The sequence below is a fragment of the Argiope bruennichi genome, chromosome 3 (genome assembly GCF_947563725.1).
Source record: "Argiope bruennichi chromosome 3, qqArgBrue1.1, whole genome shotgun sequence".
Lineage (NCBI taxonomy): Eukaryota > Metazoa > Arthropoda > Arachnida > Araneae > Araneidae > Argiope > Argiope bruennichi.
Window position 1 is genome coordinate 71174578 of NC_079153.1, and position 72089 is coordinate 71246666.

The window sequence follows — 72089 nt, forward strand, 5'->3', positions numbered from 1 at the left end:
TCTAGGCGTGAGATGGTCTAAAACGAGAACATATATAAAAATCTCCTGGCTGAATAGTTTGACAATTATAACACTTTCTTTTTATGAATTTAGAATGTAAGACAGTATTAAAAAATCTAAATAATTAATCATTGAAACCAAAATGAGAATAAAAATCAGCTATAAAAATATTTTGAAACTAATTATTACATTTCTCAAATTTATTAACAACGTCACAAATCAATACAATTGATTGAAAGTGCCAACAATTAAAACTCACAAGAAAAGTGAGTCCTGCATTTTAAGGATAAGGAACAATTGAGATATATAAAAAATACAAACGCTGCAGAATCTCGAAGTTGTTATCAGTGCAAATCAAGCTGTCACTAGAACCTATCTTCATCTTTCTAATGCGAAATAATAGCATAAAACAATACTAAACAAAACAACAAATAGATCAGAAAATTTTATCACAAGCCTTTTCGACGTTCTCCTTCCTGGAGAACTGAGAACTTCCTGGAGAACTTCCTGGAGAACTGGAGAACTTCCTCCGACTGGAGAAATGATACAAAAAGTTTCCGAAATATAAAATGTCTGGAGTCATTTCATCCCTCCTAAAAATATTTCATGGAGGTGACGTCTTCTTTCTTCAGTCAACAGTTAAATACAAAATCAAGGAATAAGAAACTTCTCAAAATAATGATCATATAAAAAAAAACTTTCTTTCAGAACAAGAAGTTTAGTGTTATTCTGGGATTTCGTGTGGGTGGGTCAACGACTTCGAGCGCGAGACGCCGACGGGACTCAGTATCCATGGCGACTCCCAGACGACCTCAGAGGGTCAATAATGAAAGTTTGGGACACAAGGCACACCTTTGGTGCCATTTTGGGTCCTCCTGGAAGTCGTAAATGCGCTTAGTATGTCTCGTCTTTGCTTTCAGCTGGATTGCTTGACAGTATACACAAAGAGTTTGTTGTTAGTTTCTTATTTCATTTCCATACTGTCCATTGAAAAACAATTTTTTTCAATGGGTTTCTAGGTCAGTAAATGCATATTTATTTGGAGAAAAGTAAGTCATAGTAGTCTGATCCATTCTATTCTGTTCCTTCTATGTGAAATCGATCCTATCTCCGCCGCCGGTACCACGTCTGTTGCATTATAAGATAAAATTCGATAAATGTTCAAAGACTAAAAGGGCATTCCTTAGTTGAATACCAAGAATAAACTGAGCCAACAATTCGATTTTAATCTTGCTGTTCATTTAAAATGATTTCTATAAACTTTGGAGATCTCATCTTCTTTTTCAGGTACACAAATGGATAAAAAACCTTTACATTAAAATCTTTTTGCGAGATGAGAGAATATAAAATTGAGGAAAATTGTTTCAGAATAAGTTTTTACAAAGAAAACTTTATTCTATATTAGATCTTTTTAGTTTCCTTTAAAAATTTACTATATACCTGCACAATTAATAATGCAATACGTTTTACAAAGTTTTTTTACAATTGAAAAGCTTTCTGTTTTTTGTCGTAAATGAAAGAGCTCCAAAGGAGAAAGAAAATCGATATTTTTTTTTGCTTAAAATAATTAATTAACTTAAGTGAATAGTTTTTGTTTTATTTTATTACAAAATAAGTTCGTGGGGACAATTTTTCCTTCATTCAAATCAATAGTTTTTGATTCAACTTCCAATAAGTATGATTCGTCAACACAAGATTCATTTTTAAAAAAATTATCTAAGTTTGCCAGATTAAAGTCTTTTAATAAATCTTTGTTTTGATTCGATTTTAGTGGAAGAAATTTATAGGATAATTTGAAAATACATAAATAAAAAGTAAATAAAAAAATATGAAAATGGTTAGAATGCATTGTAACATATGATAAATGTTTTCCCTTCGCGGTGGTTCAAGATTAATTACACTTTAACTCATAGTTAGCGAGTCGCTATCATAATAATTAGGAAAGGAAAGGATATGTGTGTCGAAGACCTACAAGACAGAGCAATTAGAGGCAGAACTTCCAAATATGATTCAAAGTTCCTTTAGAAATTAAAAAAGAGCACATCAAAATTAAAATATGAATTAATTTAAGATTTGGCTAAAGTTCTTCCTCCAGGAATTTCTAATGTACTATAGTACAAATTCACCTTTATGTTATTTTAAAAACTGTTGTTTAAAAAAACAGTTTCAACTATACCAATGCTATCCCGTACAATTTTTTTCTAACTATTTTAATCTAAAAAAATATTTTTTTCTTAATTTTTAATATTACATTTTATTGTTGCATTGAAATTTAAATAATTTGATTTCTTCATCTTCTTCCATTACTAAAGGCTAAAGAAGAAAAAAATCGGCCAATTATCCGAGTGGTTTATATCAGGAATCAGAAAATGTAATTACATTAGCGCAAAAGACAACGTATAATTTGAATAGATTACTCTGAAACATCAATATGACACTATGATGTCATATAATCGACTTCGTTAGGGAAATTCCCCTTTTGTTGAGAGGATCATGTAAATGAACTTAGACTTAAGAAGTTAAATTTAAATAGAGTCAATATTCCTGACAAACGAGGTAGTCACCAAAGGCTTATATGCAGTTATATGGTGATTTTCTTTTCTTTTTGATATAACCTGATAGCTACCGATTTCTGTCCCGTTATATCTGGCTCATCCAGAGCCGGCCTTCTCTATGAAGGAGCCCGGGTGCAAGAAGCCATTTGGGGTCCTAATTTTTTGTAAACCTTTATTAGGGAATATGTGAGAAAGATTTTGGGGAGACTACTTCTCTGATGTGTTGAAACATTAAACTTTTTTCTCTGTTTAAATATGCATATCCTTCGTACACTTTTACCATTGCTGAAGATAAATACTTTCTTTGGTCATTTTTACTTTTGATTTTGTTTCGAAATTTTCTTCAGCTGAGTTTAGGTTGAATTTAAGATGTTAGCCCCTTTTTGATTCATCTTTTAAACTCTGTCTTTTAAAATTGTTTCTATTTCTTGAACTGATTCTCCTATTTCGTCTCATATTTCCTATTTTGTAAAATTTTAACCAACATATGATATTTTTAAAAGTATTTTTTTTTAACTTTAAGTTTATTGAATAGGATTTCATTTCCTTGAAGCAATATGAAATATTTAAAGTTTTGAGCATATTATGTATAAGTTAGATGTCGAAATGCAGAGCAATCATTAGTTCTATATCTGTACTGAAAAATCAAACAACTAATTAATTCATAGTTTATTTTAATTTAAGGAATGCTCTTTAGCCACCAAAAATTCTTTTACTCTTGTTTTCGCTAAATCTATTGATTATTTTTTTCTTCCAGTCTAGAATGATGTCGAGGAAAACAACTACATTATTTCTTTACAGCGATATTTTATTATTTATCTTCAAATCATGCGATAATATCAAGGTTCCAAATGTAGAAAAAACGTTGCATAACGTAAATACAGATGGCATATAATTTTTACAACTGCGAATAAAATGGATGATATTTTTTTAGGGTTAGGAAAATATCATCTGAAAACATAAAGGAAATAAATATATGTGCGTAAGGGCGATCTTACTTATGTCAGTCTTAAGTATAAAAATAATTTTATGGCATTGGAGTCACAAAGAACAAGAAGTTGAAGCATGGCATACAAGTTAATTTACTTCCTGGTTCTTATTTCTTCTTCAAGTATTTATGCACAAAAAAATGAATGCAATTTAAACAATTTTCGGACAAGTGGTATTGTACCAAATAAATTATCATCTGTTCCTGCGGAAGCGATGAAGGTAATTTTCTTTTATAAAATTATTTTTATTAAAAAAAATCCGTGAAACTTGAACCAATGTTCACAAGAATAATATCTTTTTTGATGAATATTCAACATTTATCAAGCAATTTTTTTTCTCATAAACCTGTTTTCTAAATTTTTGTAATGATTTCAATGCTATTAGATTTTGAAGGTTATTTACCAACTGAAAATAAATAGAACAAATGAATGTATTTAAATCAAATATTTAAACAGAAAAAAATTCCTTAACTGCAGCACTAAAAAAAAAAGCTCATTTTTTAAATTAAAAAGAAAATTTAAAAAAAAATTTATTAACCATTTTTATGAAGTGGAGTTAATTTCATTGAAAAGTAATTCATTATTACAATAAAATGGGAAATTATCTGCAGTTCCAATGAAACTGATATAAAAATTTATGATAATTTATTTCAAATATATATTTTTAGTGAGTTATGAAATAATCTAAACTATAAAATCTATTTTTGTTTTACAGAATAAAAAGTTATTATATGTTTTTTTACGTGAAGGAATTTGGAAAACTTTATAAAAATATAGATTTCAAAACGATTTATTTAGTTGAAATGAATAATTGCATGAAAATTAGTGTCATAATAGAAAACATAACGTACGATAAAGAAAGTTGAATTCTAAATAGGAATCAAGTATAATGACAAGGAATTTTGAAATCAAGATAGCTTTATACTCATTTTTATGTTTTTAAGAAATAAATGGCAACAAACTAATTTAATTTAATTTATAAAAAGAAAATGAAAAAAAAAAAAGGATGACATGAAAAAAAGTAGTTTCCAATAGACTGCCAAGTTTTCCTTTTCAAACTTATTATGGGTTTTTTGACTTCAATAACATACATCATCCTGATAAAATTATTCTATTTAAATTCATAAGATTTACAAGAAAACTTAATATTTAATAACGTAAGAACTTAACCTTTAAAATATCATTTTAGAATTTTTAAAAAAAATAACATATTTAAATATTAATTATACTGTCGATTATACTATAATTTTAATGATAATGCATCGGTTTCAAGTTTAAATGCATGAAACAAAGAAAGCTTATTATTAATTACATATTTAATATTATGCACATATTACATATTTATTACATATTACATATTTAAATATGATCCGTTACACTCCATTTTAAGCAGTACAATCGACTGACAGTCACATCTGTGATCATTAGAAGTGGTGACTATTGTATAAAGAATTTTGTCACAAAAATTCATTAATTTTTATTTTCTCTTATACAAGATATGCAATAAAAAATATTGTAATCGTAAAAAAAAATGATTTCGAGATTTTGATGGATACCAAAGTTTCAGAAATCCCAGATTTCTAATAACATATTTTTGAAATTATGTTTGTCTCTTTATTTGTGAATAATTAAAAAAATGCAACAAACTGTAAGCACGGAATTTGATACATTGCTTTTTTGCCCCGTTTCTATATTTCTGCCAACCATTGGAAGAAATCCATGGATGAAAAGTACGACTGTTTTCATGCTCGTATCAACATGATAAAAATAAAACTAATAGACTCTAAAAATGAAACTAATCATCGTGCCATAATTGTCAAAAAAAAAAAAAAATAGCAGGCGGTGGGTTCTTTTATTTCTCTATTCTGGTCACAATATGTAGAAAATCACAAGTACACGAACATGCGGACCAAAATCATTAAACAAGAATCAATAATTTATTCAAAGCAAAATATGTTTCGAAAAATACCATCATGGCGGAAATCTGTAATCCAGCATTCTAAAAGTTTTGAAGCAATATTTTAATTGTAGCTTATTATTAAATATGAGAAATTATTATTTTACAAATTTACCCTTGTGAATAGGCGAATATGAACGAGTTGAAGTTAAGACAGCTGCAATTCTGCTTTTAAATGATATTATTACCTTCAGTCATATTCGTGAGGAGCCTGCATTTATTAATTTTGCATTTCACACAACTGTTTCTAGAACTGGATTTAATATCGAAAATATTGCGAATACGGTCAGCATGATAATTAAACTTAGAATAATCGCTTGGATAATTTAGATTAATTATGGTATATAAAGATATATAAGGCTGATTTTGTTTTATAGATTGAATATGACGGAGTACCAGTTACTTGTGGAAATTTATTAAGTCGTAAGGTGACTCATGATCCACCAACAGTAGTAGAGTACAAAGCCGACAAAAGCAAACTATACACTCTAATCATGTTTGGTAAGTTCTTTATTTCTTACTTCTACAGAAATAATATATATTAGGAGTATTTCATTCTGTTGAATTATATAATAGAAAGTAATTCTAAGGATGATAAATATTTTTTAATGAGTAGGCCGTGTTTATTAAAACATCTCGAATTTGGCACATAATTAAACAGTCAAAATCCAAATAATGGCCCTTTTCAAGGCATATTTTTATACCAGAATTCAGAGTACAATATTTAAAAAAAAATCTAACCGGCTGAAGGCCAAGCAATATGTCCTACTTCCGACTCATTCTACTCAAATCCTTTTTGGACGAATTTAGTTATGGGGATAGGAGCGTTGAAGTCGTGATAAATTCGACATTCTTCGGAAATAAAGTGTAGAGAAAATGATGCACCTAATTCTTTAAAATGCCGACAAGTGAGTAGCTGTAATCTTCCTAAGAAGAGTGACAAGCGATCGAAGACCACGCCAAAATATCACACGCCACACTGTAAGAGAACCATCTTCATGCTTCATAATCGGCAAAAACCAATCAGAATATGCTTCTGTTGGCTTTCTCCAGTTATTTGAAATAAAATACGATGAAGGTTGACTCATCAGACCAGATGACGTTATTGTTGTTAATTATTGTTGAGTCCAGTTTCTGTAGGTTTTACATCATTGCCTTTGCTGAAAAGCATGACATGATGTTACCAATGGTTTATGAATTGCGATTCTTCCATAAGAATTCGAAGCATGAGGTTCCCTTTAGACAGTTTTAGCTGAAATGGGATTTAGGAGATGTCTTTTATCTCAGATATTATCTGAAATAATGATTGCTTGCGCTTTCGGCCATTATGCGAGCCAACACTCGTTTATACCTCTCAATAATATTTTTCCGTCCACTGTTTTTCTTCTGAAATGTCACATTACCGCATTTCGTGTACGCTGCCACAACAGCTGATACAGTACTCCATTACACGCCTCAAATAATTAGCTGTTTTCGCCACCAAGTAACCAGCGCGCCGCATACCGTTTTCGAATGACAGGTTAATTATGTATTCATGAGTTTTTCAGAGAGTACAATACAGGCATTCAACACCTATGACTAATGTTGAGTGACTGATACCTTAATTAAAAGCTAGTAAAATTAGTGGAAAGAATGTGGAAAGAATATTTGCTAGAAAAAAAATGTGGAAAGAATATTTGCATTATTGAAATGCTCTTATTTTGAATTCCAAAGTGATGTAAATATGGTTTTTGTGCATTATTTGTTGTGAAGTAATTGATGAAAAACTTTAAAATTTGAAACATTAATAACATTAGGTAAAAAAATTTAATAACTTTTGAAAAGTCTTTTTTTATTGAACACTGTCACCCAAGAAAAATAAGAACAGAATTGGTAGCTCTGAGCAAGCAGCCTTCTCTTTTGAGTAATTTCTTTTTCCTCATATCTGTTGCAAGACGTAATTTATAGAGAGTAGATCATCCGAAAATTGTTATTCCGTATATAGAATTATGAAATAATGCTTTCTACTTTCATCCAAAAGCTTTCAATCTATTACTTAAAACAGCTCAAAGAGAAGGGGGAGAGAACATTACAATAGCATTATAATTCTTAATTATTTTTTTCCTTTTTTATCAGATCCTGATGTTACAACACCTCAAAACCCAGATGTTGCCGATTTCCGTCATTGGCTAGTTGAAAATATTCCAGGAGACGACGTGAAAAGTGGAGATATGATTTCCCCATATTTTCCTACAAATCCAGCTCCTTACTCAGGTAAATTGTTTGTTTTTTTAACTTTTTGTCGTTTTTTGTCGTCAGATAGCGCCACATTGAATGCCACATGTTAAGCCAATAATCTGTGTTGACAGTATCTGAATGGTTTTGACACAAAAGGAAACCACTGTATAAAATTCTTAAAGAAAACTTCTGACAATCTAAGCTGAGTTTCATGATCAAATGAAGCAGGATGATTAAACTGATCCATTCCTATCAAAGACGTGGAAAAGAAACTGCTCATATTTTAATCGAATAAGAATTTTTGCTTCAACCTTTGTAGAATTTCAAGTGAGATGATTGCAGAAATAATCTAATTTTTGTTGCTCTTAATCCTAAAAGACGAAAAAATTTCAGTAATAAATGGAGTAAAATCTAAATGTGTCCAGATAACTTTAAGCCTTTCCAAATGATTAACATTCCAAGAGGCTTCTTCCAAGAGGATTTGTCACAGCATAAACGGAGACAATTTTGCTGTTCGGTGGCATGCAATAGGATGTCTTTATGTTAGCACTAAAGTATAGTCATATATATCTGTAGAACAGCTAGGAATTTCTAAATACTACAGATAACTGAATACTAAGGAGGATAAGGATTGATAAGGATTCAGTTTTCACATAATAAAATTTTACCAAAAAACACCAACACCAACAACAAGGTTGACATTCTATTTTTATTGATATAAATAATTCCTTCGAAACTATCTTCATTCTTTCAATCAACAGAATTTGATATTATTTAGAAAAGTTAAAAATTTAAAAATGTCATCACAGTTTTTTCAGAAATCACCAATTTGCCAATTTCCAGATTCTGTACTATTTCGTCAGTTTTTCCATCCTGTTCCATTAGAGAACATTTCTCTACAGGTACATTATAATCCTGCAAAATATCGTGCGTAGGCCTGAATTCAATATTTTTTTATGTTCCTAAGTAATATTTATCATTTCCTACGATGAACTCGCCTACATTCATTGCCGGTCAGGCATCGGTAAGGGTCAAGTCGAATTTTCGAATAATCGGGAGGTAATTTTCAGTCCGTAGGCTGTGGATCAAAGTAAATTAAAAAAAAAAAACTTTAAAAAAAACTACGCTTTTATTTAAAAGAAAAGTTTATAAAGTTATGTTTGCATTGTCATGTCAGCCTAACAGCAATATTCATTATTATGAGTACATTATTATTAAAATTGACCCTTATAGATTAAAACAAAAACAAAATTCCTTTTGTGCTTATATTTTTTCAAAAGAATAAATAACAAAAATGAAACAAGCTTGTTTAAGTAAATCTTTTTTTCTTTCTTGCTTGCTTGCGAAATATACAAAGAAAAAGTTTTGTAATGAATTTTGTAATGAAAAGTTTTGTAATGAATTTTAATGAATCTCCACGTTTTAGACTTCCTCGAAATTGGAAACATATCTTTAGAATATTATCTACAGTTTGTAAACAGGAAAACTTAGGAACGCAAAAGGCTGGAAGATTAAAATTTGGCACTTAATATTTACATGAAATTTGTTGATATCTATTTGTTCGTTCATGTGCATGTGAACATGATGACTTGAAAACGAAATGAACTAGTTGAATAATATTTGGCATGTAATTTTATCGCTAAAATTGTTGATGTGTGTCAAATTCTGAATCGAATTCACCATTGGATCGATTTTCTATCAATATATCCATTCGTATATAAGTAAACGCATATCCTAAACATTTCATCAAGTTAGATACATGGATTTCAGTCTGTCATATACTACAAAATATTACATGCATATCGAATTTTGAAAGAAATTGGTCAACAAAAGGAGGTCCCGAATGCTCCATGATTTACATACATGCATAATTTCCGAAAAAGTTGCGGTGACGCAACTTGATATTTGCTTAAAAATTCTCCTTTTCTTGTCTTACTTTAATATTGGATTGATTTTCAACTCAAATAAACTAATTAATTTTGATCAGCGGATGAAATTAGAAAACTAGTTAAAATTCGCAATAGTTAGGTTATTCTACAAAACTGAAAGAGGTGTCAAAGCAAACAACCGAGACCATGGGACATTGATTTTGATTAAAGGTTCCGCAATTTTGCTTTACAACTTACAGAATCAGTAGATAATAATTCCTGCTAAAATATCCGTTTGCTACTACTTTTATGGAAAAGAGTGCCTTAAATAATACCATTGTAGTAATAATATATTGTGGCAATATAAATTGTAATAATAATAGAAATATACTTGGCAAAATTACATGCGGAGCATATTTAAAAAGGAATATGTTGTATACACCATATTGACAAGTCATACGGTTTGATTGACTCTCTCAATTAAAAAAAAAAATTTTTTTCAACTGCATCACTTTAAAAAACTTTTTCTTTCTTTTTTAGACGCTCACAGATATACTTTTGTAGTTTATGAGCAACCAGAAGGCAAAAAGTTGAATGACAACTTCCCAAACAAGCCCAACAAGAGAACCCATTTCGACCTCAACAAGTTTATTGAGGACCGGAATCTCCAGGGTCCGATTGCTGGGAATTTCTTTTATCTTCATTACTGATAACAATTAATGTAATGCGTGAGGGACAGCTATTTTATTCACTTAACCCAGATTTAACAATTATTTTCATAATACAAATGGTTGCATTTCATTGTACAGTTTAATAATTTCAATTGAATGTTTGGAGACATCATTTTATAAACAAAAATGTTTACATTTTGAGATATTTGCGTATTAAAAAGTTTAGACATGAAATATTGTTTAGTTATTTTTATTTTTATTTATTTTTTTCCTCTGTGGAAAAATTTCTTTGTCACGTCCTCCCTATTATATACCTATGAAGTTGAGGAACGATAACAAAATGCAGAACTAAAGAGATTCAACTTTTTCTTCCTGACTTAAATGTATACAAAAAAATGAAACTAAGGTAATCAAATAAAAAGTGAAAATATAGTCCTTTATATATTTATTTAAAACTAGCATCCACATAGCAGTTCCCTTCACAATATATAAACTAGTAAAGAAAAACACACATATTTTTGGTTTATTATATTTCTAGGTACTAAAGAAAAATAAGGCTTCTTAGAGTGCTAGTAACCTTAAAGGACCTCGTTTTAAATGGAATTCGAATATTTCCTTTAACTTTGGAGAATGACCACGTCGTTAGAAGAAATGATTCTGGAACAATCAATGCATTGGCCAAGTGTGAAGCCTTCCATTCAAATAAAATTTTTAAATTCTCCCTTTTAGCGTCTTTATTTATTGTCATATCTTTATTTGTAACCCCAAATGTTTCTATTGAAGTGGCTCTCTGATGATTACCAGATGGATTTTCAGAATGAAGGTAATACCACCATGATCAACACCTGCAATTCACTAAATATAATTAAAATGTGCAAAACTTTTAGTTTAATAGTCTCTATCATATTAAAAGAATGTTTGGTCTGGAAAATATTATCACAGTGGTCAAGCTAAACACAAGTCCTATATGTTTGCATGGGGATGGATTCTTGCGGTAAGAGAATAAACACCAACAATCCTTTTTAAGTAAACAGGAGGGTAGTAAAGGAATGCAGAATTGTATATGATTTCAATAAACAAACGAACATTCAATTTTAAATGTTTAAATTGTTCTAAAGTATAATATTCCAAAGTATAGTATTCTTGTTTTAATGTTTAAATTGTTCTAATTGTATAAGATTTTGATCAAAATCTCTACCAGGTCCCTTTACTCTAACGGAATAAAAAAAATTATTTATTTATTCCAATCACAAAGTTTTAAAAATAATATTAATATAGGGTATTGTCATCGAAAATATACGTATCATGAGTATATATGTAGATATAATAGCAGATGAGTATATACAGGTAACATGAGTAGTTATTTTTATCATGCGATTGAAATGTCCCGTGTATCTGTTAAAAGAAAAATACTAAACATTGGAGTAATTTGATATTGATGGACAAGTACTGATCCATGATTTTTTTATTCGTTTGGTTGACCCAGGTAACAAAAATATGTTGTTGTTTTTTGACATAATATAGAAATTCTTCATCTGAACCGCCTGTCCAGGTTATCGTCAGGGGAAACTGCTTTGCTATAAACATATGTATAAAAAAGAAGCAACATTTTTTTCAGAAGATAAACTGGTCATAATTATATTACAATCTGTAAAAAAAGGCACACACTCGCTTCTTTTTGTTCTATGTTGTAATCTAAAACTATTGGTAGAGGCATTTGCAGTTGAATAAAGTTAAATAAAATAAATTTATAAAACGTTTGCAAAAAAAAAAAAAGAATAATTATTTACAAGAAGAATGTAAATAAATAAGTCGATTGTAATGACAAATTAAATAATCTATACTTATAATAAAGCTCAATGTGTGTGTGTGTGTGTGTGTGTTGGCGCTCTACAGGCCAGACCATTTGACATACAGCTACCAAATTCGGTACATGTATACCTTGGAGGTTGGGAATGTGCACCTGGGGTTTCTTTTTTCGAATTTTTAATTAGAATTTTAATTATTAATTAAAAACTAACTTTCCCGCCAAAATAATCTTCCATTTTCCCCACCGCCAACTTTTACGCCAAAAAAATCTTCCATTATCCCCAGCGCCAAACGAGAAAGGCTTCAGTTTTTTTTTTCTCCCAACAGTAATGAGGCTAGGGTTAAAATTTTTCTGCGGAATATTTCAATCGGTTCTGTTTATTTTCTTAATGTTTGATGCATTTAAAATTAAACATTGTTAATGAATCAATCTTTCAGATTCATTCTGAAGTACTTTTGAATTAAAATAAAACAGAATAAAGGAAATTAAAAATTTCTAATCCGCATAGCGTTACCCCAACTGGCGTAGAAAAAATCACGTATTTGCGTTACGTAACCGGCGAAGAAAATTCACGCATGCGCATTCTGTTCTCACTGTTGCCATGACAACGTTATCAATGGATAATTTAAATTATTTTTGGGTTAGTTGCATGCTTTTGTAAGTAAATTGTATTTATGTTAGTTATATATTTTTTGTATATGCTTATAGTTTTAAGTACATCGTTTTTTAAGTAGTTTTTTTAAAACCTGTTTTCAACCGTTTATTTTAAACGATTCGTTTTATTTTCTTAGTGTTTGATGCATTTAAATTTAAACATTGTTAATTAATCGATCTGCTCATAATGAATCTAAGAAAATTTTGTTGATACTCTTGAGATATTACATAAATTAAAAAAGATATTCTTTAGTGCCCATAAAGTTTAAAAGCTGAGTAACTCTATTTTCAGTAATCAGATTATAAAAAAAATGCTTTGTTTCAGTAAAAAATATTATTATATTAATTGAAGATAAATTTTTTCCACTTTAATTTAAAGCATAAATTCTACGGGTGCTAACAGAAAATGAGAGAGATACATATTACGTTATGACTGAAGGCCTTTATAATATTATGAATGAATTATATGATAATCAAAATTTGAAGTTTTAAAATATTTTGATGAAGAAGCTATTAAAGTAGAAATTGCATAAAATATTTAATTATTAAAATTTTAACGAGCATTAAGATTGGCGTACCGGCTGGTCGCCAAAGGCGGCTAGTATTAAATAAAACAGAAACATAAATAAATAATAAAAGATTTACAGATTAATTTCTTCTCTTAAAAATGCAGAATGATAACGGAGTAGTGAGTCACGTGCACATGTGCAGATTACACTATTTCAAGTTATAAGCTCGCTCAAGCCTTTTTCAGCTCCTCAATTTTCAAAAGCATTTGAAGTTCCAGAGAATTTTATTAGAAATGGCGTTAGAATTAGTGTACTTGCTTTTTCTGCTTTGCTTTTCGAGGATTTCAGCGATCAAAGTTGTTTGCGATTTAAACAAATTCCGAACAAGCAACATTGTACCAAAGATAATACCTACAGTTCCGCACAATCCTTTACTGGTAAGTTTGGCTTATAAAAGTAGATGTCTTAATTGGTAAACTTTCAATACCAAGCAATCGAGAACAATTTGAAAGTTCCGGGATTCAATTGTTGGCTTTTCCCTAAAATTATATTAACTGATTTCAATCTTTAAGTTGGTTTTAACCACATTCTAATCATTCTAAGAATAAATAAGGCAATAATATTGAAAAGAAATAATATATTACTAACTAATAACATATTATAACAAAACATATCATTACTACTAACATATTATCTATAATAAGAAAAGAAATAACATATTACTAAAGTATTGTTACTTAATTAGTTGTTTTCTTGTGGCCATAAAAGTAAACCTTAGGATCAGTATCCAGTTTCCATCCATAAAATTGTGCGAACTATCCAAAAACTCGCCAAAATTCTGTCATCTTGAATTGCTACATGAATCGGTAAAACCGGCTCTTGTGCCATTAAACCAAAACATACTAAATTTGTAACAAATGACTTTTAGGGTTGCAAAAAAAGTTGTTAAGATTACGACATTTAGAAAAAAAAATCGTAGGAAAAATATCAACTTTGGAGGACGGCGAATCTTATGTCGGAACGCTGGAAAGATTGAACCAATATTAAATCATGCTAACTGAACTATATAACTGGGTTAAAATGAAAATAGGTAAGTTTTTTTTTTTTTTGGACATTCTTGCCTAGTATCTTCTGGTGAGGTTGCAATTCCAGGAAACAAGACGCGAAAGCGCGCTATATTGGAAATCTTAAAAATCAAGCCAACCAGTTATCGATTCAGATGTTTCACCAATAATTGATTTGATGCAAAGTTTGATTCGTACTACATTTATCACAAAATATAAAATTTACTATATTTCTTACATTGACTAATAAATGAATAATCGTCAAAGCTGAACTATTTGAGGGCGAATTTTCGCTAAATGTTTCATTTTCATTGCAACCTTTAAACCTATTGTTACGATTTAAATTAGCCATCCGAGATGGTAGACATTTGTCGAAGTTTTGGTGGATTGCACGATTTTAATGTTTTTGGTGAATAACTACATATTAATCTTAAGTTTTACCGTTTTATTATGTTAATTTCTGCTCCACAAACAAAATGTATTTCATTTTCAAATACGGTGAAAAAAATCCTGTTTTGATAATCTACTTTTTTCGCATTGCAAAAGATGCCAATAGTATTAAACAACTACAATCAAAATCAAGATGGCTGACAAGGTAAACAATATTGGGCATAAAGCTGATAGAAAAAGTAACTTAATTTGCTTATTTGGTTGCAATATTGGTAGTGGTTTCAATATTGCAATTGGATTCATTAAAAATAATTTCAACAGAATCGTGAAGGCAATTAAGATATCCCGAATACTATGACGGTTACACTAATTTTATTTATTATTATTTTTTTGAGTTATGTGATTGCAGCACGAAGTTAAAACGATTTGATATTTTAAAAAATTTGTTCACTAATAAGCTAATGAATGATTCTTATAAATTTATTTTTTAATGAAAATTGCATTGCTCTTTTTTGAAAAAATGTATTTGATTCGAAAATATTAGTTATGTTTTGCAATGTTTAATTCCTATTGAGCAACTATTTTATCAAATCTGCCCTTTACCGCATTTCAAGGCAATAAATTAGATAAATAATCACATTTTACTTCGATTATTTGACAGTAAAAAACATATATAAGAGCAAAGGGAGAAATATAGGATCATTGAAAAATATTTATAAAGCTTTAAGATGATATAAAAAGATGCCCTTAGATTTTGCCGCTGGTATGACAACTCAAACAATCAAGCAAGGATAAATGATTGATTTAAAAGTCGAATTTAAATGTGAATATAATTTCTTTTAAATAAAATTATTTTGAATAATAATTAAGATATTTTAACGCTGTTTTTAATATGAATGTTGAAATATAGTTTAGGGTAACCCTGCACCTCGCCAAGAATGCCAACAATTCCAATAGCATATATATAAAACGCATTATTGTATAATATCAAACGATATTTCCAATATTGTATAATATAGTTGAATATTGCACTATATCGTGCATCCTGCTACGCTACCTCGGAAAATCAATTAATAAATCAACTGAGAATAACTGATATACGATTTTTTTTTTATCTGATCGGCCGTCTTGATTGGCAACTTGGCAATCTTTTTCAACCTAAACAAATTCCGGAAATATTTTTTCGCTTGTCAATGAATGAATTTTTGAGTTAACTGTCGTTATTTCACTTCAACTATTTCAAGGATCGTGGTTTATTTATGAGACTACTTATATCTAAATTTCACATCCAAATACATGGAGGAATTTGTAAGTCGATTTTGTTTGAAAATTTAACGCATACAGTTACTGTAACAAACAAAGCTGGTCTAAGCTTCGGGATAATGTGAATTTGTAAAGTTTTTGGGGAGAATCCGACTACCTATAGATCTGTGTCACAAAGAAATAAAATATGGAACCAATGTAACATTTTAAAAAGCTTGATAATATTTCATTTATCATTGCTTGTTTTTTTAAATATAATACTTTTTGACTGTTAGAATGAAAGTATCAAAATCCAAGGATTATTTTGTAATTAGCTGTTGCATTCTGTCTGTTATGCCTCTGGAATTTCTTGAATAATTTGATTTATTTTTTACTTCCTAAGAAAAGGCAATCAATATCTTCAATCTTTATATGGATTCATGTCATTCTATATATTCTCTTCTATATCCTCTGGATTCTTGTCTTTCTATACATGAAAAAATAATTCAGGAAATATCTATTTAAACAATGTAGCTTAGAAAATAGCTCATTTTTAAAAACAAAATGAGTGCTTATCCAAAACTGTTGATTCACTTCACTGAGTTTTGTTTTATTTTATTTCTTTACTTTTATGCCATAGTTAAAATATGATAAGAAGGCTGTGACTTGTGGAAATGAACTGACACGCGCCGAAACGAAACAACATCCTACAGTTGTGGATTTTAGCGCAGACATGAAGAAGTTATACACCTTCATTATGATTGGTAAGAATTTTTGTAGCATATAACAACGAATGCCTTTTGGCACTATTTTTTCAAAGAAAAAGAAATGCTGTCAAGAGCTCAGAAATAAGAGCATGGGGAAAAGGAACTCACTCCTTCACGATGTGAAAATGACTAATATAAGCAGAGAAAGAAACTAATAAAAATTTATTTAGGCATGCAGTTTTCTAGATTATTAATACTATTTTACGTGCTTTCTTGAAAAAAAAAGAACATTAAAAAAAGAAAAGAACAGTCTTTGAAAGAACATTAGTTAAATTTAAGCACGTGGCAATGTCCCGTTCTCAGTTTCGTGATAACTTTCTTTCATCATTTGCTTTAACTATGTTAAATCTAATACCAAATAATTATTCGGAACTATTACTGATTCCGAGTTAAATCCGATACCAATATAAAGTGTTCCATGCGAGCTATCTATTTTAAAGCTCTTATTTGCCAGCAGTATAATTTTTCGTATGTCTAAATCGTTATTCTTTAAATTTCCAATGTTATAAATATTTTTCTGGCATACCAAATGGGTAAGCTCCAAGTTTACATAGTAAAATTCTCAATAGTTAGATAGCATTTTTTTGCAATATAAAATCATTTTAAACAAAAAAGGATAAACTCTGTTTACTTGTTCTGTTACTAAATTGTATGACTTTTATCATTTCTTCATAGTTGCAACTGTAAATGCTTGTGAAGCTAAGACTTTTAAATTTTAAAGAAGAGAAAAATAATTTAAGGTCATTGTAACCCTCTCCATATCCTCACCATAATGTTCAAACATAGAAATGTAAATGATTTCAACTTTATGAGAGCGTTAAAAAAATTTACCAGTGCCTAATGGAATAACATCCCTAGCTCTTACGCTTGGTGACTTTCCGTCAACCCAAAAAAATGAAACCTTTGCCAGATGTGCCATATTTTTGTTAGTGAAATTTATTAAACTGAATGCCAGATCATCAAATGAAGCAAGTTTCCACTTCTGAACGTGAGACCAGGATGCAGTTCTTGCATATTTGATGAACTTTTAATGGAAAAGGTACAATTCGGTTTTAACGGCGATCAAAAAGCGCCAAGAAGACATTTCTCCAAATTATAAAAATATACTCAAGTGCATTACTATTTATTGCGAAAAATTTTGAATGTTGGAATCGCATGCTGTATAGTTTGGCGATTGAAATCGCCAAATTGACGAAAAAATTTTCTTGGTGCCTTTTGGTCGCCGTTACAACCGATAAATACCATGGAAAATTTCATATAATTGTAATATCAAATGTAGTTGATATTTAATCATTCAATAGTCATTTTCTTTGGATATTTTTTTTTCTCCGTAATTTTTAAAAGCAATTTCTGCACAAAAATTAAATTCAATGATGTAGATTGAAAGTGTCAACATCTATATGTATATCAAGATCTATATAATGTTTACATAATACCCAATTTTTGTAGAAAATAATAATAAAAAAAAATCATTACAGATGTATAATTTTTTTTATTATTTTCACTAATTATCTTTTAACATGGTTTGCTTACATTGGTTGTATAAAGGGGATCATATTCTGTGGGTAGTAAAGTTTGTGGAATCAGCTAATTTCCCCAAATCTAAAACTTATTTAAGATTTTTATTTTATCCCGAGATGTTTAAATAGAGACAATCCAGGACATTTATTTCACTTTCGGGACAAATTTGAGAATCGTTTTCAATCTGGCACAAAGTTAGGTTATTAATGACATCTGGTGTTTTAAGTTTAGTTTCGCATCTGGCAACAGCTTTTACAGTGAACGAAAATGAAAGAGAAAGGAAATTTATAAGAAAGAAAAACAATGCAGCTGCTTCTCAAAGTACCTAATCTCAAGCAGCTATACTACAAAATTTATTTTTTAAAAAATGGAGGTGGGGGCACATTTTGAAAAAAGATAATATCGAAATACAAATGTTTGAAACACACCTCCATCCCTTAAAATACATATTTAATATTTGACTGCTTTGATGAATTTAGAAACTTTGCTACAATTTACTCATATCTAAACTTATTAATTTGTTAAATTGTTATCTTATTTATGTTACATTCGCATTTAAACTTTTCAATTACAAAACTTTCTTTTGTTGCGACTGTAAACTAGATTTGAAAAAGCTTACAGTTATTGACAAAAATATCCGTTCATCAAGAGCCACGCTAGTTTTTTTTTATTTCTGCTTATATTTAATTTAATAAGATTATTTCTGCTAGGATAACTCAATAAAGAACAAGATTAACAAGAGATATTGATGAGTAATTTTCCACCTGTGGACAAGGAAAAAAAATGGGGAACAAAATCTTGCCCACCACTGCAATCACAAATTCTTGGCAATAAATGAATACGAAATAACGCCAACTTACAAGCTTTGCGACGATTGGAATCCTATACTCGAATAATGCTTGCTGAGCGATGGTAACACAATTTAAAAAAATTGGTGGAAAGATCAGTTTTAATGAATTTGGCGACTAAGAATTGCAAAAGAATGAGACTTTAACTAGCACATGTAGATAAGCTTTGAATCACTTGAGATATTCTGGACTTAGAGGGAGGGCAGGAAGAGGAGATAAATTCTATAAAAATTCGAATCACCAGTGCCAAATCTCACCTCAATGAGGTGTGATTTAGCATGGGATAATTTCTTATGACACTTTTTTCCATAGCAATGTTTTCTTAACGCGATCAATCAAACGAAATGTTTACAATCTGATCCTTCGAGTTGTGATTTTATAATATTTAATGAAGCGAAGAATACTCTGAAGAATAATGATTTCATTGGACGTTGATATGAAGATTATTTTTGAAATAACTCCCCCTCTCCCGAATTCTTTTTACGAGAGTGCTGTTATTCCCTTTTCTACCACTGTCATAAAATCTACAATTAAAGTTAAAAAAATACTTGAGATGCAACAAGTTTTTGTCTTTCAGATCAATTAAATTTCATATCTTGAATGTAATAAATAAAACAATTTCCGTTTCAAAACAAATTTCAAAAAATATTAAAAATTAAGTTTTTTTGTTTCGCTCTAAACAAGTATTCTCTCTGGACTGCAGGGAAATACTCATTTCTTTGAATAATACTTATTTAGTTTTTTTAAAAAAAAGATATGAATTAACTCTGCTCTCTTATTAAAAATTCTAATATTTTTTTCCTAATAGTCATGCAGTTATAATAAAACTGCAGACTACTACATTTAAACATGACAACAGAGTATACTGTGGTGATATGTTCTCGGTACACATCACTTGATTACCTTTTTATAAGAGTGCATTCTTTTCAATGTTATATAAATGGCAGATTAGGAAAAGATCCTTAGTCTGCATATTTAGCATAATTTGACGCAAATGACATCAGATTTAACAATTTCATTTTGACTACAATCCTTGTTTATGCAAAATAATTCCTAGTTAATAATATCTATTTTTAAAGAAATCTGCATTAGTGAATACTGTCAATAATTGATTCTTTACCCTGCTTTCATTAGATCCTGATGCTCCTACTCCACAGAATCCCAATCTCGCTATTTATCGGCATTGGATGTTCGAGAATGTTCCTGGAAATATAATACAAAATGGAGACTTGGTGACATCTTATGATGCACCACAAGCACCAACTTTTTCGGGTAGGTTTTTACTCACTTTGAAAATGAATTTGCAATAAAAATGCAGACGCATAAAAAATTAATTTCAATTAATTCGTTTGAGAGAATTTCCCAGTTAAAGAATTATTCATCTCGTTCTATTTTTTAGAAAATGCTTAGAATTTTATAAAATTCTTCTAATTAATCTTCGATTCGCAGGTTTTGAAGGAAAAAACAATTCAGAACATAATATCTATTGATAAAAATAAAATTTGTCAAAATAAAAATAGTAGATAATTTAATTTTGATTGTTAGAAAACTCTCGATTTTTCTAATTATTAAAAGCTGTATAAAGGTGAGTACGTGAACCACTCATAATGTTATACATACAGATATACTAAACATGAAAATCGAATTTCCAGAATGAACATGAGTGTAAACAATTGGAATATACCTAAATAGATATATAAAATGAACACTTTCTCTCCCTTTAAAAATCGAATTAAGAAACTAGTTTTTAAAGTAAAGAACCGCAAACTGGCTACTCTGACCCGCCGGAAGACACACGGAAAAACTTGAATGACTGGACCCCTGTTACAGCAACACTGGCGGAAATTGTGGTTTAGTTCTAAGGGCTATCACCGGCCGCAGTACAACCCTTCCGTAAGGAAGTAAGTCCTGTCATAGATGGGAGGAGCCAGACCCCCAGCTTTTTGTGTACCCATAAAAGTGGCGAGAATCAACCACCATATCGGAAACTTCTAATCCTCAATTACGAGGTGTCTTCCCCTCCGTGGGACTTAAAGTAAAGGAAGTGCAAACATTGATAATCTTCAATTTTCTTTGCCACCATTAATCTGAATATAACTAAATGCCATTTGTACATTTTTTGATATTGAACTAAAGTCTGCTAATGAATTTTTTATTCATGATATTTATCAACTTTGGAATAAAATAACAAATCTTCTCTCTGAAACCATTTTAACATTCATGAAGTATTTACTTACGATTTAATTATTGGATTATAGCGAATTCAGGTTCCAATTTAAATATAGCCATTTATATTGAGAGACGTGGAGCTGTTCCTTAGACAAAAATCATTTCGCTGTTTAGAAGTTTTTACACAATGATTTTTGAAAAGAAATAATCTAAGATATGAACTTGCCATTAGAATCTTGTTTCAGAAATTAAAAATGATGCTACAGTGATAACTCGATGAATAGTTAAACTTACATTACTAGTATATATTCCAAATTCTTGATTGTGATGAGTTTTCTATAGTTTGAACGTTTTTGCTTAAACAGGATGTAGTGGTTCGTGAATAAGCTTGCAGGTTCCGAAGGCCTACATCATTTGCATTTGATAAAAAATTTAAAAATCATGAGTAGTATAATAGCAATTGATATTGGTTAAAAATAAACAAACCATTTCTATATACCATTGTCAACCATTTAGAGAGGTCACCCCGAATATTTCACCCATTTTCTCTAGTAAGGGTGCTCTTGCCCCCAGCATAAAAGAAAGGTTGAAAAATCACGGGTGCTCAAATTTTTATTTTCAACGTCTCGCTCATAAGAATTTTCTGCTTTATAGTGTAGAAGAATACAGTGTATGAACGTCTTTTTTTTTCAATTTTTTATTACAGAATTTTTGTTTCCTTTTTATTACAGAAAATTATTCCTTAAAAGCTGAAAACAATAATTTTTCAATATTTTAATCCTTCAAATCGGAAATATTCTGTTTCTTAATTTCAGTTTATTTGAAACAGCATTTGTTGACATTTATTCATGTTAATTAGGGATTTATTCATTAAGAAGATGCATTAAGGATCGATTTTTTATTTATCCTTTAAAAATAGCTAGCGGTAGCTAAAAATTTACACCATTTTTGATATACACAGTAGTTTTACATTATAATATGGAGACATCTAGAGAGCTGCTCTTTAGATATTCTCATGTATACTATCACAAATATAATGCACTTTATGTATCTTTCTTCGCCAAAATATAATAGAGAATTACGTCACATGGAACATTCCAATCATTTTGGAACAATACCTCATCCCACTGATCAGTTGGGTGCAATTTGGTATAGATCCTCAATTTTGGCTTCAAAATCGAAGTCCAACATTTATTTATCTCATTATGATTTTCCTTTTTTAAACTGCACGGGAAATCAAAAGGACAGCCTATCTTATAGTGACATCCAATCTGAGAGGATTCCTCAAATCAAGGGTTTCTCGTTCCACGGTTGGTTCTCACCTTCATGGTAGGTGTAATTGGGGTTCACCTCGGAAACAGGACGTATATATGAGAGGGGTTACACCAAAGTCAGTCTTGACCATTGCAACTCAACAATAGTTTTATCCTAAGTATTGACACGACAATGGTGATTCAATTACCACACGCTTAGGTTGAACGAAAGTAATTTCAATATGACCTTTTGACAGATTTTTCCAAAATCTAACAAATATAAATATAACACACAGATGCAATTTCGCTCAAAGATATAAGCTATTCTACTTTGCCCCGTCTTTGAGTTATAGCGTACACATAAATTTGAACAAACAAATAAACTTACTGTTGACTTTAATATTATCTATAATTATCCTTCAATGACACATGCTTATAATTAGTATAAAGACAAGAATAATTTCATATGTTTAGCTCCTTTCGTTTTTGAATTATTTAGTGGACAAACAGATAAAGAAATATTACTGCAAAAATGGAAATCTAAAATGTGGAAATTCATCGACTTTTCGATTCTGATATTTCTGGCTATTATAATATTTTTTTCTTCTTCTTGTACTGATGAAATTAACTCTCTGATTATTTATTTTCAGATCCTCACAGATACATTTTTCTGGTTTACGAACAACGAGGAAAGTTGAAGGATGATTTCGAGGACAGGAAACGTACCAACTTCGACCTAAAGAAATTTGTGCAAGATCGAGGACTTAAGGGTCCCATTGCTGGGAATTTCTTTTACCTTAAAGATTAGTGTCTCTTAACGGAATTTATAACTTACATGCATTGACTCACAATTTCAAAATTTAAATGAGATCTGCAGATGCTATAACATCAGTAAATGCTATAGTTTAGCCACAAATAATAATTTTCATAAGCGTATAAATTTCATATATTACTTACTATTGCTCTTTGTCTTTGTTTTCTTTTTCTTTGATATTTACTATATTTTAAATTATCATCTAAATAAAATTTATCTTTAGTCAGAATGGTGCGTATTTATTTGTTGATTTTCTGATTCGTGCCGAAGAATTCCTTGAGCTAGGCAAAATCACATTTATGCTTCAAAAATAAATAAATAAACCCGCGCTGAAGAACTGTATTTCAATGCATGCTGTATTTGAAAACTTCTTCAACGGGGATCACCTGGAATATGAATGAGAAGTTGTATGAATAAGCAAGTTCTAAATCCCTTTAGAAAAAAAAAAAAAAAAAGCTGAGCTGAAGAACTGTATTTCAATGTGTGATATATTTGCAAATTTTCTTCACCCGGGATCACTTGGAATATGAAATGTTACTCTTAGAAACATTCTGCTTTTTAAGTTTGAAATAAAAAAAAGTATATTTTTCGTTCTAAATAAAAAAAAAAATTATAATTATCATTAAATTTAATAAAATAATGGTGGCTTTTAAAATAATTTTTCCTATCTATAAAATTAAAAAAAAATAATTCAATCTTTTTTTATATAATAGAGAAAATAATAAATATTTTGCCAAATCTCCCAAATAAAATTTTTTTTCTTCCCTTTTCTTTCTATTTAATTGGGAAATCCTTTTTCTTGAGTGAGACTAGATAATGCTACCGAGAACGTTTTAAAGTAGTAAAAATAGATGGCGCCAGGTTAGTTTTCGGAAAAGGAAAATAAGTATTTTCTTTGCACGGGTTCTAATATAAATAAAAATCACTCTGCTTATTTTATTCATGCATGCCCGCACCTCGTTTTAAACTACTAGATCGAATTCAACAAAACTTTAAGCATTTATTGTTTCGGACAACGAAAGGAATACTATCAACTTTTTTTATGGTACAAGTGTAAATTTGATATTGAATTAAGTAAAAATCAATTGGGATTTTGCCTTGTTTCTGTAGTTACGTGAAGAAGCAAACTATTATAAAAAGAAATATTTTTATATCTCTTAAAATTCCAATTTTTACCTTTTCAATTAAGCCGATTTTGTTCGATACAATTTTTTATCTAATTTTCTAAATTTAATAAATAATTATTAATAAAGATAATTTTAAAATAACAAAATTTACTAATATTCCGCAGTTAGATATTGACTAGACTTTGAACTACTCTACCTTTATTTTGTGATTTTATTTCTTAATTTTTAATTTTTTTGGAAACTCTTTTTACTGATTTTAAAATAATTCTAAATTTCCTCAGAAATAAAATTGAAGATAAGGAAAAATTTGTGTTCCATAATATTTTATATAAAATAAATTTTGCATTAAAAATGTTATTAACTTTTTAATTAAGAGAAAAACTATCCACGTCTACAGTGCAAATCATAAAGAAAAAAAAATCTGTTAAAAATATCAGAATTATTGGTGGATATTTGTATATGTACTGGCGACCGCCAAATCGAACAATAAATTTAAAAACGCGAATCTTCTATCGACGATCGTCGTAATGCAAAGCAGACTTGCTGAATCGCTTGGACAACAGCAGAGTTAAAAGGTTCAAAAGCATCTGTCTAGGAAGTTTTGGGATTTGGATAATATTAAATAACTAATATTTTTTCATATGCAAAGTATAATTAAAATTTATCTCATAGTTACTGAAGTGTAAGTCAGGTTTTAATGTTTTTGACATTTAAATAAGCCATAAGTTTTTTTAATTAGTAAAAAAAAAAAAAAAAAAAAATGGAAATTTCATCCAGTACAATAAGGATTCCAGATAAATCATGCGTCCAAGCTAATTTTTGTATAATTTTGTTTTTATTGAAATATGATTTATACTTCCTTTTTACTCTCTCATATACGTAGTACAGAGAAAGCATTATAAACATAAAAAATTCGAGTTCAAGAATGTGATATATCTCCAATTTTAGACTTCTCTGAGTTCGAAAAATACATGCTTGGAAATGTCTGTCTGTCTTTGACAAAGATAAATCAGAAATGCTTTAAGCTAGACGGACAGAATTCTGTAAGTGGTCTGTACACAAAATTTGTTAATTTCTGTAAAATTTTGTGCAAAATCCGCCCTGGGGAAGTCAATCTGTCCATCTTTCGTATAAACCCGCTGGTTGCCTGGCATAGGGGTTGTGCGTCTTCCCCGTGGTCTGGGCGTCCCGGGTTCGAGTCCCGGTTTGGTATGATTGTTCTTCCGTGTTCTATCTGTTAGTGTAAGAATGTGCCCCCCGTAAAAAGGGGGTTGTGCAAACGAATGTGATGCATGAAGTAGCTAAGTCGTACTCTTCGCCCTAGCTGGCGCTACTGACGAAACAAGAGACGCTCACTAGGCTTAAATCGCTCACTGATAACTGTCAAGGGGATTGTAAAGTACCATAAGTCACAAAACAACAACATGAGTTAACTCGAAAGCTGCGAAATAAAGAGAGCTAAATAGACGAAATTAGGTACAAAGATTTACCATCTGTAATGTAGACCACTCATGAAGTTTGAGCCAAATCCAATAAAAGGTTGACAGTCTGTCTGCCTGTAGTTTCAGAATCTTGTAAACATGATAACTTAAAAATATATGGACATACAACAAATAGGGTATAAGATTTTGTGACTAGAAGTGTAGTTTTGTGTCAAACTTTTGTTTGAATCAGTTGGATAAAATGCATCTAAAACATAAATTCCTTTTTCAGATATTATTTACCGCATGCCAGGGATTAATTGCCAAGGATTATATGATAGATTCAGTCAAAATACTAAATTCACGCCGACGATATACATTTCATACCATCCAAGGTGTTCTCTTGGTAATATCTTTATTGGAGAATATTTTGAACAGTATTGCGAAAACCACTCCCTCTGGTTACTTTCTTATATACGAAGTATAGAGGAAGTATTATGATCGTCAAAAACTTCGAACTCGAGATTTCGACGAATATCTGCGTTTTAGAGTTCCTGAGTTTGAGAAACACATTTTTGGAAAATGACATGTCTATCTGCGACAAAGGTCAGAAACGCTTCGAACTAGATGATTGAAATTTGGTATACAATCTTTACCCCAAATTAGTATATTTCTTTGAAATTTTGAGAAAAATCCGTTCAGAAAAAGTCTACCTGTTCTGTTGTGTTGTAAGTTATCACAAAGGGAAGAGAACTAGTTGGATAAAATTCGGTACACAAATTTAAGATCTAAGCTGTAGGCCTCTATCAAAATTTGAGCCAAATCCGACAAGGTTTAACTATCTGTCGTGTGTGTACTTATCAGAAACATGGAAATACAACAATTCAAAAATGCTATGATTTAAATATATCAAACATGATGTGGAATTTTGAACTTGAATTTTGTTGAATTTTGAATTTGGAACTACAAAGGCAGTTTAATGTCAAATTTTTTGTTTCAATTGTTTGAGAAAAGTGTATGTGAAATACAAATTCGATTTTTGTATACGATTAACGCATTCCACGGATTAATCGCCAAATAAGGCTGACACGATAGATTCAGTAAAAAAGCTAAATTCAAACCAAAAGTTAATATTGCATAAACATTGTGTGCCAATGCCTTGTAAGGCGTTCTCTAGTATTACAAGTTTATTACAGAGTATGCGGAAAAGTTTTGGAAGACCATTCCCGCTGGTTATATTTCTCAACATGCTCCGATGTTCCTCACGTAGGGAATAAGTAATCTGTACATTTAGTGTTCATAATGTTATTAATGCTCTACAGTGCGAAAAAAATTGAAAATTTCATGGTATTTATCAATCGAACCCTAATATTTAAAGAATCGATAGAGATACAACTTTTTTTTGTTTAGGAATTAGATAATATATTTAAAAGCAAAAATTGAAATAAACCTCTACATTAAAAGATTTTAGCTTTACACCTGTTTTTAGTCAATAAAAAGTTCTTTTTTTCTAATTTTCAAAAAACTTTTACCTCTTAACTGGTATATTTTGATTTTATAGATGTTTTTTTTCTCAATGTTTTTATACAAAAATTTAAAATTTTAATTATTTTAGATCATTTTTCAGAAATTGCAACTCTAATGTAGTCACATAAATTAATCATGTTACAATGTTTTGATAATTTGCATTTCATTAAAAGTGATCGATATGACTATTTTAATACCAATAATGAGGTCGTTGAAGACAGCTGATATTGATAAGATTAATTTAATCACATCAAATAACTGGTATGGACTACATCTTATAAAAACATTGATATAGCAATACAAGCAAAAACTACACATTAATGTAAAGCATTCTGATTGGTCAATTATGTTTCAAAAATGCGAAATAGTCAAACTGTCTTTGAAAATAGGCAAAATCGATCATATTGTTATGGCTGATAGCTGTGTCAAAGTTCATTTTGCGCTATCTCTCGAAATGGGAGAGATAAGGAGTGACTTTACTGACATTTCAAAACATCAAAACCATTCATATGAAACAAAAATTGTCAATATCGACCTAGTTGGTGTTGAATGGCTGGTTCTTTGGCATTTGTTATTATTTCATATATATATATATATATATATATATATATATATATATAGATAGATAGATAGATAGATAGATAGATAGATAGATAGATGGATGGATGGATAGATAGATAGACGTTATTTATATATATATAGACGTTATTTTTTTAAATCTCAGAGAAAATAAAATAATAGCCAAAATGCATGAAAATAATTCTTGATTTATTATTAAATATGACAATTGAGCTATATTTTTCTCTAAGCGAATTAAACTTAGATTAATTAAATGGATGCTATAAAATCAATTAAAATCACTTGTTGAAGAATTTTTCATCAAATTTGAATTCTATAATAACTTAAATATAATTATTAATCTAACAGCTTTAGTGAAATAAATTAATACTTATATATTTTAAATTATATTTTTAATATAATTTAAATATATTTAAAATAAAGTTATTGCTTGATAGAAGTTTGATATTAGTATCAAATTCTCCTAACTAAAAGTATTTATGCGAATATTTCTTAATAAATTTCAATAGTTAAGTTTGTTAAATTAATAGTTTGCATTTTTCAATTTCTTAAACTAAAAGAAATATAAATTATTTTTTAAATAATAATTATAGGGAACAGCATGAGAAAAAAAATTGTATGTTGTAAAATTCGTGCAAATCTCTTTAACACTCCAAATATTAAAAAAGAAAATGTATGAGGTTATGCTCCTTAAAAAGCAACATTTTTTTCTTTCTTTTCTCATTGGTTGAATAAATATTTAATCAAAAATGCAAATCAAAAGGCATCTATTCAGTAGCTTTGTTATCCCAATAATTCAGTCTTTTATAATATTATACATTTGGCAAGAAGTGATGAAAACAACTGATGAAAGAAACAATGCATAAAAATTTTAATCAATTATTTATTTCTTGGTCTAGCAATCCAAAAAAGCCCCCCCCCCCAAAAAAAACAATAAAATGCACCGCCGGATTTTTCATCATGTCCATTACTCTGCATAATCTAATACAAATTACAGTTGGAATAAATGACAGTTGAATCAAATACCTAATATTCTAACATTTATAAAAAAAAAATCCAATTTATTTTCAGTAGGTTTAATGACCAACATTTTATTAACATATGTAGAAAAAGCTACATATTTTCTTTTCCAAATGTACTATGCGCTACATTTTAAAACTCTCAGTAATGCCATTCGTAAATGAATAAAGTAACATGAAAAAATTATATAATGTTTACAATAAAAATAGCCAGTTAAATGAAAAATGAGTAAAAAAAAAATCGATTGTAATGAAAGATTAAGTTAAATGAAATAAAATAGTCAAATAAATAAAAATTTGATGTAAAAATAAATAAAAGTAAAACTTTAATAATAAAAACGTTTCAGTTTTCATTTCTCTTTATTAAAATGCAGAATAATAGTAAACTAACAAGCATCGTAAACCTGTACATGTGCATATTACATTATTTCAAATTATAAAACTGCGGTACCCATTTTTCAGTTTCTCGATAATCAAAAACATTAAAGTTTCAGAGAATTTAATTAGATATGGTGATAGAATTAGTGTGCTTATTTATTTTAGTTTGCTTTTCGAGGATTTCGGCCATCGAAGTTGATTGCGATTTAAACAAATTCCGAACAAGCAACATTGTGCCAAAGATAATACCTACACTTCCGCACAGTCCTTTACTGGTAAGTTTTCGCATCCTTGTTGAAAAAAATGCCTTAACTGATAAAATTTCAAAATTAAAATAATCGAAAGCAATTTGGAAATTCAGGGATTAATTGCTGTATTTTCTTCAAAAAGCATATTAATATATTTTAGAATTTAATTCCCTTAAATGTTGTTGTTTTTAACTCTAAAAATAAATTAGAACAATTACAAAAATAGTGTTGATTATAATTATTTTTCTGCTTGTGGCCGAAAAGGTCAAATTTAAAAGATTTAATGTACGGTTTCCTGCACAAAATTGTGCCGACTATCTAAAAATCGCCAAAGTCGGCATCTTGAATGGTTACAAGAAATGGTAACAAATGGTATTTAAGATTGCAGCGAGATGTATCTAGATTATTTTTGGAGAGAAATTTACCAAAAAATTCAACTTTAACAAGAGAATATCAAACAAGTGGGATTGCAGGGAAGAAAGAGTCATAATTATGTGAGAATGAAAGTTTACTGCATTAGAATTTATTTATGTAAAATTAAAAACAACTGCACATGTATTACATCATTCTCTGCCAAATAGTAGTAAACTCGCCAGAACACAAAAGAATGTAATTAGGTTATGAAGTTTGAAAATTTATTGTCTACAGAAATAATAGTTTGGTATTTTTATAGTATTCTTTAGCTTAATCTTGATATGATGCAAAGGTTGATTTGTGCTTTGATGTTTAATACATATCCATCACCAGTAAAAATCTCTAATAACGCCAAATGTAATTTAAAAGACGTCTTATAAAATAATTATATCAATATGAAATATAATTCGTTCAAAGCATAAGATCTACAATGCTTGCTATAATGGGACAGTTACACTTGCGTGCATTCATTAAGTTATCCATTTGTGCTCCCATTGTTTCTGGAACTTAGCTACCTCTGGCAGGAAAACTTGGTGACTAACTAAACTGGCAAAAGATAATGCATCTCATTCTGTTAAAAGAAAAAATAATGGCTGAGGATTCTTTTTCTATAATCTATGGATAAGAAATCTACGGCATTTGATTTGTATTTGAATATAAAATTCAAAATCATGTTAGGTACTAATCTTTTATGACTGTAATAACCCTTTATATTGTTTCATATATTCATTGAAAAGTATTTTGCGAATATGGAATAAAGCTGCCTTTCATATGTTTAACCTCTTTAAAACTGATATAAATTTTTTCTGTTTTATTTATATCAGTTATAGATATTTAGTACCAGAAGGTAATTATATTGTTGAAGAATTTTGCGAAAAGTGAAATAAATAAATATTATTGACACCCATTAAAACTTGAATTTAAAATATTTTCTGTGCAGTTTATTTTAATTGGTTAAATAAAGCAAGATGTAAAGAAATAAAATTAAACAGCAAGATACAAAGAATTAATCTGCAAAAGAACTCAAAATTACACATCAGTTTATTCATTAAATAATATTATGCACACCAAAATTATAATTTTTTCTATATGACAGATGGACATGTTACTTTCTGATAAATTTTTAGAAGCAGAGTTCTCTCATTTTATTAATTATCTCAATGTAGTATTAGTCGCTTCTTTAATGAAATCACTAATAAGGGCTATTAGCATTTTCTCATTTAGTTCAGCTTCGTTTCTTATCAAGAACATTGAATGCCATTTTCACGCTGACAATGAACGACTACCAAATATCGAACGTTGTCAATGTGCTAAATATTATAAAGAGAAAAAAAATTAATAATGTGCCAATCATTTTAATATTAGAGAGCAAATAATACTAGTAAATGAGTGAGCCCATTTGACGCATAAAAATTGTTCTTTGATAAACTAATGAATGGTTCTCATTAGTTTTTAATAATATTTTATAGAAAGTAAAGAATCGCCCATTGCTTTCAAAATCTTTAAACTGATATGCTCTTCTGCAGAGCGCCGACATCGACTTGGATATTACAGCTAGCATTGTATAAAACACTCATTTAAATTTTTAAAAAAAGCATTTTATCTTAGCAACTTTGCTATTAGAAAAAGATGCTTTTCATAATAAATAATTTGATGAAATAAATACACTTACTCGATTCATCTAATCCTTTATTTGTTCAGGGAACGAGCTAGAAATTTCTGTAAAAAATTGCTGGAGAATTTCAATAATGTATACTCCTCCATATAGGCAATGAATTCTCCAATACATATTACAGCTAACATTTGTGATCATAATATTTCTGATCATCCTAAGCAGTTGAATACATTTTTGAACAATCACTGATGTATTTAATTATTATGGGAAATCAATGAAAAGAAGGGCGAAGAATTCCGTCAGAATGACAAAACAAAATTAGAATAAAAAATTGTAATATAAAGACAAACGATTTCAAAAAAGCTAAAGCAGACGTTTTTAATTTTTAATTTTTTCTTCTGAAAATTCGTGAACAGACGATTTTAATTAAAATAAATTCATTCAATCAGAATATCAAAAGAATAAATATTTTCAGCGAGTTTAAATAGTTATTTAAATAGTTTACTTTAAAAAAAACTCTAGAATGTTTTATTAGCAATAGATAAATTTTCAGTTACAAAACATAATTAAATTATATTCATTAAACGATGTTTATTTGTAGATTATTTTTAACTTTCCTTTCTCACAAAACTGTTATTGTAGGTGTGCAATTCAACAAGCGGAAATAATAGCATGCAATTCAGTATTAGGATTTCTAGAAAAAATATTCCACTTACTGTTTGGTTACCATAATGGCGACTTACTTGTGGGACATAATAAACAAGCGTTCAGCAAAAAAAAAAAAAAAAAAAAAAAAAAGATCAATATAATTTTACTTAAAGAAAATTATTTTAAATAATAGCTAGATAATTTTTGTGCTATTTTAAAAAAGAATTCTAAAAAGAGGAAAGTGAAGAATCTTCCACTTCTTTCAAAATTGCCGATCTGACGCCCTCTCCTCTAGAGTTTCCGGATTGGATATGATAATTGCCGTCGTAGAAGCACCCCCCCCCGCAAAAAAAGTGGACGATTCTTTACATTAATCAAGATTTTTCTTTTCTACCAATGAATTCATTTTAGAATTACTATTTTGAAAAAATTCGTCTACTCTCAAACTTTTTGAAATTATTTTTCTAAATTTCATTTTAACTCTTTCAAGTAGGTGGTTTATTTTTCGAATTATTTATATCCTAGTAATTAATGATGGTGATTCAATTATTAAACCAATTAATGAAGAAAATATATTTTAAGTATTGAATATTCCACATCTAAACACATGGTAGATTTTATAAGCCGATTTTGTCACGAATCTTACCGCATACATTTCTTATATCTCGTGATACTGGCTTGCTCCAATTGGGATTTTTTTATGGTGATATCCTAAGTAGATATCACCATAAAAAAAGAAAAATATAGATTTTGCATTGCTATTAGAAAAGAAAATTGATATGTTTTCATCTTCTATTATATACAGTTTGTTTTCATAGCTGTAATACTTTTTGTAGATTTAGGGTGAAAGTAGTTTTAATCCGGGGGGAGGGTAATGCTTTGTAAATATCAAAAACATTATGTCTATGATGCCTTGAGAATTTCTTGTATAATGTCGAAAACGTTTCTTAGAATTAATATGATAATGATAATCAGTACTTTGAGTTCTTATATGATGCCATTCTAAGTAATCTCTGAATGGAAAACAAAAGCCGAAAATTGTCTGTGTAATAAAATAGCTTAAAACACTAGCTTATTTTGAGAAACAAAATACTGTAAAATTTCTTGCTCAGTACTTGTTTAATTTATTTAATTTACTTTTATATCATAGGTAAAATTTAATAATAGGGCAGTGGCTTGTGGAAATGAATTCACTCGTGCTGAAACGAAACTCCATCCTACAGTTGTGGATTTTGATGCTGACATAAAGAAGCTATACACCTTCATTATGATTGGTAAGATTTTATGGAATAGATGTTCATAGAATAAATTTTGGCAATATTTTTTTCAAGCAAAAGAAGGGGGAAAGAAAAATGACCCATCATTATAATCTTATAAGCAAATTCAACTTTAATTATCAGATGTAGGGAAAGTAAATTCACTTCTTCCTTTTGATGAAAAAATCAATTTTAAAAGAGAAAGAAACTAAAAAAAAGCTACCGGAGACATGCACTTTGTAATATTAATAAAACGCTATTTTACGTGTTGGCTTAAAAGCGCCATTTTTGAATAAAAATATTGGTTAGATTTATCACATAGTAATGCCCCGTCTTCAGTTTTCAGACAACCTTCTTCCACCAATCTTAACTGTGTCAAATATACGACCGAATAATTATTAAGTACTAATTGCAATTCTGTGATAAATCGAATAGAAATATTAATACACTTCAGTCCAATTATCACTAGATAAAATCAGCATAGCAGCAGTATAGTTATTCTTGCGTCAAACACAATATTTTCTTAAATTTTCAGTATCATAAGAATTTTTCTTGTATATCAAATGTGCAAGATCCAAGTTTACATTGTAAATAGTTCAATGGCGCTTATTTTATTCGTAATTGCAAACGCCTGTGAAACCTTTTCTTTTTAAATTTTGAAAAAGAGTGATATTGTAAAAGTAATTTAAGATCATTGCCGGCATTCCATAGTCGATTTCCTGCTTCTCAAATGTAAAACTTTAAACGGCCTTATTGCCATTTTTATGAGAGCTCTAAAAATTTAACTGTGTCATATAAAATGCAATTCTAACTTTTACGGCTGGAGATTTTTTATTAATTTGATAATAATCAAAGTTTGAGCCAAATATACCACATTCTTTTTGTCAAAATTTATCAAAATAAACGCTAAATGCGTCAAGATAAGCGATCTTGACTATGGTGCAATTTCTGCGTGTTTGAAGAACTTCCTCATATTGTAATAAATAATGCATAACAGAAAAACAGATATTTATGTCCACATAAATGTTTAAAATCATTACTATCATTCTAAAGAAAAAGTTCTACAACCGTAAAATCAAACATAGCCAATTTTTCACCATTAAAGTTTAACTAGATCTTAATCTTTTCCTCCATAATTATTAGAAATTAAAATATACAGAAGAGTTTTGGACAAATGCTTATTTCTGATATCACTAGATAATATCTATAATTATGGAAAAAAATTTTAAAAAATGAAATAAATAGTTACAATTCAAATCAGTTTGAGTTTATATTTGGAATGTAACTAATGAAATAATTTCCGATTCAAAACAAATTACAAAAAAATGTTGCAAATTCAGTTCTTTTATTTTGTTCGGAAGGGACCTTTTTCTTAGAACAGCGAGAATATAATTAATCTCTTGAATAATATTATATTTTATATTTTTAAAACATGACTTAACTCTTTTACTTTATTTTAAAAATTCCTACTATTCGTGCCATTACCCATTAAATTATAATGAAATTATAGACTACATTGTTTGAATCATAACCAGCGGACTACATCGTGGCGATATGTTTCTAGAAAGAATCACCACATTATTTTTATTTTCTCGTACACATAGTATAGAAAATGTATTCGCCACAATCTCGAATTCGTATTCGTCAAAAAATTTGAACTCGAGATTTTGACGAATCTCCAAGTTTTATGCCTCCCTGAATTCTTTTATGAAATTTTGCACCAAATTTGTAAATTTCTATCGAAATTTGAGCTAAATACAGTGGGTAAAAAAAGTTTCCGTACGCAGCAGTGACTGTTAATGGAAGTTTAATTTTTGGCGCAAAATATTTAGGTATGAAAATGAAAATTTTAAAATTGATTTAACACAATTTCATTTATTATTTATGAATAGTATAAAGGAAAAACTATGAAGAAAATTAAATACTTAAATTGAAATAATAAAAAGATGTCACTAATAAGGAACAAAAAAGTTTCCTTACGGTATTTACATGGTACATGAAAAACCTTTTTCATACTGACCAACTTGAATTTAATTACCGTTAGGCCTTCCTTTGGCCTTTATCACTTCTATCAAATGTTATGGCATAACCCCCATCAGTGTTTTTGTTGTTTTTGGAATAATACTATTCCAAATGTCTTGAATGACCCTTTTGAGTTCAACCTTGTTCTTTGTGTCATATTTTTTTAGTTCACGACTGATTTCTTCCAATAAATGTCCTATAAGGATTAAATCGGGAGACTGGGGAGGGCTATGAAGCTGTTTCTTAACATTACAGAGACATTACTCTTGACAAACCTTGGTGGTGCGCTTAGGATCGTTGTCATATTGAAAAGTAAAGTCCATTCCAAGGGACAGTTTATCTGCATTGGTTAAAACGTTTTGTTTTAGAATGTCAAGATGTAAGTACCTATCCATATTTCCATTTATAAAACATAAATATCTGACACTAGCAGCACTTATACACCCCCATACCATATACCAACCATCACCGTGCTTCACAGTTCCACATAAATACTTAAGTAACATATGCTGTTTTGATTCCCTCCAGATCATAACTCGACCATCTGACCCACGGATATTATATTTTGATTCATCACTAAAAAGGACTGATTCCCAAAAAGATAGAGGCTTGCTTATATGCTTCTTTGTAAACTCGAGACGCTTTTTCTGTAGCAGAGACTTGTAACAGGCTTCTTAAGGGCCCCACATCCATTATAACATTTTTTAAATGACATTTCTCACAATTTAAGATGCAAATTTAATGTTGTAATTAACCATTAAACCAGTTGCAAGTTGAGGTGCACTAATTCGACGGATTATCTTGCACCTTACACATGATATTTCTTTTATGCAAGCGATTTAACTTCGGAGTTCTTCCGGATCCATCTCTATCCTCAAATGCTTACACATCATGGTATCTTTCAATAATATACTGTACTGTAGACTTTGGTTTGTAAGTCATTTCACTGATTTTTTTCATAAATAATCATTTTTTTCGCAATCGAATCATGAACTCTCGAATGGATTTCTGAATTTCCATTTTAAGACGATCAGCGAAACATTGGAATTAAACAACTTTTGTTATGTCGTATTCTTCACTCTGACAAACCATCAAACTTCGAATATTTACTGTGGATTAGTTGTAAAGCTCGTCAGGAGGAATTTGCATATTGCGTACGGAAACTTTTTTTGCATGATACTTCGTCATTTATCTTAAAAATTGCAAATAGACTTGCTGTGTTTTGTAAAAAAGAGAAATTTATTATGAAACTCCCTTTTAAAGACTCATATTAACAATATATAAATAGTTTATAAAGATAAAAAGCAAAGATTAGAAATTATGCCAGTTTATTTTTATTTTAGTCTTCCGTAAGGAAACTTTTTTTACCCACTGTATGTAAAAAAGAAGTCTTTGTCTAGCCGTCTGTTCGCAGATCATTTAACAAGATAACTACAGAACAAAAACATCTAGATGGATTAAATTCTGTACGCATATTTAACATTTATAGTGTAGTGACTTATCAAATTTTGTGCTAAGTCCAATTAGGGATTGATCGTCTGTCAGTCTGTACTTTCAGAAACATGTAACTGCAACACTAAAAAAACGTTATGACTTAAATATATCGAATTTAGCACGGGAATTTTGTGACAAGTGTAGTTTTGTATCAAAATATTGTTTAATCGATTGGGTAAAGCTGGTTATAAAACACAAATTTTATTTTTGAATGCTATTAACTACATGCCAGGGAATTATGGCCAAAAACCTCGCCAAGCATGACACGATAGGTCCAGTAAGAATGCTGAATGACGGCGCCCTGGCATAGGGGTAGCGAGTCTTCCCCGTGATCCGGGCGTCCCGGTTGTTCTTCCGTTGTTCTATATGTGAGGTGTGTGAATGTGCCCTCCTATAAAAAGGGGTTGTACAAGCGGATGAGTGAGTAGCAAAGTCGTATCTTGGCTCTAGTTGGCGCTACTAAAACAAAACAAGAGACACTCCCCCACCGGCTTAAATCGCTGTCTTCGTAACCGCGGGCTTCCCCATGGCAAGTGCCATAAGAAACAACAACAACAACGGAAACATGTAACCGTAACACTCAAAAACGTAATGACTTAAATATGTCAGATTTAGCGTGGGAATTTTGTGACAACAAGTGTGGTTTTGTATCAAAGTATTGTTTAATCGATTGGGTAAAGCTGGTTATAAAACACAAATTTTATTTTTGGATGCTATTAACTACATGCCAGGGAATTATCACCAAAACACTCGCCAAGCATGACACGATAGGTCCAGTAAGAATGCTAAATTCACACAAAAAAGTGAATATTCCGAAATTATTGCATGCTAATGCCATGTAAGGCTTTCTCTGGCATGCAAAGTTTATTAGAGAGTATGAGAGAAAGTATTGGAGAGACCACTCCAGTTGATTTTATATATGCGGCTGATTATGATATAAATAGCCGATTAGAAAAAGATCAGTAGTCCGTATAAGCTATTTAGCAGGATCTAGCGCAAATGACAACAACCCCCGATAAACATATATCGGTCTATCGGGGTTTGTGAAATGACACCCAACTTAACAATTGGATCACAGTTCTTGTTTAACTTACGGAATTTTTAATAAATTACTTTGTTTCCTGGTTTGATGAACATCATAAATAACTAATTTTTTTCCTGCTTTCACCAGATCCTGATACTACTACTCCACAGTATCCCGATCTCGCTAATTATCTTCATTGGCTGATCGAAAATGTTCCTGGAAATGTGGTACTTAACGGAGATTCGGTGACATCTTATGATCCACCTCAAGCCCCAACCTTTTCGGGTAGGGTTTTTACTCACACTGAAACTGTGGTTAGTTATAAAAATATAGACTTCTGCGAAAAAAAAAATCACAATTGATTTCATTTATTTGTATGAAAGTATTACCATTTAAATAATTACTCGTCTTGCTGTACTTTTCGGCAAATATTTAAATTTTTACAAAATATGATTTTAATAAATATTCGAGTTGCAGCCTTTGATTGAAAAAAATAATACAGAACGGAATGTCAATAATAAAAAAATGAAATTTTCCAGATCAAAAATATTAAATCTTTTAACTTCAACTATTATCGAAGTAAGACATTCCGCAAAAGATGAAAGATGATGAAAAATGCGAAAAGATGAAAAGAAAAAAAAAATATGGCGATTTTTCTAAGAAATCTATTTGTAATTTTTTCTTGTCCCTCAACAAATAGAATCGCTTTACTAGTTTATGTACAAATATTGATCACCATATATATAGAGAGAGATAGATATAGATATTTTGTCGTGTGATTATTTAAGCCAAATTTTTGCGCAGTAGCTTCTGAGGGTGAAGACCCATGAGCACCCAACGTTAGAAGTCTGACTTCTAGCTCAAATGAAGATAGCACACACACGCACACTCGCTTGCACAACCCCTTTTTACAGGGGGCTCATTAACACACCTCACAAAGAGAACACAAGGAAGAAAACAAACATGCCCGAACCGGGACTGGAACCCAGGACACGGGGAAGACTCACTATCCCTCTGCCAGGACGCCGGCATATGTCTATATATTGCAGCTGTTAAATTGAATGTAACTCGATGAAATTTGTACATTTTTTTGGTGCAAGAAATTTTGTAAATTAAATCTTTAAACACGATATCTATCTATTTTGAAAATAAAATAACAAAACTGTTGCCAGAAATGCTTTCAATGTTTATAAATAAATCATTCGTGAAATGATAACTCTGGGTTTTAATTACCGGAATACCACACATTCAGGTTCGAATCCAAATGTAGATTTTATGTTAATGGAGGTGGAGTTGCCCTTATCATAATCGGAAAAGATATATCTAAATCTTTTAGAAAAATCTATATCTTTTGTAAAAAAAAGTATAATCTCAGGCACGGGCCTCCCAAAATCTTGTTCCAAAAATTTTAAATCAGGCTACCCAAAGAGACTGATACTGTTACATAATTAGTGAATACTTTATTCGTGGCCACGTTCATTTTTCTAAAAATCGCACTGATGGGATGCAGAAGTTTTGTAAATGAGCCTCCAGGAGCCAAAGGCCTGCTTCATGTGCATGTGAATATAGCCTAAAATACATGAATTTCGCTAATCATGAAGTTCACACACAGTGTGAGTTGTATTATAGCAACGGATAAAAATAAGAAAATCATTTCTAAATATCAATATATGCAGTAGTATCCCTGAATTTTTCTCTTATATTACCTAATAAATGTGCTATCCCATTATAATAGGAACCCCGCCCATTCCCCGATCTATGGACTTTGGATAAGGCTGTAATGCCACGAGTGTTCAAATATTTATTTTTAGAATCCCATGCGTAAGGGCTTGGGGATTCATAGAGTAAAGAAAATTTACAGTGGTCACGTTTATTTGGCAGATGATTGAAATCAAAATCGGACATTGAATTACAGTTGTAATCAGTCACAAGACCAATTTTCCTTTATCTAAGTCATTGCTTTTTTGAGTATTCGAGCTTATATTCATGTTGTATTACCGACCAATAATCGGTAAATTGAGATTTGGTTCAAATTTTAATACGAGTAGAAACTTTATATTTTAAAACTGTGTGTCAAATTTTATTTATTTAGCTCATTATGCTTCGCAGTTGTCCTGTTTTCTTATACTCAGACAGCCAGACTTCCTATGAATGGATTCCGTTCCTTCCAAATTCGACTAAAATCTACTAATATGATGTAATCCTCACATACCAAATTTCATCTGTCTAGTTCAAAGCGTTTTTGAGTTATCTTGTTCACACGCATGTATAATTCAAAAAGTATTTATCGGTCCAGCGAGGTTTGAAACTTAGATATTTGTTTAAACTTCCAATTCGATTTTTTTTGCTATAATAATATTTTCTATTCGTATATGGAAAAGTAATAAAAAGCAACCCAGTTATTAGCTTCTCTAAAAATAAAATATTTAATATGTATGTAAAAGTAAATATTCGTGCTGAATCATTCAACAGTCAAATTTTCATTACTGAAAATTATCTCTTAAAATTAAAAAGCATTAATTTATCCATATTTCAATCATTTAAAATCGAAATATTCTGTTTCTTAAAATCAAATTAATTTTATGCTAATTATTGATTTTTCCATTTAGTATATTAATTAAAAATCAATTACTCTCTGAGAAATAAACATTCATGGAACAGTTTTTTAAAACTGGCAATTGTTAGCTAAAAATTAATACCATTTTTTAATATTTGCAGAGCAGTTTTACACGCATTTTATTCGTTTGATTGTTCTATATATTTATGACACTTCACATTCATTCAATGTTTGATCAGTAAAATTGTATCTCAGATATTGGATTTGTGAAAGACAAAAAGTAACTCAAGGAATCTTCCCAGAAGCTTACTTTCTATTTAAAAAGTTATTTCCTATACAGAGGATTAAATAGCCTTGATGCAAAATAAAGAATTCTGCATTTTGGTTTGGGGACAAATTTCAAATATGTCTTTTCGTTGTCTTTTATTATATTTGTTCATAGAACAATCTTTCCTCCAAGGTTTAGAAAATGAAAGTTTAAATCTTGTTATGGAAAATTGCATATCCGTAATTGAATAGATATATTATGAAAACTGCATCTTGTAAAAATCTGCATATATTACTTGCAAAATCAGGACACTCAACGGACCCGATATAGTGTATAGTAAAAATGTCCAACAAACTCAATAGCAAAGAATGGCGTTTATTCCACATGGGCACTGGGCACACAGACGACAAAATTCTAATTTTTTTTAGACAATTATAATACTTTTTATATCTTGTATAATGATAAAATTAATTCTATGGTAATATATTTTCAGATACTCACAGATACATTTTTCTGGTTTACGAGCAACGAGGAAAGTTGAAGGATGATTTCGAGGGCAGGAAACGCACCAACTTCAACCTAAAGAAATTTGTGCAAGACCGGGGACTTAAGGGTCCTGTTGCTGGGAATTTCTTTTACCTCAAAGATTAGTGTTTCTTAACGGAATTCATAATATGCATTTAGTGACTTAAAATTGCAAAGTGTAATGAAGTCATTAGATGCCATGACATCAGAAACTGATATAGTTTTAACGATAATTTTCTTTGGTGCAGAAATTTCATATTATTAGGTTTAGTTGTAATTTTAGTCTTTTATGGATGATATTTGTTAATTCTCCTTTAAATAAATTATTGATCAGATTGATATGTGGTTAATTTACTGCCTACATTTTGTTAAATTTCTAATTTTTGTAAAAGAATTCCTAACAAATTCTCTATTGAATGAGAATAAAACCTGCAGTGAGTTACTGTGAGTCTCTAAACACACAACGCAGTTCGTCGCAAAATATTTCATATGAAGCAATATTATACAATTTTACGAATATTATTTAATATCATACAATATATGTGTGCTACTACATTTACTTACGTACCATATTTGTAATTATTTTACTGGGGGGGCGGGGTCTCTTCGAATATGAAGATAAAACGTTGCCGTAAATGCAGGCTCTAGGTTATCATAAGTGGGGGGGGGAGGTCTCTTCGAATATGAAGATAAAACGTTGCCGTAAATGCAGGCTCTAGGTTATCATAAGTGGGGGGGGGGAGGTCTATTCGAATATGAAGATAAAACGTTGCCGTAAATGCAGGCTCTAGGTTATCATAAGTGGTACAATTAAAACGTTGATGCTGATTAATGACTCTATCGTTGAAGAGGGGATGTGCTAATATCTCTATGTATCAGATGTTAGGAATAGAGCCTAGTCGTGCTAGTTCACGACTAGGGTCTATTACGAACATCCATTTTCAATTATTTTTGACGTTCATGCACATTCATGGCAGTTTGGTCATTTAAGTATACCATTTAGTCATTATTTTACCATTACCATTTAGTCATTAGGGTCATTTAGTGTATAGCTGGACAATCCTTTATGATATTTGAAGATTGTGATAGGATATTTTATAATCTAAAGAATTATTTGATTATATGAAGATTATCATTATTAAAATATAGAATGAAGATTTAATTTCTTATTTTTGCAACAAGTAATATGTGCAATTATTTGCTCACAGTTCTTAATATGAAGCCTAACTAATTTTTCTTGGCTACAGTTTTCAAGTTTCTGTTAATAATACCATTCATAGCTTAAGAACCTTACTTAAGATAGCATATAAATCTTAATTACAAGGCAATTATCTTACATAAGGCGAATATTTAAAAATTCGTTTATGATACATGCATAATGCATAAATGCATTGTCTTATTTTTCTTAATTATTGAAATCTGATATCTTTATTTGGTTCTTAAAAATAGCCGAGAACTTAATTGTTCTTGTTGGAAATCGTTATTTCACTATAATTCATTTCTACAGATAAATTTCTAATTCGAAGATGCCGAAACCCCATATATCAATGTACTTTGATAATGATTAATTAATTAAGGAATTTGGAACACCTACAAGTATCAATATTAATAAGTTTCCAAGGGAGATTTAATGAAAAGCGTATTAATCATTATCTAATAATTTACCTTAGATGATTAATGGGTTTTTGAAATAAGCAATCCATTTGGAATTTTGATTTGTACTTTGAATCGGGTGTTTGTAATGTATTTTCTATTATAGAATTACTTTATATAGAATTATGTAGAGTTATTCTTAATTTTTTATTAATTATAATTATTAAGTATAATTATTGATGTTCTTAATAATTATAATTAAATATTTTTTATAATTATTAATTATAATAATAAATTTTAATTATTATTTTTTATTCATTATTATTTAGAGTTATTATTAATTTTTTTATTAATTATACATAGTTTATATAGTCTTTATATCTACCTTATATAAAATATTAATAATGATGAAAATACCCTAAATACGCACGTTTTGTCTTGATATCATAACCAACAATCTGATCTGTTTATCCGTTTCTGAGGAGTTACATTTTCTAATGTGGTTGGTGAAAAAATAAATGAAATTCTTAACTTTTAAAAATTTCTAATAGTAAGAAGGTGGAATTTGAAACAAAACTGATACTTAATAATTTTGTGAGTTTTAATTTGTAATATATTATGCCATGTTTTTAGAGTATATATATATATATAAACGATGGCCAAATATTGTAAACACCCATCAATATTCGTGATGCTTTCGAAAAGATATGGTATTTGTGACACGCAAGTGTTATTCCAGTGCAAGCAATCGATGTATTAGTCTAATGTTTTCTATTCGTTATTGAGCTGTGGAATTGCAGTGCGAGATATAATCCGTCAGGGCACCAAAAAACTACAAAGGCTGATATTGTAATCGTTTCTCAAGCTACAGTAGCGAAGTTCATTACTACATATTGCATGCAAGGGCAAGGAACTTGAAAAATACTGGTGGACGAAAATCAAATCTTAGAGTAGAGAACAGTTTAAGCGGATTGTGTGTTCCAATATGAAGAAAACCGCCAAAACCCAAGAACTGAAGCAGCATCTGTATATTTCTGTGTTAACAACAACAGATACATAACATTTATGAAACAGAATCAATTCGGAAGTCATTTCTGGCTGATATTAATACAAAATGTCTCAAATAGTGCCACTAGCATAAAACTTGGTAGAACTACGCATGGTAGAAAGTGATGTGTTTCGATTAATGATTGTTCACATTTTTTCGGATTAGAGTACGCACGTAGGTCTGGAAAATGTCCTTAAATTAGATTGCCTTTATGCAGCAGTGAAGCAAGATGGTAGTTGCGAATTATTAGGAAACTATCGCTTCATTTTCGACTGGCTGTGTCATTGCCTTAGAAAATCGAATATGTGAGAGTGACAATGTGAACATGTTATGCTACCAGTACCATCCTTTGAGGCGAAACATGTTTCCATTTGGAAATACATTTCTTTCATGACGTCAATTGTATACTCTATTTGAAAAGAGCTTTAAGAGAATATCTCACATCTATCTGTCTTGATCCTCACCTTCCCCCAATTCAAATATGAAATGTGCTATGTGTTGATCTCGTATGGAGAAGCGAATACTTAGCTGCTGTGTTCATCCATAATCTGCATGGACTTTTCACGAGGAATGATTGAATATTCCTTTGAATATCATTCAAAATTTCTATAATTTAATTCTCCAACGCATCCATACTTACTTAAGTTAAGCCTACGTTTTATTAATGAAGCTTTTGTGCATTTGTTTGTGGTACTTTCATAACTTTGATCATGACCTGTATTTTAATATTCAATTTATTTTACTGAGAATATAAGATAAATGAATATAAGATGCAATGAAAATAAACGATACCAATTAATACGAAATCGACGTATTAATACTTAAAAAACATTCTACTTTTCCAATTTAAAATAAAAGGAGTGAATATTTCACTCTGGATAAAAAATTTCTTAATCATAAATAACTTTAATACAATAATGGTGAATTTTGAAATAAGATAATGGATAAAATAAAATAATAGATAATAAAATAGATAGATATTGGATAAAATAAGATAATCGATAATAAGATAGATAGATATTGGATAAAATAAGATAATAAGATAGATAGATAGTGGATAAAATAAAAATAATAAAATAGTGGATAAAATAAAAATAATAAAATAGTGGATAAAATAAAAATAATAAAATAGTGGATAAAATAAAAATAATAAAATAGTGGATAAAATAAAAATAATAAAATAGTGGATAAAATAAAAATAATAAAATAGTGGATAAAATAAAAATAATAAAATAGTGGATAAAATAAAAAATGGTTTTATTCTTATTTTTATAATAAGAAAATGTTTTACGAAATTTCCAAAACAAATTCGTGTTTGTTTATTTAATTGAGAAATTATTTTCCTGGCAAATTTCCTGGATGCCATAAAATACAAAAATGACACAGAGAACAAATTTTGTTTTAGAACACATATAGATGGCGCCAGGTTAGTTTTTGAAAAGGAACATAAATCCTGTCTTAGAAAACTCGTGATTACTATGTATGTATCTGTTTTTTAAACATATCCTCTTAACATTTGAACCGAACTGAATAAACATTTGCGCACTTATACTCTTATACAAAATAAGGAATAATGTTAACTTTTTATAGAGCAAGAACTAAACAGGTTTTCAATTAATTAGAAATAATTAAAAAAAATTTTTTTTCCAGTAATTTCGATGTTAACTGTTTCACAAGAAGTACTTTTAATCAAATGTTTACATAATACATACATTTTACAAAATATCATAAAAATGCATAAAACTAGTCTGTATTTAAATATCTTTAAAATTTATTAGCTACCGAAGTACATGATGATAAATTTAATATATATATATATATATATATATATATATATATATATATATATATATATATATATATATATATATATATATATATGAATATGAATCGTCTGGTGATCGTCGAAATGCAAAATAGACTTGCTAAACTTGACTTGCTTAAGTTTGAAAAACATCCTTTTACAGGTTCTGAGATTCCACCTAGAATCAATCTTTAGTACTAATAAAGATAAATATGCATGTGTTGGTATATGTATGTGTAGCTATACCGTTTCACCAACTTATAGGTTTCCAAATTTGTCACATGTATAAATAACCTTGAAAGATGGGAATGTGCACCTTAGAGAGAGTCTTTTTTTTTTTTTTTTGAAATTTCAGTTAGAATTTTAATTAAACAAAATTAAGCTGAATTTAGGCATTTTCGCGCGATAACTTCCAAAAATATTGTTGCAAAAAATGTTTTTAAAAAAAATACCGTTTCAATTTTTTTTTTTAAATCTCTGTTTAGAGACATCAATTTAAAAATCCTGAAAAAAAAAATTGAAATTGCATTGTTCGAACAAGCATTTTTTTTCTTGCTTGTTCGAACAAGCATTTTTTTCTTGCTTGTTCGAACAACAGATTACGTTATTACCCTAAAATTAAAACCGTTTTCACTGTTTCAACAAGCACTTAATCGTGTGACTTTTCCCATTGTTGAAAGTTACGGAAGAAGAATTCTGTTTAATGCATGTACAGTTTACAAAAAAAACAAAAAAAAAAACAGAGAATTTAAAATTTTGAAAATAGGTGAACCTGATTTTTACGTTTTTAATAGCGCTATGATATTTTGGGACTTGTCTTTATTAGAAATGTTCATGTTCAAGATAAACAGAGCTAAGATAAAATTACACGACGACTTTAATGTCAAACAATTTGAAGGGATCATTTTTTATAACTTCATAACATGAGCATAAAGTTATAAGAAACGATTTGTCTGAAATCCAATATAACCAATATTCCCCATTAACTAGCTGGTCGTTTGAGGGCACTAGCATTGCATAGTACTTATTTTTTCGCATTCGACGTACAATTAAAATTTCTCTCTCAAATACTGAATTTTAAGTGATATTTTAATATTTTGACAATTAATTAAATCAGAATGTTTTTTTGTTTTTTTTTGAACATGTAAAGTACATTTTGTACAATACTTGCTCAGCGTGGATCATACATTACAATTAACCTATGTATACAATGTTTTTGTTTAAACATGAATTTTCTTTTCTTTTTTTTTTCCAAACTTTTGGAGCCTTTTTTTGTGTGTGAAAATTTCTGAATACAAAAACAGTTTATAAAATATTCTTTAAAAGAAAAAATTTTCTGTTAAAATATCTATTAGATAGAAAAATATTTTCATTAACTTTTAATATATTTAAATGTTTAAGAGATTTTTTTTAGGCAGAAAAAATTTCTGGAAGCTACATGTAACAGATTAATGTGTTCGATGATATTAAAATAAAAATGGTTATTGAATTGAAATATAATTTTATATAGCATCTCATTAATTTATTTTTTTTACTAGTGTTCTGCATTGTTTTTTACTAAATATTTCCATCTGAAACTGTAAATAGAAATACAAAAATTTCAATAAATTCAGCATTTCAACAATTTTGATGGAATTAATTAAAAATGTGATGTACGTACCCCTGGAATTAGAAATTTCTTATTTATTTCAATTATACATAGCAGCATTATATAGCTAATGAACTTTTAAATCTAGTTCATATTCATCGAATGATTGATTTTGAAATCAATGGAAATAAATTTCCTATCGCTTAACCTTCCACAGATCTACTAGTTAGATACTTCTCTATTTTATCCAGTAAAAACCTACAAATTTGCTATAATCACCATATTTTATTCTTGCAGTTCATTTTTTCATTAATTTTTTCACAAACCAGCTAACATAGCTTCAGAAAGAAAACATTTGTTTATTGTTATTTTTTAACTAAGTTAGGTATAAATTGAGATCATTAATTAAAACCCCAAGTTAAATCTTTTTGAGAATTTCAATATATGCTTAGTATGCAAAAAAAAAAAAAAAAAAAAAAAAAAGGGAAGAGAAAATCTTTACTTTTTGTAATTTGAAACTCAATATTCCGATTTTAATTTCTTCTTTCTTTCAAGGTCGCCGTATTCATTTTACACTTTAAAACTTAAGAAAATTACAAACAGAGCATGATCGCTAAAACAAATCTTACGGAAGGTATTACAACAGAACATTATTCAGTATCCACATACTGAAGAGAGAATTCTTCACTTAAAAACATATTGACTGATGTCCGTTTATGACTTTATATGCAAATAAAAAATAAATTCCGCAAGAATTGTTAAATTTATACAGACGGACATTAAGCATCTGCTCTTTATAGCTTTGAACCACGCAGGTGGAGAGTTTTCTCTTTCTCTTAACTAGTACATGGAAATAAAAATAAAAATGTTCAAAACTGCGCTTGCGCTATTTTTGATACTATCTTTGGTGACTACCGCTGACTTACTTTCGTTACTGTTCATAAAACTATGCGCTATATTTCAGTTTCATTTTGAACCTCTATTTTATAATGGCGTTGAAACTGGTTTATCTGCTGGTTCTTCTTCATTTGTCAAGCATTTATGCCCAGGAAGATGTGTGCAATTTTCGATCAAATGGCATTGTGCCTGATAAAGTATATTCTATGCCTGAAAGTGTCATGAAAGTAAGTCATTTTATTTATTGCTTGTCATCCTTTTTAACAGCGGAGAAATATCTCTTTCTGACTGCTTTTGCGCCAAATATATTTTACAAATGAATAAATTTGTTGAAAATCCAGCACAGAATGCGAGATTCAAATTTTAAATTTCGGTGACCAGCTGATCCGGTGGGGTATCGGTTATATTTAACTCCAGTTAAATCCAATTTAGACGAAACTTCATATCCATCATGCCGCCATATTTTCAGTCATTAAAGTTGTGTTATTTTAATTGTCTCACATATATTCTGCTCATATTGTTCATTAATCTTTCTAATAAAGACTAATTCCGTAACTTTTCAGCTCTGTGAAAAATTTAAATATTCGAAGCTCTGTTACAAAGGGAAACATTAGAATAGGATTCGTCCATTTTCTAAATTGCATAGCATTATAACTTCATTTTTTTTTTTTATTCTGCGTATAAATTATACAGACATTAAACAGAATCCTTCTTCTTTAGCTCTCAATAGTGGAAAAAAATCAAGCGATTAAATATTTATTAAAACGATTAAAACAGTTTGAATTTTAGGTTCATAAGAGGTAGTAATTCATGTAAGGTAGAAATTAATAAAAATATTTTTAAAAAATGTCAAAATTCAAGAAGAATTTTCACGATTGTTAGATTGTTTAGTAAATTGGTATATAATTAAAAAGGCAACTCTTCATATTTTGAAACATTGTGAAATTCATTTTTATGTTGTAATATTTTCAGAAGTTATCTCGAAAAATAGCAAAATTCAGTTTAATTTTTAATTAGAACTCTGATTAAAATTTTAAAAAATATATCTTTGAGGCGTACATTTCTGCCATCCAAAGTATGCATATGCCAAATTTGGTGGTGGTAGATTAAACAATCTGGCCTTCAGAGCGCCAAAGCAAATACATATGCACATTCATCTTTATTATTAGTAGACATAACTATGAAATGTTTCGTCCACGGTTTATAAAAATGTAATGTTACAAGGTTTAATTGATTTATTTTTAAAGTGTTTCCAAAGTTTATCTATTAATAAAATATTACATAAATATAAAAATTATCAAAAAGTAGAGCTAGCGTATTTTTTTACAGAAATTTTTATGAAGTATTTTACAAAAAATGATAATCCGATTTGTTTTAAATATTTCCAAGATTAATTTTAGGAGGAGAATTAAGGGATGTAAATAAAAGGAATTTTAAATCATCTATTTCATTTCCTTCATTAGGAATTGCAACTTTAATGATAAAATAGCACATTCGATATTTGATATAAAATTTTAATTAATTAAAAATTAAATGGTTAATGGTTGATTTTACTAAAACCTTCCTTATGTTTTGTAGTTGTTATGTTTTGTTCAAAATGTAATTTATTAAGAAGTGTGGATGTACGATAACGTACAGCTATTTATAAATGCTAATTAAATAAATTATTTTATTTATTAAATTTAAATTATTGAAAAATTGTTCGTTTTTTTCGTAATATTAAAGGATGTTAGAAAAATAGTCGGATTAATACCTGATTTATTCTTATGCAAAACATTTTATTAATTCCTACATTTATTAAAATTTAACATATTATTTGACAACGGATTCTAAAACCCTCCGCGCTTTTGCGCATGCGTTAAAATGGGTTTTATTCGTCAAAGTAGGGGTGAGAGGAAAGATGAAAGGAGGGGATGTTTACATTTAACAATAAAATATACTCGGATTACTCGCAGACGGATTTAAAATAATAACTCGCAGACGGATTTAATAATAATCAGAAACGACACGATATTCAGATACTCGAGAAAAAAAAAATTGAACAAAAAAGTATCTAATAGGGCGAAAATCAAGGTCAAAGAATGACGAAGAATTCAGGAAATGCGCTCATCCTTCCGCGTCTCTCCCCTTAATGAGATAGAATCGTCGAAAAGTGGTCGTCTCAGAATACCTAATAAAAGAACATTACAAGATATTTTTTTTCCTACGTACAAACAAAATAATGATTCAAAGTAGGATTTTTCTTTCTAATATTTTAATATTAATTGTATTTAATGCTATTTAACTTCATTGAAAGCTTTGAATTTTAAAAAAGGTGATATATTCCCTTATATTTTCTTCCTTACAGTTTTATTATGGAAAATCATTTCAAATTTATAATATCATGTGTAATATCTCTCCTCGTTTCGCCAATTTCTTCTTAAGTAAATTGTAAGTACTTTAGTTATTAAAATTACAAAGTTTTTCCAAAACACAACCACTTAATAAATAATTTCATTGCACTATTACTATTTTATACAGTTATTATGCCCGAAAAGGAAGAACTTCGTATTCAAAGACAACATGAGCCTTCCTGCAAATCGGCAAATCGTTTCATCAAAAAGTTATTCAATACAAATATCTAAAGAAAAACATACAGCAATTTTTTTAAAAAATGCTATAAAATTAATTGAAAAATAAAAATTATTCAAAATAAATATGATTTTTAATTTTTTTTATAATTATCAAAACACTTTAATCCATTATCTGGCAAATATATATATATATATATTATTGGTGTGGTTTAATTCTCGTTCTTAGCTCATAGTTTGAATAGTTGTAGAAATAACACGTAGTAGCAAGAATAAACTCCGCTTACAACAATCAAAATATTTATTTAATAAAACATTATAGCCTCACACGCAAACAGTTATTGTTACAGTAAATAATGAGTAAAATAGTGAGTAAATAGTGAGTAAAAAGTAAAAGTAATTCGAAATTGACGCCACAATATTTATATAGTCAAGATCAGTTCATTTCAGTTCACTTCTCAAAATAATGATTCATATGGTAGAGCCGCCACACTTGGTATATACCATAACTTATATCTTTAAAATAATTGGAAATCCATAGTAGGAGTCCCCAACTCAAACCTCTGATTCAATTTCGCCCATTTTTATTTCATTTGAAAATTCATGACTTTTGATTTGTTATCAATAATCGTTTGTCTCAAGTTACCTCCTCTTCGAGAACAATCTTAAAAACTCTTCTTCATCGTATATTCTCCAAGGGAATAAAGAATGGCAGAATTCGTCCCTCGCAATCACTGCATCCAATCTGAACGAAGATGAAAGTATATGGGGAGGGTGGAGGCTCTGATACTTTATATGCTGAACTATTACTTCAACATTCACATAATTTTCTATGAATAAAATTACAAGGGATTTATATTATATATTGAGTATTTGATATGTTTTAAATGCAGCAATCTTCATTTACGGCTTTCAAATGGAAACTTAGCTTAAAAAATTTTTTCAACATTGATAATTTCTAAGCTCTTCTAAGTTTAAATATATAAAAAGAGAGCTCGCACCAATTTTCCGTCTTTTGCAAATTTCCGTGAAAAATTCATTTCACAGAAACCAAATATTGATCTTAATATATATATATATATATATATATATATATATATATATATATATAACCTAGGTTGAATATAACGGTGTGCCTGTCACTTGCGGTAACTTGTTAAGTCGCAGCCAGACAAAGGATCCTCCTACCGTTGTCAAGTACAAATCTGATCCAAACAAGCTGTACACCTTGGCCATGATCGGTAAGTACTTTTGTCTTTATTTCCACAGAACTAGTTTTAAGAAATGTTTTTTTACGGGTTTTATTACTGGCAGTAATATAAGGAACGAAAATAAATTCTGCGGTTAATAGTTTTCGTCTATTTTTTATAGTGATGTTTATACCAGTTTGTTTACAAAACTTTTCTAGAATCTTGTTTATCGAACATTTAATTCTTTAATTTGTTTTTGCTTACACCAGATCCTGATGTTTTTACTCCGCAAAACCCAACTGCCGCCCATTATCGCCATTGGCTCATCGAAAATATTCCAGGAGACAGAGTAGAAAGCGGAGATGTGGTCTCGCCTTACTATCCAACAGCCCCACCTTCTTACTCAGGTAAGTTTTGTTTTAACAATTTACCGAAAGATGGCGCTTCACTAATAAAGTGTCGAAAGTCCAGGTAGAAGGCCAGCCATACTTCAATTCTATACAAAGAAAGAGAGGACAAGCACTATTTCTATCATTGGAAAAATACGAAAAATAGACGATTTTTTGAGACAATGTTAGCTAAATAAATATTACGTGTTTATTTAATTATTTTGAATTTAAAATGTAGTAGTAAGAAACATTGGGATTTGAAATTTTTTGACATTTATTAATTGGAGATATTGTTGAAGGCTGGGATGACAGCCTTTGTAGCTAAAAATCCCTAAATCCCCCTCATTCAAACAAACAAACAAACATTGGGATGGATATTAGCACATAGAAAATGATCTATAGTAGTATAATAATACTATGACGATAATAGTATCGGGGTTGTACATAATTGGCTGTGAAAACAGAATTTGGTGCAATTTACTATGCACTCGGTGGAGAACATTTGTGAGAAGACATGGCAAGACGATTGCATAATAGTATGGGATTTTGAATTTAGCAGACTTGAAATCTTCTAAAGAATTACCTTTAACAGATAGAAATTTTCAATTTTCCTAAATAATGTAGAATAATTTTACTGGAAAACGAAGAACGTGTTGATGATTTAGATCAATAAGACTGCAATTCTAACAAAAACAAAATCGATTGAACAAAATCGAGCTGTATGGTAAATGAATATTCAGGGAATCCAGTCTGCATCATTAAAATATTTATTCGTACATTAAAGATTGTGATCAAATCAAGTGATCAGCAATATAATTGTAAACACGTATTCGGCAGAATAGAGTATGAGAATATCTCTATAAGCAGACAGTTTAAGAGTCAGGCAGCTTTGCTTGATGCAAAGAAGTTAAAGAATAATAGCTTGATAATTTAGCATATGCAGCAGCACGCACGCAAGAAAAAAAAATATCTAGGCATATAATGTTACAAAAATTTTTTCTACAAATACCGTCAATCAATCGTAATATCGCAGCGCATTTAATCGCTAGTTCAGCAGTTTACTTGCTGTCTAATCCTCTACTTCTGTTACTTGTCGGCGACTCCGACTACTCGCACACACGACTTCCCTGCAGCTTCAGCGTACCTGTCTTTTATAGTTCCGGGAGGCGGGGGTAGAATCTTCCAGACCAATCAGGGCGTATTTGGGTGTATCTCGGGTCTTAGTGGATGGATCGTGAAAGCTCTCGAACTTTCCAGTATGATCCATTTGGTCGCCAAAGTCACCAAATTCATCGCCAAGTCGCCAACTGATTGCCAAGTTAATCGCCAAGCTCTGAGTTCATTGAGCTCAGCACGTAAGGGATAGATCCTACAACGGTCTTTCTTACGATGACACTAGTCGTGCTGGGAAGCAAAATTACAGGTTTGAAACAATAGAATAACAATAGCAGACTATACTGTTGTAAAGTCTGCATATGGCGTTTTACCATAGACTATATTGAGAGAAAAAGATTTTTCTCAGATCATTTTTATTCATCTAACCAAAAAAACATATTTATATTAAATTTAAGTTAATTAAGTTCTAATATCATTTGAAACGAAAAGTTAATTGAAGATGTGTCGTTTCATTTTGCAAAACTTTCTGAGCGTGATTTCTTAGACTCAAAATCACTGCAAGTAAAATTTTTTCAAGACAAGAAAAATGTCAGAAAAAAGGAAATCCAGTACCAGGAAAAGAACATTACTTTTAACGTTACGTATTTTTCTCTTTTTATATTGAATATTTTGTGATTGGTATAAATATAATACAAAATTACCAAGTTTCCTTTGAAAAATCATGGTAAATTGAGAAAATATTTCTCGTGCAATATTCCATACATGTGGGAAAAATATAGATTTAAAATGAGATAAATTTCTCTAAGATAAATTAGAAAAATTCATTATATCCTTGAATTATTTCACAATGTTCATGTTTTTTCATTATTTTTTTCAGATGCTCATAGATATATATTCCTTGCTTACGAACAACCAAATGGTCAAAGACTGAATGACAGTATGCCCAATGAAAGCGAAAAACGAATGAACTTTGATCCCATGCAGTTCATTAAGGATCGAAACCTTCAAGGTCCAATGGCAGGGAATTTCTTTTATTGCCATCATTAAATACATTAAAACCAATATTTTAAAATACTTTAAAGTATTCAAACAATATTGCTAACAATCAAACAATCACTAACACTTAATTTTAAATAAATGTTTTGGTATCAGAAAAACATTTATGTTTTTGTGATATTTTATATATTAAAAACAGTAATTCAGAAATAAATTTTGTGTTTTCTTATTATTATCTATAATTTCAATACTTTTCAAAAATATCTGTGCATGCACTTTGATGAACATGAATCACCCAGCGATAGTGGTCTCTCTAAAATTTTCTCGCATACTCTCTAATAAATTTGTCATGCCAGAGAACGCCTTATATGGCACTGGCGTACAATAGTTACAAAATAATAACTTTTGGCGTGCATTTAGTATCTTTATCTTCCAAAAATCGAATTTGTGTTTCAGACACGTTTTCCTCAACAGATTGAAACAAAAATCTGACACAAAATTGTACTTTTAGTCACAAATTCTTATACCATATTTGATATATTTAAATCATTGCGTTTTTGAATCGCTTTTACATGTTTTTGAAAATACAGACCGACAGACTGTCTATTCTAATTGAATTTGGCTCAAAATTTGATAGGTGTCTACATTAAAGATGTCAAATCTGTATACCAAATCTTGTCTATCTAGCCTTCTTCATTTTGTAATTATTCTGTTAACTTATATTCGAACAATTGGACTTCCACTGAACAGATTTTACTCAAAATCTGACAGAAATCTGAAAATTTGGTGTAAAGATCTTATACTAAATTTCAATCGAATAGCTCAAATCGATTTTGGGTTATCTTTGGCAGTGACAGATATTTCCCTTTTTTTTTTTTTTTTTTTAACTTAGGGGGGTAGAGATTCGTCAAAATCCCGAGTTTGAATTTTTTGGCGATTACTATACTTTCTCTATACTACGTATACGAGAAAGTAAAAAAGGAAGAATATATGTCTTAAAATATGTTAAAGGAAGAATATATGTCTGCATTCAGTAGATTAAATTACAATCATATGCGTTTAATTATATAAGATAACCCATGTATGAATTTCAAACATTTGAAAACTATCTGTATTTTGTCTGGTGAAGTACTACAAAATTTAATATTTTTAGGATTATTTTTTCTTATAATTCTGCTGACAGAAGCAATAATAAAAAATATGATACCACCGTACTAAGAAATTTATTTTCTAAAAGTTTTACTTATTTTACATTTAGCATTCGGATTAATTGTTACTTTTTCTATAATACTAGTACATGTACTTTTTTAAGAATTAGCTGCTATAAATTTTGATATGAAATGACGTGCAGTTATATTTTTTTCACCGCTATGATACTACGTAAACTGACTCAGTCATTTACAGAGCAAAAGAACATTAAATACTTTTTATGACTCTCAAATATCATAAGCGCAGCAGACTTGTTTTTATGTTTAGTATTTCGATCGTGTCTTTTATAACGACTGAATTGAAATTTCATGTGAGTGCATTTTTTTTATCTAATAAAGGAGTTGTACTTTAACATTTAATTTAACGGTTGTTGGATCACACGGTTGTTTTAAATATGTTTTTAAAGTACTTGTCGGTTGTAACAGCGACCAAAAAGCGCCAAGAAAATATTACGCCAATTTGGCGATCTTAATCGTCAAATGTCATGTGCAATAATCGTAAATCGTCAAGTGAATTTATGCACTTGACAATATTCTTATAATTTGGCGAAATTTTTTCTTGGCGCTTTTTGGTCGTCGTTCAAACTGGCATCGTTTTAAAAAACGAAGGGGAAAAAACAACACTACAATTGCTCTAGAAACAGAATTTTCTTCATATTAGCTGTTTTATTACAATTTCATGAGTATTGAATCCTTCTACTTTTAATTGAAAAAAATGAAATTGAAACATAGAACTTCGAATCTTTTTTTCTAAATTTAAATCGTCTGCAAGAAATAATCATCAAAGATAACAAGATAAAAGTTTAAACAAATGCAGAACTCTATTCTTAAAATTTTTAACAGCCAAATAGACGATGAAAATAAAAACTGCGAACCATTTTTTTCTTTAAATGACGCTGAATATATTTTACATTTTCACAGAACTATATTGACCATTTCTGTTAAACAGAAGTTGAATGGCAGGCAAACAAGCTTAAGGCTCACATTTGGGAATTGGCATATTACATTCCACTCATTATTTTACAGACTTAGATATCCTCGAATTCGGAGTAGTCTGTCATTTGATTAAGATTACGTGAAATCGGAGAAACAGCCCCCCTTCAAAAATTTTTGAGTCCACTCCTCTGGTCCTCCACCGAACGACTTAATAGAAAAAGCAAAATTGTATAGACTTTACATAGAATTTTGAATTGGAACAAGTATTGAAATATTTGTTTATATTTTCTAATATTATATAAATTTTTAACAATAATTTTGATATTTAAGCAAATAAAATTACATTCCTTAAAACTGATTTTAGGAATATATATTTAAATAGTGTTATAAAATTAATCTATAAAGAAATATAAATAAATTAAAATGAAAAGTAAAAATTTTGCATACATAATTACATTTTAAAACATACTATTTTATATATATAATTTTAATAGAAAAAAGGAAAATGCTATTAATAATTGCAATATATAGAATAACTCTGATTTTATCTCTTAGCTGGTGTGGAGAGGGGGGTGCCAGCTCAGGTGTCGTCCCCGTCATCTGACCGCGATTCAAAATTACGAAGTCCGTCCCAAAATAGCCCTAGTGTTGCTTCAAACGGGACGTTAATATAACCAAACCAAACCAAACCATTTATCTATTAGAGATTGTTAGAAAGAATGTAATTTTTAAAAAGGTTTATTGATTCTTTTCTGAAGAGATAAAATCTAGAAATCTTTGTATGAAGTTGATTTCTTTGTGTTAATACAGCCTCTGAGAGTAATTTATTTAGAGAAGGATGTCAGGATGTCTGCTGACTATTAAGAGACCTTTCCAAACATGCATATTCAGTTTTCCTTATATGAGAGAAAAAATATATTTATTTTTGCTCGATGTATAAACAATTTCGTCGTTTCATTTACATTATCGGCATATTCACTGCCTTTTTATATTTAATTTAATCCAACTGCTCATATGGTTACGTAATCTCCGAGGAAAAAAAAGATTTTAAACTAGGTGGATAAACATCAATGCACCATATCTTTCAAGTGCTCTTCCGTGTAAGAACATCCACATAATCTCCAGAAATATATGTAGTGAAAATCGACTATAGAATAAGCGTCCTAAGACATCGATATGAAAAAAAAAATATGGAAAAAGTCGCCGCAACCAATTGTTGCAGTATTATAACCTGCAATGTTAAGAACTTACAATGTCATATAACAATACCACTTTTAGCAATTAATGGTGTAAAGAATTTGACCCGAAGATTGCCAGAAGATAGATGTCAGCACTGTATTGGCGTAGATCAAAAATATGATGAATCACACCTGTAGTACGTTTGGCAGACGGAGACTTTTTCGGCAAGAGTCAGCGTGGTGTTGGGCTGTGTGATGTTGTGTTGTGTTATGTGGTGTTGAAAGCAAAAGGTATTGATGCCTGGTATTGGTGTTCTATCTTGTGGATTAAGATAATGGTAGTGGGAATGGATTTACAAATATTGTAATGTATGAATTTCTTATTGTTTATATGTTGTGAATGATTTTTATGTTATGCGTTTTATGTTGTGTGTTTGTCCGACTGTGATGCTATAAATAAACAAATTTAAAAGACAAATTTGGCCTCTTCACTCGGCTGTATTTTCATGACATCACAATGGTTCTGACTTTTCTTAGAAATTACGTATTTCAGTGTTCTTGAACTACAAGGAAGTTCTCGGAACGATACTGGCTTCAAAAAAACTTTTCGACCAGAGGAAACAAATACCTGCCAGCCATTAATTGATAATACTACTGTAATGATGCGGCTCTTCAGCCAATTTATCATTCAAAACAAGAAGAGAAATCATGTTTAAATTTCGCTAATGTTGTTAAAATATTTCAAAAATTACTCACGCGTGCTCACTAGTCAATCTCCTCATTTTCTGGTTGAAATGCAAGTAATTTTTTATCTTACGCGCAATGCAACTGCGTAATAAAACGCCGATGAGGACCTGAATTTACATTTTGCCACTGAAATCCATGCAAAATGTTACTTGCGTTTTGGATAATTTTCACTTTTGACTTCTGAGTTCCCACTAAATATATAAGAAAAAATTTTATATGCATTCAATGGTATGATTAACTTCTGTACACTTTTGCAAATAAAATTAAAGGTATGATGAAACTAGAAATCCTGTTAGAGTTTAATCACCCCAATATACAGCATTCTGGCTTCTTTTGTCTTCTTAGAATTAATTCAAATGAAATAACATGGAAAAGGTTTCACTATATAATTCAAAGTTGTTCATTCTTTTTACATATATTCCTGTTTTTTGCATTTTTATTCTTGTATTTTTACTAATTTGATTTCATTTTATTGTTCTAAATGAATTCAACTTTGTCCTTTCCCTATTTCTGATCACTAAGTATGATATAAAAGTCTGTGTTTTTTAACGAATGACTTGTGTTGTTGAGATAAACTATATGAAAAACTGATTTTCAACTGTTTTCCTCTTTGTTAAGCAACTTCAACCTTTTATTTCTTTTATATTTTTTAAATCAAATTTTAATCCTTGAAACCAATCCTTTACTCGATGAATTCACTGCACGAATAATCTGAAGCTGAAGCACAATGATTATGTTAACATAATATGTACTTATAATGTATGTGTATCACTGAGTATCAAGTATATCTCCATTGTAAATCAGGAAAGTGTGCGAATATATTAAACAGAATATCCTTTTTCATGGTGAATGTAATTTTGTTTTCGTCATCTAGAATTTTATATTTAGCGCCAGAAATGTTTGCTTTACTTTTGTAATCTTATTGCCTGGAAAAGAACGGCAAAATAGATAATTTATGCATTTCATTGAGAAATTCAATATTGAGAATAGAATAATCAATTCGTATTTATCTTTATGCTGAGATATAGATACTGTACATATACAATACAAATACCTATAAACACAATATGCATTTCACATCTGCTACATATTATTTACACATTATCTAATCTCAAAATCGGCTTCTAAATAAATGTAAAAGTAAAGGTGTCAGTCTTTCAACAACTTCCAGGATATCATTGTATTGTCGCTTTGAAAAGATGCATCAGACAAAATGCGGCAGTTACGATTCTTGTCAGAGTCATTCAAGAGGAAATGAGCCTCATAACTTCATGATATCAGTCAAGATCCTTCATCATCCTTTGTCAATTGAGCAATGAATATCAAAGGATATGTTTTTCGTACCTCATTATCATCAAAAAAACAAATGCTGTAAAGCAAATCAGAACATCTATTGTAACTCTTGGTATATTCTAATTAAAACTCATTTTCCAAGATATCGCATATACACTATTGCAAATGCACTTGCTTCACTAATGAAATTAAATTGATTTTCTGTCTCTTCTGGGTTTAATATTGAATATTCTGATCTCATCAAAATAAAACATCATTTTTCAAAATCTTGTAATTTTAAAGGGCTTTTGAGTAAACTTTTTATCTGTCGAAATGCAGCAGAACAGGCAATTTACATACTTCTTTGATGAAACAGCTTAACAAGTAAAGTGCGACCACATAAAATCAGTTTCAATACTCGTGAGGAAAGGCTTAATGACTCCTAATAAAGATAGAACATGTCAAGAAATCTGTAAATTTTTATTCTGCAGCGCCATTTCCTCCATAATTTTTATCCTTCAGAAATCGAAACCACATACTCAGGAGAGTATATGAAGAAATATGAGTGAAAATGGCTCAAGTAGTTTTTCGCAAGTAGTTTGTTGTCAGACAAAACGTAGTCTAATGTAATTATTTTCCATTGTTTCCTTGTTGTCCCCTCATCTGATCTTTATTTTGCTGTTAGCAGCGAATGTATTAATATTTAAATTTACGAAGAATTCAGTTTTAAATTCCAAATTAAAATCTTACCCAGCATTTTAAAGAGAAAATAAAACTTTGAAAGCAATAACAAAGACTTTAATGCAAGCATCAGTTTGTTTTTTAAATTCACATCGAAGATATAGTATTAACGTTGTCTGATTTTCATTTCTGAAAAGGCCAATCCTTCGTTTTCCAGCCACTTGTACCAATGAATAGCCTGGAAGTCGTTCTCACCTGGACTGTAAAATCCATTGAGATGTACGTACGCCCATTCGAAGATCCACCAGGGTCCATATATAGCTAAGACAGCTTGGTAGTTTCCTCTGTCTTTAGTAGAAAATGGCTGTCCATTGTGGAATTTCATGCCATCACCTGTAAAATCAGAATACGAATTCATAGTCTCCGGCTTGCACTATCTTGTTCTTCGCCATTTTATGTTTAACTTAACAGAAGCAACTTTATAACAGCTTCTTCGAAATTTTACAAAATTATAAGAAAAATAATAATTAAACTCATTTCAAAATAAAATTAAAAAAAAAACATTTTAGTAACGTTTGTTCAAAATCAATTTTAAATTAAATTTATTTTTGTTTTCCTTAACGCAATATTAAGTTATTATTATTATTTATTAATCATAAACTTTGAGACTGCATAAAAAATTGAATGAAAACTTGATTGATTTAATTCTAGTCAAGATCATTTTCTTGAATCCCCATGCTTAAACAGCCATTTATTTTGATTTCATAGATTTAAAATCTAAAATATCGTGATAATTTTGAAAAAATGATTTTTTATTTAATTCAATTTCTGACATTTCAAATATATTTTATATATAATGTTTGAAATTACCTATAAAAAATTACATGCTTTTGAGCAGAATATAAAAAACAAAAATCCCAATTCGATCACTCTCAGAGGAAAAGAGTACCCAATTAAAGAATAAAAGATGACTATTTTTTAAAAAAGTATATTAAACTCATTTATTAATATCACAACTTGAGAAAATAATAACGCGAATTTCTACATTTCAAGTTAAAATATCAAAATATCATAAATATTCAAAATAAGGAAGCATGCAGTATGTAAAGAAATTTTTGAACCCAGTAAATATACTAAGCTGCATCATAAAAAAAGTCTTTTCAACGAAACAAATTGTCGAAAGATGAATAAAATAGTACCTCCCGATGACTCTCAGGGAAAAAGAATTTCAGGAAATGTCTTCTAATAAGTGTCCTTGTTTCAGTAATACAAAGAAAAATATTTTTTTTTTATTTTAATAAGGAAGACTCTATGATACGACAGAAAAAAGGGCAGAAATGTCTATATCTTAGTTTTCTTTGCAGAAAATCATCAAAAACACATACTCTGATTTTTCCTCTTAGCAATCAAATGTATACAATCAGCTTGATATCAATGAAATATCTTACTTTTGAATAAGGATCATGATAATAATTTTTAAAGAATTTACCGACGTTTTAGTGAATTTGTAAAACTTTAGAAGTTTTTGCTGATGCGCGATAAATATTTTAGAATAGTTTTCGATAAACATCTCATGTGAAGCCATAAGTGAAATCCGTCGTTTTGATTCTTTTAGAAAATCATCTTTTCAAATAAAAATTCTTATTTTTATAAAGTTTTTTTTAACTCGCTTTCTTCTCTGTCTATTTATCTATTCTGTATAAATTTTGCAAACGATTTTAAACTAATTAAAACTTTTGCTAAAATAAAACGGTACCAGAGCAAATTGCAGTAGTGTTTGTATATACTAACTTTCCCATGAGCTAGGGACTCGAATTTTTAATCACAGCTGTGAACTGAACAACAATGCAATATTAACTTGCTTTCTTGTCTGTATGGTACACATTTTGTCATTCGGTATACTTCATCGGAAAGTTAGTTTGAAATCAATTGCAAAATTTCAGACACATAAGACAAAAAAAATTATCATTTCAATAATAAAATTCAACGTATCAGATTCTAAAAACGGATTGAAAATTATGAAAATAATTACTCCTAAACTTATACACATTTATAGCTCATTACAAATTATCTTGAAAATTGGTGATTGTGAATTTTAATTTTCACCATCAATTGTTTTCAAGAGAGAGTTGGAAATCTATGTAGGACTTATTTATTTTATACTTCTTATTAATTTATTTTATGCTTTTTAGTTTGTTTAAAAAATATAGTATACAAAAAAAATTATTTAAATCATTTTATTTCAATAGATCACTTTAAAGAATTCTGAGCGTAATAATAATGCTCCAAACAATGCCTTTGAGCCCATGAAATCTCATCACTAACTTTGTATAATATTTTAAAGCTCTCGAAATAAGAAAAAATATTATGATTATTTCTTAAAATCGTTTATTTGTGGATGGATATGACTTCAAATAACTTTATTTATCCTATATGGAATTAGCATAGCATAATAAAGTTATATCATATATTTATAAAGTTATACGGAGTTATAACTTCTATACTAATTATATTATTTTATAAAACCATTTATTTATGAATGAATAATATAACTCCAAATTACTTTTTTTATGCTATATGGAGTTAATATATCATAAAAAGTTATATAATATATAATAAAGTTATATGTAATTATATTTAATATTTCCATATAACTTTATGAATGAATGAATATAACTATATTAAACTAGGCGAATTAAATTTGAGATCAGATCTTTGCTTCATAATTGTGAATTTTTGTCAAATTTTGAATGAAATCCATAGAATTTATTTATTTATTTATTTTTATATGTTTTATTTGCTATGGCCTTTTGTAAGTGTGCTCAAGTCGAAAGCACAATAAAATACCTAAAAGTTCGTATGCGTAATACGAAAAATATCGTAATAAACGTGTAGACTGTAGCAAATTTTGAACCCATCTGCCAACTGTAGTAGAGGGCTAAAATTTTCTGACCAAATGTTTCAAGTTAAACAAAAATAGGCCATATTGTTTGAGAATATAAGAAAACCAAGAAGAGATCACGCAGGTGACTTAACTGTTACTTAGTGTTATATATCAAAGTTCGAACCAACCAACCGACAATTCAACGGTTTACCTGCATTTCCGCTGTACCCACTAATGTGCAGAGTATAATCTTTTTTCTCATTATCTATGTAGAAACTTTTATAGACTGCATAACGACGGTTTCCTCTCACATCCGCCAGATCGAAGCGTATTTCTACAGGCATTAGGGTGCTCAGGGTATGGATGTTGTCATTTCCTGCCAGAAATAAAAATCACAGGATATGAGTGGGAAGGAAGAGATTCCACAATTTTTTAAAGCATGTGTTCTCTCAACACACTTACCCAACCAGAAATCTCGGTCGACGTTTCCGAATCCGTGTTTGTAGTCATTCCAGTCCCGATAAAATTTCTCTTGTGGTGTGTAGTTTCCTCTTCTTTGAATTACCTAAAATAAATCAAAAGTTTTGTGAAAAGAATAAAATAGAAATAGATAACTTTTTTACTTATCTCAAATTAATTGAATCGTTGACTGTTATTGTTTAGATGTTAATAATAAAATTAACGTACATGAGGTGGCACCTAGTGCAAAACCAGGCTTTATATAACAACAACAAATCTGAACTCAAACGTGTAATTCAACATTAGAGTCCAGATCGGACATCGCAATTTTGAACTAAGGTCAGATAATGAAGATAACACCTGTTCTGACACTCTCTCTCCAAACTTTCGCACCACATCAGTGGGAAGAAATTTAGCCTCGACTGATTTAATATGTATCAAATCTGCTCACACGGTTTTTCGTTGGAACTCTCTGGTCCTGACGCAATAATTCAAATTATTGTAATTAAAAATTTTCATTTACTTAAAATTAAAAAGAAAACATTGTAACTGTCAAAAATTTAGATTTTGAAATTTTAATGAATTTCCCCATTTCAGCCTAGTGAGTTCACTAGGCATGTAAAGCGCATATTTAGTAATATGTCTCTTTATCTGTTTGTGCAAAAAATGATTAAAAATAGCATTAAACTACAACAATGAAATTTGGTATATAGTTTTAACATTAAATTTCTTCTACCATAATTTGAACGAAATAGTTGAAAAAAAGTTCATCTAGTTGTCTTTATATATGCATTTTAGCTCAGTTTGGATGAAATTTTATATACAGATTTATCGTCAAAATTCTAGATGCATATTGAACTTTTAGTTAAATCCGTCAAAGTTGATCGTATATCTATTTATTTTGTGTTATATGAACCGATCATTCAAAAATGCCACTACTTAGATAGTTGAAATTTTGTATACCATTTTGTGATCAAATTTGATTATTTTTTATCAAACTTTGAACGCATGCAGCACAGAACGCAAATTCAGTTTTCGTCACTACATTATAAAACACAAAATGTGCCATAGCGTCACTGTTTCACACAAGCTAGGAGGGAGTGCCCATATTTGTGGATTATAGTGATTTTCGAGGGGGTTCCTATTTTTCTTCTTTTATCTTTCCAAAGGATGCTGAGAAAGAAAAGAGAAAAACAGAAAAGCTTGTTCCAAATGTTTTAAGAATCTTTGACCGTCGAATTTAGAAAATATAGAACTCTCTCACTGGTTTAAAAGGGCGCTTTAAACACATTTTCCTGCGAAATATTTTTGCAATATTAATCATTTCCACGTCTGTTCACTAGATTACAATTTGGCGAACGATGAGGGAATTGAATGCTATTTCTTCCTCCTAAACGTCCTTTTTTCTGAATTATTTTAAGACCTACTTTCAAGTCAATATACCAACGCGAATAAGTTCCATTGTGTTGGAAGTATCACTCATCGTCTCATGTAACTTTTGGTAAAGTCGAATCTTATAATTTCGTAAGTCTACATAAATAATATTGATTATAACATTTTCAAGAGAGTTGCAATCAATCTACACATTGACGAATTATCCTACATAGTTAACATTTGTTTTTTGTTTCTAATGGCTCTTTAAGAAGTCAATTGTGGTTTAAGCCAAGGGTACGTACGTCTCTTGTTTTTACAGTAGCGCCATCTCGGCCCAAGAGAACGACTTAGCTACACACACGTCACAACCCTTTTTGCGGGGTGGGCTTCATTCATACATTTCATTCACTCATTCACAGATCGTAATTTAGACCTGATTCAGAGAACGATCACTCCTGATCCAGTACCCCCAGTGGTATTACTCCCGACATGGAAGACTTTGTGACCACGACAGATTTAACGCGCGTCAGCCACCACACACGGGGGGAATCTTCGGCCTGCGAGGTTTGAACTCGTAATCCAATGGACGCGAATTCAGTGCCCTACGAATCAGGCTATCCTGGGCTTTAGTTAACATTTGATAGATCCATATGGTGCTCAGCAATAATTATGATTGTTAGTTGAGACATTATTCATGACAATATTGTTTGGATGATTAAAAAAAAATGGAGATGACTGTAATATTCCAACTACAATCATGAAACTTTTTACTACAGACAAAATTATATGATTGTAATTAATAATTTGGATGATGCAACTTTGATACAAATTTACTTCTAGTTATACTTCATACTGCTCGGAGATTATTAAGTTTGCTACTTACCGTCCAGCCACCACCATCAGTGTCCATGTCACAATACACATTCAAAGATTTGGAATTGGGAAAGATGGTGTAAATTCTGCTTTCATAGTTCCCGTTCATCAAGTGATCGGAGCAATCTCTCGGTTCGAAGTCTGAAAAGTGAAGAGAGTTAGTTTCAAAAAATGTTTAAAAATATAATCTATACGATCAGATATGGAAGCCTTGTATTGTTGCATGAAATTTATAGATACTTAAATAAGCTTATTTTTGAATTGCAAATCAATGTGTGAATTGATGTATTTCTGTAGATTGCATCTTTGAGAAAGACATTCATATCGTTTTGAATTTTATAATAATCCTATATTTTAAAAGCATATCTCATGGATTAGATCAAATATTGCATTTCTTATGAAGCAATATAATTACAATAGCAATGCAATTGATCTTCTCAGTAGAAATCTGAGATAAAAATTTTACACAACTCTTGAGAGCAATCTTGTTTTATCTTTGATTTATTAGAATTTTATCTTTGGTTTATTAAAATTTTTAAATTTATATTTTAAACCTACACGGACTTCTCTGAAATATTTTAATTTTGTTACCAGATGCACTACAAAGCAATGCCATCCTTTCTTCATAATTATCAACGGAACCGGATTTTCAAGCCATTCAAAACACAAATTTCACTCTCTGTTCACAATGAAATATTAACCTTAGTTGATCATTCACGATATAATTACCAAACATAATTTTAATGTCAGAGAAGCATAAAGAGAAGATAATTCAAGACTACTGTAGTCCCCATCCTTGTTTTCATCATTGAGATGATTTATGTACAGTTTTCTTTTAATTCAGTGAATATAACTATTGTCATTTCTTCATGAATGTATCAAAAACTTTCAAGACTAGTTCTGCAGAGAGGTAACAAACCTCAGCACCAGTGGTATATTATGCTTGCAGCGATAATGACCTACGATCTTGATTGGATAATACAGAAAATTACGTGGCTGCGATAACGTTTGAATTTTCTATCATGATTATCAATTATGCAATGATAGATGACTTTAGGTAGATGTAGTCGGGGTTTTACAGAAGTAACGTCTTTTATTGGATATTCTTAAATTTATGTAATGTAATGTAATTATGTCAAGTAAACAAATCATCATACGAATTTCAGACTGAATCATTGAAGATTTTTATAGCTAAATTGAATTCACCGCTCCACTTAGCTAATCAAATGAGATACAAAATATTATTAGAGATATTCTAGATATGGTTCCTTGTATTACCAAAAGATGCATTCAATCAGAAGAAAGGAGATAAAAAAAGCAAGAAGGTAACTTCAAAAGGAAGTATAATCGAGTACAAAAATAGACTTAAATAGATAGATAACCACTTTGATTTGTTAATGGAAACTGATGTTCATATTTTCCATAAAAATTACTTTACAAAAATTTACTTTGTATTATCTAAAAACTCAATCAATTACTTTTATAATGATATTAATTTCATTTGAGTACAGTTTTTCACTTAATTTTCCTAATATGTACACTTTTTTCATTTGCAGTCTATTGCTCCAATCGAATTTACGCTTTCCAGTCATATAACATGAAATTTTTTTTTAAAAAAAGCGTATTTCATATTAATCATTTAACTGCTCAAAAAAGTCAATAATCTGGGCGAAGAAACTAATAGGGATTCTTAATGACTTTGAATGTAATTTCTCTGGATTCGTATTGGTTGAACTTTCTGTATAATGAAAATCAAGATCTGTGAGCTTCCCGACCCCGATTTTAATCCAATAAATGAACGGAAAGATATGCATTATCAGTCTTCTTTGATAAATTATTGTTTAATTTAGTATCACAATCCTTCAGCTGTAAGAGTTATAATGATAAAAGTACCAGCATCTAAATAAACATCGAATTTATAAGCAAAGACTGCAATGTAAAAAATAATATTAAAAATGTTTGAATAATATATTATTTTAATAATATGTAAATAATTATTGATATGAGGAATTTATTATCAAAATTATCCTATGCAGTGTACTCTCGAGTATCCGGCCTAATGTAGTGGAAGGACAGGTCGGATTACAAAAAAGCCAGATAAGCTGGAGTTCTATAAACTTATTTCTTTGCCCACTAATATCAGAAGACTAAGTTTTTATACCAAAACTCACTGTCATAATATGTATCTTCTCCCTTCTTATTGAGTACTAAGCCCTTCGTTTACCAGAAGCCACGTAGAATATAAATGTGGCAGCGCCCCGGTGAATCATAGCAGCAGTTGCCTGTAACGCCTCGAGTTACAGGCAACTGCTGAAGAATAGAAGGCTCTGTACTGGAAGTTTATATATGATTATATGCTGCACTACTTGTTTCAAGAAGGTATTATAGAAAAAATAAGTTAAAGGATATAAACTGTTCATATTTTAACATGAATTCTGCAATGCCTAACTTAAATGCAGGAAACATAAGCAAAACGTTAAAGTAAATTGTAGGCCTAATTCTTAAGAAAATTGGCTCGAACTTATTTTTCCCGGATAGATGATTATATAATATGAAAAGGTAACCCTTACATAAGGGTCAAAACTTGCAGTTTTCAGTTTTTGAAAAAGTCCTTGATAGATGACTACCTCTGCATTTCAGTCCGCTTCCAATGCCTTGATAGCATTGCCAATGCCTCATTTAATTACAATAAAAGAAAACAAGGTCGGATAGTGACGAACAGGATACTCGGGAGTGTACTGTATAAGATATATATAAACTAAGACTGTGAATTAAAAAAATATATATACTTTCTTACCATCATCATCTTGTCCCTTTGAGTGCTGGATCAAAAGAATTAAGAGACACATTCGGCAAAGAAGCGAAGTCGGCCTAAAAATACAGTGGCTTAGATGGTATCGATTAAACACCTTATAATAAACAGTTCATCGATTCATTATAATAAACAGCTGCTTTTAATTGAGTTTTTGAAATGTACCCCATGTTGGAAATGCGATTCCATTAAAGACTATCATGGGAACTTCGATATTTGACCTAGGTTAAAATTTTCGAGGTTGCCAAATGTTCCTTTAGAACGAATCATAAACATATAAGTAAAAGATAATAATGTATTATGATTGAGACGAATTCTCTATAAAGTAAAATACTGCAATTTAGTATACATTATTTCTGGTTCACATATATTATCAAAAAAATGCATTTTGCTCTTCCATTTCAAATGTGGATTTATTGGTTAAAATTCTTCAGCCGGTACACTTGTAACAAGTACTAGCAATGAAATTTGACTTTTTTTTTTTTTCAACTTTTTCCAGCCAACTGTATTATTTTTGTTACAAACATTTTCAAAAAATGCGCTTATCAAACTCAGAGAGGTCTAAAAGGTTAAGATTCGTCAAAATCTCGAGTTCGTATTTTTTGACGATAACAATCCTTTCTCTATATTTGATATATAGATAGCAGTAACTACCATAGTAATGGAAATTACAGATATGCAGAATACTTTAACATACACCGGCGTCCTGGTATAGGAGTTGCGCGTCTTCGTGATTTGAGCGTTCCGGGTTCGAGTCCCGGTTTGAGCATGGTTGTTGTCCCATTGTTCTATGTGTGAATGTGCCCTCCTGCGTTGTGCAAGCGAATGAATGATGTGTGAGTAGCAATGTCGTACTCTTGGCACTAATCGGTGCTACTATAAAAACAAAAGACGCTCTCCCTCCGGCTTAAATCGCTGTCTTCGTAACAGTGGGCTTATCCGTGGCAAGTGCCATAAGAAAGAATAACTTTAACATACATTTAGAATATGTTCTGCGATTTGTGTCCCATATTTGTAACAGCAAATATCCAGGGTACGTTTCTTCATGTAATGAAATATTTCGTATGAAATAACATTTGTATTGAACTCTAAGTTGCCAGTAAAATACGGGGATAAACTGATTTACATTTGTAAGTGAATGAAATGCATTACATTTTTTTTATAAGTTCGTAAAATAAAGTGGAGTATCACATCATGCCTATTAATGAAGATGGGAATGAATGATGTAAACTAATAAAAAAAGGCAGAAATAAAATGAAAAAAAAATAATCAATTCATTTTTTTCTTAATCAGTAAGATATCAATTTTAACACTAAATTTGCATTTCTTTTAAATTTTAATAAAATATATTTATTTCTTTTGTTTGTAAAACAACATTTTCCGTTTTAATGTTTTCAGCTTAATGGCGAATCAAGCTCAATTGTAATTTAAAGATAGATTCCATGTCATTTATAATAACGAATTATAAATGCTGTGGAATCTGGAGTCTATCATTGAATTTGTCGGAATTTGAAATGGAATGTGTTTAAAAAGAAGATAAATTTTAGAATAAAATAACTACTTTTTAAATGATGTAAAGTATGTTTTTAAAAACTAATTTTATTGAATTCATTTCGAATTAAACATCCGGGCCAAAGGAAAAGAAAATGATCTTCCGAATATTTTTATTGGCTTCATTTAGGATAACGATTGCCGGCGTCCTGGCATAGGGGTAGCGCGTCTTCCCCGTGACCTGGGCGTCCTGGGTTCGAGTCCCAGTTCGGGCATGATTGTTCTTCCTGTTCTAACTGTGACATGTGTGAATGTACCCTCCTGTAAAAAGGGGTTGTGCAAGCGAATGTGATGCGTGAGTAGCTAAGACGTTCTCTTGGCCCTAGTTGGCGCTACAAAAATAAGAGACGCTCCCTTGGTTTAAAATCACTGACTTCGTCAGCGAGCTTGTCCATGGCAAGTGCCATTATACACAACAACAACAGGATAACGATTAAAATATAAACGAAATTATATTTGACTCTTCATCTATACTTATATAAAGCTCAATGTGTGTGTGTTGGCGTTCTACAGGCCAAATTGTTCGACCTACAGCTACCAAATTTGGCACATGCATACCTTGGAGGTCGGGAATGTGCACCTGGGGTCCCATTTTTTGAATTTTTAATTATGAATTAAAAACTAACTTTCCGGCCAAAAAGCCTTCATTTCCCCACCACCAAATGAGTAAGGCTTCAGTTTTTTCCCCACATTAACGAGAATAGACATATTTTCGGCCGATTATTTCAAACGATTCTGTTTATTTTCTTAGTATTTGATGCATTTAAAATTAAACATTGTTAATTAATCGATCTTTCAGATTCATTCTGAAGTACTTTTGAATTAAAATAACACAGAATAAAGGAAATTAAAAATTTCTAATCTGCGTAGCATTACCCCAACTGGCGTAGAAAATTCATGCATTTGCGTTACCATAATTGGCGTTGAAAATTTAAGCATGAAGAAAATTCTGATTGTTGACAACTCTATTTTCAACGGATACGGACTTGGTTTTGAAGGCTTAACATGTCTCCGGCCGATTATTTCAAACGATTTTGTTTATTTTCTTAGAGTTTCATGCATTTAAAACTAAACATTGCTAATTAATTAATATGTTCATGATGAATCTGAGAAAAATTTGTAGAAAAATTCTTGATATTACATAAATTAAGAAAGATATTCTTTAGTGCCCATAAAGTTTAAATACTCAGCGACTCTGTTTTCAGTACTCATATTAAAAAAAAATGCTTCGTTTCAGTAAAAAAAATGTTCTTATATTAATTGTAATTTAAAGCACAACTTCTACTGGAACAGAAAATAAGAGAGAATACATATTACTTTATGGCTGAAGGCTTTTATAATATTATGAGTGAATTATATGACTATCAAAATTTGAAGCTTTAAAATATTTTGATGAAGAAGATATTAAAATATAAGTTATATAAAATATTTAATTATTAAAATTTTAACGAGCATTTAGATTGTCGAACCAGCTGGTCGCCAAAGGCGTCTAATTATAAATAA

At 29.8% G+C, this 72089-nt stretch overlaps 4 protein-coding genes across 4 annotated transcripts in view; 3 read left to right on the forward strand and 1 right to left on the reverse strand.

Moving 5' to 3' along the window:
- Positions 1 to 3613: 3613 nt before the first annotated feature.
- On the forward strand, positions 3614 to 10838 carry LOC129964043 (protein D2-like). The gene is made up of 4 exons (XM_056078711.1): positions 3614 to 3764; positions 5879 to 6002; positions 7617 to 7754; positions 10127 to 10838. The coding sequence occupies exons 1-4, from the start codon at positions 3621 to 3623 to the stop codon at positions 10294 to 10296; spliced, it is 576 nt and encodes a 191-aa protein (XP_055934686.1). The 5' UTR covers positions 3614 to 3620; the 3' UTR covers positions 10297 to 10838.
- A 4039-nt stretch (positions 10839 to 14877) lies between these two features.
- LOC129962873 (protein D1-like) lies at positions 14878 to 41546 on the forward strand. The gene is made up of 7 exons (XM_056076873.1): positions 14878 to 14889; positions 16567 to 16690; positions 20197 to 20334; positions 29515 to 29624; positions 33425 to 33548; positions 38218 to 38355; positions 41389 to 41546. Exons 1-7 carry the CDS (start codon positions 14878 to 14880, stop codon positions 41544 to 41546), a joined length of 804 nt encoding a protein of 267 aa, XP_055932848.1.
- A 6796-nt stretch (positions 41547 to 48342) lies between these two features.
- Positions 48343 to 59530, forward strand: LOC129963070 (protein D2-like). Its single transcript, XM_056077105.1, has 4 exons — positions 48343 to 48577; positions 52038 to 52161; positions 52380 to 52517; positions 54493 to 59530. Exons 1-4 carry the CDS (start codon positions 48443 to 48445, stop codon positions 54660 to 54662), a joined length of 567 nt encoding a protein of 188 aa, XP_055933080.1. The 5' UTR covers positions 48343 to 48442; the 3' UTR covers positions 54663 to 59530.
- Positions 59531 to 60728: 1198 nt separating this feature from the next.
- Positions 60729 to 72089, reverse strand: part of LOC129963069 (techylectin-5A-like) — a 12179-nt gene continuing 818 nt past the window's right edge. Inside the window, exons 2-6 of the mRNA XM_056077104.1 lie at positions 69021 to 69094; positions 66234 to 66364; positions 63980 to 64082; positions 63729 to 63893; positions 60729 to 61026 (exon numbers count right to left, since the gene is read on the reverse strand). Of these exons, the coding sequence (XP_055933079.1) occupies positions 60800 to 61026; positions 63729 to 63893; positions 63980 to 64082; positions 66234 to 66364; positions 69021 to 69094 (700 nt within the window). The 3' untranslated portion in view covers positions 60729 to 60799. The remainder of the gene's footprint in view (positions 61027 to 63728; positions 63894 to 63979; positions 64083 to 66233; positions 66365 to 69020; positions 69095 to 72089) is intronic.

Bases quoted from the DNA above. Each gene is read 5' to 3' on its own strand.
- LOC129964043 (XM_056078711.1), top strand. From the start codon at position 3,621: ATGGCATACAAGTTAATTTACTTCCTGGTTCTTATTTCTTCTTCAAGT. The intron at 3,765-5,878 runs GTAATTTTCTTT...TTTGTTTTATAG, and splicing joins TTCCTGCGGAAGCGATGAAG to ATTGAATATGACGGAGTACC. The intron at 6,003-7,616 runs GTAAGTTCTTTA...CTTTTTTATCAG, and splicing joins ATACACTCTAATCATGTTTG to ATCCTGATGTTACAACACCT.
- LOC129962873 (XM_056076873.1), top strand. The intron at 16,691-20,196 runs GTAAGAATTTTT...TGCTTTCATTAG, and splicing joins ATACACCTTCATTATGATTG to ATCCTGATGCTCCTACTCCA. The intron at 29,625-33,424 runs GTAAGTTTTCGC...TTTATATCATAG, and splicing joins TTCCGCACAGTCCTTTACTG to GTAAAATTTAATAATAGGGC.
- LOC129963070 (XM_056077105.1), top strand. From the start codon at position 48,443: ATGGCGTTGAAACTGGTTTATCTGCTGGTTCTTCTTCATTTGTCAAGC. The intron at 52,162-52,379 runs GTAAGTACTTTT...TGCTTACACCAG, and splicing joins GTACACCTTGGCCATGATCG to ATCCTGATGTTTTTACTCCG. The intron at 52,518-54,492 runs GTAAGTTTTGTT...TATTTTTTTCAG, and splicing joins AGCCCCACCTTCTTACTCAG to ATGCTCATAGATATATATTC.